This window comes from Lotus japonicus, chromosome 3, assembly GCF_012489685.1.
Source record: "Lotus japonicus ecotype B-129 chromosome 3, LjGifu_v1.2".
Lineage (NCBI taxonomy): Eukaryota > Viridiplantae > Streptophyta > Magnoliopsida > Fabales > Fabaceae > Lotus > Lotus japonicus.
The window spans coordinates 84,772,839-84,826,154 of NC_080043.1; the positions used below are offsets into that span (position 1 = coordinate 84,772,839).

General features: G+C 36.4%; 8 protein-coding genes and 1 long non-coding RNA gene across 13 annotated transcripts; 5 read left to right on the plus strand and 4 right to left on the minus strand.

Annotated features, from left to right (window-relative positions):
• Window positions 1-5,467: 5,467 nt before the first annotated feature.
• On the plus strand, window positions 5,468-9,238 carry LOC130744888 (homeobox-leucine zipper protein PROTODERMAL FACTOR 2-like). Its single transcript, XM_057597050.1, has 11 exons — window positions 5,468-5,736; window positions 5,844-5,961; window positions 6,115-6,168; window positions 6,553-6,753; window positions 6,869-7,321; window positions 7,416-7,517; window positions 7,698-7,898; window positions 7,994-8,150; window positions 8,279-8,553; window positions 8,689-8,784; window positions 8,882-9,238. The coding sequence occupies exons 1-11, from the start codon at window positions 5,468-5,470 to the stop codon at window positions 9,236-9,238; spliced, it is 2,283 nt and encodes a 760-aa protein (XP_057453033.1).
• Window positions 9,239-11,213: 1,975 nt separating this feature from the next.
• On the minus strand, window positions 11,214-14,607 carry LOC130746699 (uncharacterized). Of its 2 annotated transcripts, XM_057599401.1 has the most exons (4): window positions 14,426-14,607; window positions 13,245-13,615; window positions 12,029-12,319; window positions 11,214-11,914 (listed from the first exon to the last, which is right to left on the minus strand). In XM_057599401.1, the coding sequence occupies exons 2-4, from the start codon at window positions 13,586-13,588 to the stop codon at window positions 11,665-11,667; spliced, it is 885 nt and encodes a 294-aa protein (XP_057455384.1). In that variant the 5' UTR covers window positions 13,589-13,615; window positions 14,426-14,607; the 3' UTR covers window positions 11,214-11,664. The 2 variants fall into 2 exon arrangements, with proteins under 2 accessions (XP_057455384.1, XP_057455383.1); XM_057599400.1 differs by having other exon boundaries at window positions 11,214-12,319; window positions 14,426-14,592.
• A 3,678-nt stretch (window positions 14,608-18,285) lies between these two features.
• LOC130746700 (serine/threonine-protein phosphatase 7 long form homolog) lies at window positions 18,286-21,355 on the minus strand. Its single transcript, XM_057599402.1, has 4 exons — window positions 21,220-21,355; window positions 19,576-20,612; window positions 18,731-19,491; window positions 18,286-18,638 (listed from the first exon to the last, which is right to left on the minus strand). Exons 2-4 carry the CDS (start codon window positions 20,606-20,608, stop codon window positions 18,303-18,305), a joined length of 2,130 nt encoding a protein of 709 aa, XP_057455385.1. The 5' UTR covers window positions 20,609-20,612; window positions 21,220-21,355; the 3' UTR covers window positions 18,286-18,302.
• A 117-nt stretch (window positions 21,356-21,472) lies between these two features.
• Window positions 21,473-24,525, plus strand: LOC130746701 (protein GRAVITROPIC IN THE LIGHT 1). Of its 4 annotated transcripts, XM_057599405.1 has the most exons (3): window positions 21,500-21,597; window positions 21,773-21,829; window positions 22,950-24,525. In XM_057599405.1, exon 3 carries the CDS (start codon window positions 23,016-23,018, stop codon window positions 24,273-24,275), a length of 1,260 nt encoding a protein of 419 aa, XP_057455388.1. In that variant the 5' UTR covers window positions 21,500-21,597; window positions 21,773-21,829; window positions 22,950-23,015; the 3' UTR covers window positions 24,276-24,525. The 4 variants fall into 4 exon arrangements, with proteins under 4 accessions (XP_057455386.1, XP_057455387.1, XP_057455388.1 ...); XM_057599403.1 differs by lacking the exon at window positions 21,773-21,829 and having other exon boundaries at window positions 21,473-21,597; XM_057599404.1 differs by lacking the exon at window positions 21,773-21,829 and having other exon boundaries at window positions 21,477-21,597; window positions 22,943-24,525.
• Window positions 24,526-26,740: 2,215 nt separating this feature from the next.
• On the plus strand, window positions 26,741-27,679 carry LOC130746703 (pectinesterase inhibitor 9-like). The gene has a single exon (XM_057599407.1). It carries the CDS (start codon window positions 26,848-26,850, stop codon window positions 27,505-27,507), a length of 660 nt encoding a protein of 219 aa, XP_057455390.1. The 5' UTR covers window positions 26,741-26,847; the 3' UTR covers window positions 27,508-27,679.
• A 3,403-nt stretch (window positions 27,680-31,082) lies between these two features.
• On the plus strand, window positions 31,083-31,984 carry LOC130746705 (pectinesterase inhibitor 9-like). Its single transcript, XM_057599409.1, has one exon. The coding sequence runs from the start codon at window positions 31,184-31,186 to the stop codon at window positions 31,841-31,843; it is 660 nt and encodes a 219-aa protein (XP_057455392.1). The 5' UTR covers window positions 31,083-31,183; the 3' UTR covers window positions 31,844-31,984.
• A 434-nt stretch (window positions 31,985-32,418) lies between these two features.
• Window positions 32,419-38,599, minus strand: LOC130746704 (methionine aminopeptidase 1A). The gene is made up of 16 exons (XM_057599408.1): window positions 38,434-38,599; window positions 38,023-38,073; window positions 37,421-37,591; window positions 37,076-37,151; window positions 36,876-36,923; window positions 36,741-36,785; window positions 36,203-36,302; window positions 35,586-35,637; window positions 35,463-35,504; window positions 35,174-35,235; window positions 34,984-35,082; window positions 34,221-34,294; window positions 34,048-34,117; window positions 33,367-33,432; window positions 33,197-33,285; window positions 32,419-32,764 (listed from the first exon to the last, which is right to left on the minus strand). Exons 1-16 carry the CDS (start codon window positions 38,502-38,504, stop codon window positions 32,687-32,689), a joined length of 1,194 nt encoding a protein of 397 aa, XP_057455391.1. The 5' UTR covers window positions 38,505-38,599; the 3' UTR covers window positions 32,419-32,686.
• Window positions 38,600-40,876: 2,277 nt separating this feature from the next.
• On the plus strand, window positions 40,877-43,667 carry LOC130746706 (uncharacterized). The gene is made up of 3 exons (XR_009022183.1): window positions 40,877-41,220; window positions 41,321-41,493; window positions 41,637-43,667. It is a non-coding gene; the product is annotated as an uncharacterized LOC130746706 (long non-coding RNA).
• Window positions 43,668-47,806: 4,139 nt separating this feature from the next.
• On the minus strand, window positions 47,807-52,413 carry LOC130744889 (probable pectinesterase/pectinesterase inhibitor 36). Its single transcript, XM_057597051.1, has 3 exons — window positions 51,942-52,413; window positions 49,870-50,205; window positions 47,807-48,741 (listed from the first exon to the last, which is right to left on the minus strand). The coding sequence occupies exons 1-3, from the start codon at window positions 52,411-52,413 to the stop codon at window positions 48,062-48,064; spliced, it is 1,488 nt and encodes a 495-aa protein (XP_057453034.1). The 3' UTR covers window positions 47,807-48,061.
• Between the last annotated feature and the right edge of the window lie 903 nt (window positions 52,414-53,316).

Consider the following 53,316-nt stretch of genomic DNA (forward strand, 5'->3'; position numbering starts at 1 on the left):
AAAATCTTATATGCCATCCTACTCTATATAATCTCATATCTATACTCGGAAGACCTCTTGTTGGGATGCGAGATTGGTTCATTGATATGTCCCTCCGCCTAGAATTCTGTCAAGAGTCGCTCCTTATCCGTGCCTCATTACACCAGTGTTCACTCCCCGCCCTCGTCAGCCCTGGGTGTTACATGTCCACCGATTTCCGCTTGGTTCGTACCTGAACCACACCGTACTAGGAGAGGTTGGCTCTAATACCATTTGTAACATCCTGATCTCACGACTATCCTCACGGTAACAACACAAGACTTTCCAACATGTTTTTTCCTCACTCACGTGCTTCTCGGAAAAACTTCCTAGAACGTCAGTCATCCCAATATTTCTCCAAGGAAAGCACATTTGACCATGGAAATTTTATAAGTTGGGCTGCTGAAAAGAAGACACATCTTATTCTCATGTAATACTAATCAAATAGTATATTCCCTCCTCAACTGTATAGTCTCATATCTATAAAGTCTCAAAATATCTTTTGTTCGTGTGTGAGATAGGTCCATTCATGTGTCCCTCATTGCACCGGCGTTCACTCCTTGACCTCGTCGGCCCAGGGTGTTACACTGACCAAGTTTATCGTTTGTGTGGACGACGTTATTAGAAGTATACATAAGTTGTTTCAGCTATTTTTCTGGTTAATGTAGTTTTGTATACGTTTTATCTATTCTTGTTTGAACAATTTTGTAGGATTCTGCATAACATGGAGACTTAACGATTGTGTGCAATGGGAAAAAGCTCGACCAATTGAAGTGTAAGGACCATACACACGAGTTTGAGGCAGTCCAAATATCATGTCTTTATCCCTAGTAGTCGTGCTTAGTGCTTACACCACATTGTGGACAAGGGCTTGGTCATGACATTTGCTGAGAGGTGGTACCGAGAGACCTCTTCCTTCCACTTGTCGTTCGAGGCGATAAATGTCACCTTAGATGATGTGTCATCTCTACTTTATCTCCCTACGGATTAAGACTGATCCAAGGAAGTCAATAGCTTGGTCGTGTTTCTTGGTGTCTCTAGAGAGGAGGCATTGGCGAAGATGCATGATACGCGTGACTCCATGAGCGGTACACAGAAGCCATGCATGTTTGATTCTCATTTCAACATCAAATTCTTATTTTTTGCGTCAATATTTACCTTCACATTCTAAAAATGTGCATGTCCATATTACATATGAGCGGTTTAACGAGTTCTATTTGTATAAACAATTGATATTACTCAAGTTTAATTAATAATTGATATTTAATAATTAATTGAAGTAATTTTAACAATTCAATAATTTATTTATTTATTTAATAATATGAATATTTAATTAGTAAATTTAAAATAAATCAAGTAATAAGTTTTTAATATCATGAAATATATTTTTAGTAAATTTAAATTTATTCATCTTCAGCATTAATTATTTTTCTCTATTATGCTTTCGTAAGTCACTTTACTAATATATAATAGATTTAAAAAGTTAAATGATATTTTTTCAAAGAATAAATCATATTTTTAAAACAAAATTGATTTTATTGATGAAAAGTTAAAAAAAAAATAATGAGAACATTCCTTTAAAGTAGAATGGGAAAAGCTTGAGGAAAAACCTTTCGGTCCTACAATATTTTGATGATTAAAGCAACTCATGAGAGAGCCTCATTAAGACCTCCCTACGAAAAAACCTAGTGGGAAAAACCCTTGGGGAGGGAAAAAAAAGTACTCAAACACAAGCCAACAACACAAATCGCCATAAAAAACTGAAAAAACATTCCTCTACAATTGGTACTATCAGCGTACCCTAATGAATTGGAAAAAATCAGCTTCCATTGGCGTGAAGTTCCTGTTAATCTTTGCAATTCAAAGACAATGCCAAATAAATGCAAAAAGCCCCATGCTTGTTTCAAAACAGCCAGTGAGCCTTTGCCTTCAATAATAAATCTTGTTGGAATCAAGTGTTAGAGTCAAGTCCCACATCGGAGAAGTCAAGGTAAGATGGAGAGTTTATAAGGAGATGGACACATAAACCTAATGCCTTAAGGTTTTGAGTTAAGATGTGGTGTCCGAGATCTCCTTGGTGTTTCCCCTCGACCTTGCCTCACAGGTCCTCGCTGTGACTCTCCCCAACAAGTGGTATCAGAGCCAATGGTTGGTGTAGCCATGGTAACAACTCCTTGTGTCGAAAGTCTTCCTAGCAGTGTGGCTAGGCGGCGGGTTCCGTTGGAAGCGAACGACGGTGCAAGGTGAATAGCTTCCGCAGACGGGAGGAACATGGGTGATGTGGTTGAAGGACTCACACTTGAGGGGTAGATTGTTGGAATCAAGTGTTAGAGTCAAGTCCCACATCAGAGAAGTCAAGGTAAGAGGGAGAGTTTATAAGGAGATGGACCCATAAACCTAATGCCTTAAGGTTTTGGGTTAAGATGTGGTGTCTAAGATCTCCTTGGTGTTTCCCCTCGACCTTTCCCCACGGGTCCTCGCCGTGACTCTCCTCAACAAGTGGTATCAGAGCCGATGATTCGTGGGACCATAACGACTCGAGCCGATGGTTGGTGTAGCCATGGTAATGACTCCTTGTGTCGAAAGTCTTCCTAGCAGTGTGGCTAGGCGGCGGGTTCCGTTGGAAGCGAACGGCGGTGAAAGGTGAATAGCTTCCGCAGACGGGAGGACCACGGGTGATGTGGTTGAAGGGACTCACACTTGAGGGGGTAATTGTTGGAATCAAGTGTTAGAGTCAAGTCCCACATTGGAGAAGTCAAGGTAAGAGGGAGAGTTTATAATGAGATTGACCCATAAACCTAATGCCTTAAGGTTTTGGGTTAAGATGTGGTGTCCCAGATCTCCTTGGTGTCTCCCCTCGGACTTGGCCCCATGGGTCCTCGCTGTGACTCTCCCCAACAAGTGGTATCAGAGCCGATGGTTGGTGTAGCCATGGTAACAAGTCCTTGTGTCGAAAGTCTTCCTAGCAGTGTGGCTAGGCAGCGGGTTCCGTTGGAAGCGAACGACGGTGCAAGGTGAATAGCTTCCGCAGACGGGAGGAACATGGGTGATGTGGTTGAAGGACTCACACTTGAGGGGTAGATTGTTGGAATCAAGTGTTAGAGTCAAGTCCCACATCAGAGAAGTCAAGGTAAGAGGGAGAGTTTATAAGGAGATGGACCCATAAACCTAATGCCTTAAGGTTTTGGGTTAAGATGTGGTGTCTAAGATCTCCTTGGTGTTTCCCCTCGACCTTTCCCCACGGGTCCTCGCCGTGACTCTCCTCAACAAGTGGTATCAGAGCCGATGATTCGTGGGACCATAACGACTCGAGCCGATGGTTGGTGTAGCCATGGTAACGACTCCTTGTGTCGAAAGTCTTCCTAGCAGTGTGGCTAGGCGGCGGGTTCCGTTGGAAGCGAACGGCGGTGAAAGGTGAATAGCTTCCGCAGACGGGAGGACCATGGGTGATGTGGTTTAAGGGACTCACACTTGAGGGGGTAATTGTTGGAATCAAGTGTTAGAGTCAAGTCCCACATCAGAGAAGTCAAGGTAAGAGAGAGAGTTTATAAGGAGATGGATCCATAAACCTAATGCCTTAAGGTTTTGGGTTAAGATGTGGTGTCTAAGATCTCCTTGGTATTTCCCCTCGACCTTGCCCCATGGGTCCTCGTCGTGATTCTCCCCAACAAACCTGTCATTTCCACTTTTGCAGCGTTAGGTTTCTTCAAGGCCCTCAAACCCATATAAAAATATGGTTGTGCACCAATGTTAACATAATACAAATGAAATTAGGATCCTACACCACCTCCTCCACATTAATTGAATATGGATCCCAAAAAGAGAGTAACCCACCAGTGACTCCAATAGCGTGTCTAATTTCTCCCTGCACATTGATGAATGAATCAAAGCCTAGTTTGGAAGAACTTATTTGAACTTATCTGACAGCATAAGCTCTTACGCCAGTGTTCGGGAGGGGTTATGCAAACAACTTACTCAGGATAGCTTATGAAAAACAACTTATGCTTATATACAACTTATTTTTAATTGGTTTAATAGCTCTTTTGGTCCCTCACTTTTCATGATTTTGCACTTTTGGTCCCTCTAGGAAAAAATTAGCAAAATTAGTCCCTCACATTTACACACTTTTGCAGTTTTAGTCTAAATAGGGATCATTTTTGCAAACAAATAAGCAATGTGGAGGACCAAAAGTACTAATTTTTTTATTGGGGACCAAGAGTGCAAAAATGTGATAAGTGAGGGAGCAAAAGAGCTATTAAGCCTTTTTAATTTATTTCAATAAATTTTTAAAAATAGCTTATGAATAAGCGCTTATGTCATAAGCGCTTATGACCATAAGCGCTTAATTAAGCTGTTTTTCCAAACGGGCCCAAATTCCACCCACTTAGAATAAAAATCTTTAATACTTGTTCAAGTCAAATTTTGTTATACATAGGTTGGTATATTAAACATAAAAATTGATAAATATTCAAGTCAATTTAACTTATACTTATATATATTTTACTCTATTTTTTATTATTTAACTATAATATTTCTATATTATTACATTAAATATATTCTTTAATCCTATATATATAATATAGATTATACACACTTAACTTTAATATTTTTTTAGTATTCTAACTTTAACATTTAATGCATTTCTTATATATTAAAATTAATTATGATTTATAATTATAAGTTATGCCGCATAAATTTAAATAATCCATAATAACCTTAAATTTGTCTTATAATGAAAATATTTAATACTTTTTCAAGTCAATTATATATATATATATATATATATATATATATTTCTATTTATATTATATTTTTCTTAATAACATTTATATTATTACTTTAAATATAGTCTTTAATACTTTTTCAAGTGAATTTTACTTAAATATATGTATTTATAAATATTTTATTATTAATTTTTACAATATTTATTTATAATTACATTAATATAGTTATTAATACTTGTTCAAGTCAATTTTACTTATATACATATAGATATAGATACATATGTATTCCTTATACTTATATACATTTATTATATTTCTTTATGATATTTATATATTATTATATTAAATTTGGTATTTAATTATTGTTCAAGTCACATTTACACACATATATATATATATATGTATAATTATATTAAATATAGTATTTAATACTTGGTCAAGTCAATTTTACTTATATCTCTATATATAGATAAAGAGATAGGTTTTCCCCCTTCACGTATTTGTGTCATCGTTTTAAGCAAGGTAACTCAAAAGCTATATTTTATTGTTTCTGGTGAGACCACCGTTGAACTAAACACTCATGATTTAGATTTATAATAGATAAAATAATTATTTGATATACATACTCGTCTATCTTATTAATTGTTTTCACTTACATTGGTGATTTTTTGATTGTGTTTTAGCAGATTGTCCAATAGACTGTTTTGCTAAAAGCACAAAGAATCATGGCAAGAGTGTTGAACTTTGAAACTCAACAAGTCGAGCATGATGTGTCCTCTTTGCAGCAGACACCAGCGACCTCATCACGAGGTGACAATGGAGGGAACAAAGACCGTAATCAACAACCTGTTGTTGCGACACTCCAGAATGTGGAAGAAGCTCCACATTCCGTTGAAGAAACCCAACCTCCTCCTACTTCTGGTGTCGGCACCCAACGACCCGGTGGAAATTTCAATAGTCGTCATACTCAACACCAGATACAAGTGATGGAAAAGTAGGGCTCCAACGAAACTCCAACATTTTTTTTCTAATAATACAAACATATTTTCTTTCTTAGCTTTGCTTACTCAAAATTTTGCTTTTGAACTATACTCTTGTCAGCTTCTTCAAATATAACCCTTACCCAAATGAGAGGCAAAGGAGAGAGCTCGGCAATTTTATCGGGCTGAATTCTATGCAAATCAAGTTTTGGTTCCAAAACAAGCGCACCCAGATGAATGTAAGGGACAAAACATCTATAACCTTCTACAATAGTTGCATTGAACTGTACCGCACTTATCAATTTCGATGTGGGTTGTCGTCTCTCTACACCGCTCATACTCACTTTCTCTTCTATCTCATTTTCACTTGATTTTTATTCTTATCTTATTAGTCATCTATCAATTCTCATTTCTCTTTCCTCATTTTTATGTCTCTCAAGACTAAGGTATATTTTAGGTCTAAATCAATTAGAGAAAATTATTTTATTAATTTTTTTGAATAATATTACAAAATAAAAGATCAAAATTTGAAATTTTGATACATTGACATCCAACTTTTTCTTTTCCTATGATTTCCTAACATCTCTTCGACTTGTCTTAAGCAAACCATGTTTATTTTTTAAAACCCTAAATATACTTCCTTATTTTATTCATTTATTATTAACTATTATCTCTCACTTCCTCCAAGATAGTTTCATCTCTTATATTTTTTTCACGGTGGAGTGTAAACATCCAACGAGGTTGTATCCCTACATTTTTTCAAAATGAAATACTATTAAGTTGCACGAGTATTATGTAATGATTCTTTGGTTGTGTATGCATACATGCAGTATATGTTGGAACATCACCAAAATACCCTTTTGATTGCTGAGAATGAAAAGCTCCGTGCTGAGAACCTACAGTACAAGGAAGCATTGAGGAACGTGAGGAATGTTAAGTACCTTCACTATAGAGGCTGCCCATCTTCTGTTGGTGAAATGTCCTTTGAAGAGAAGCATTTGAGGCTTGAGAATGCTCAATTGAAAGAAAAGGTATAACAATTTTTATAACTAACACAACATCATGTAAATAACTCTCTCTCTCTCTCTGTCTCTCTCTCTCCTTGGTTGAACTAAATTAATGTATTTTTCTTTGTTTTATTTTCAGCTTAAAAAGATAAGAGAAATGATAGCAAAAATTGCAATACAACCATCAAGGACTTCATTCTCTAACCATCCACTGCCACCTCACATTCCAATATCTTCAAGCTCGTTTGATATTGTCAACTATGTTCTGGAACCAAGCATGGAAATGCAAGTGCATGGTGGCAGAAGCGACCCTCAAATATCAATTATCACAACTCCTTTTACTGAACCTGAGAAATCCTTAATTATGGAGCTTGCAGTTGGAGCTATGGAGGAATTTACTAAGATTGCTAATTGTGGATCACCTTTATGGATCCCCGGAATGCATAGTGATATTCTAAACCAACAAGAGTATGTTAGGGTTTTCCATGCAGGACTAGGGCCAACACCTATGGGGTTCAGATCTGAAGGCTCAAGGGAATCCATGATGGTTACCATGAATCCTAATAATCTCATTGAAATCCTTATGGATGTTGTGAGTATTATTAAAAGTTCCCAAAAATTAATTATTGCAATTATATATATATATATATATATATATTTACCTTTGTATTGACAACAATTTTCAGAATCAATGGTCAACTGTATTTCCCGGTATTGTTTCTAGTGCAAAGACAACTGAAATCCTATCAACTGGAGTGGGAGGAAACTATGATGGAGCCCTGCAAGCGGTATTACCCTTTTTTTTCTTCACCTCTTGCGAGAATTGATTAATAACATCTTTCGATATATATATCCTTTTTTATGAATAAATTTTGAAACCCGAGCCTCTCCCTAGAATTGATTATGAATTCAGAATCAAATGTAGAAGTATTTTAAACATGGGGTTTCACATAAGAATTTTTTTCCAGATATCAGCAGAGTTCCAGACGCTCTCACATCTTGTTCCTGCTCGTAATAGTTATTTCGTAAGGTATTGTAAGTATCACCCTGATAGGGCATGGGTTGTGGTTGATATTTCCTTGGATGATATGCGACCTGGTGCTGCCACAAGATGCAGAAGACGACCCTCTGGTTGTATGATTCAAGAATTTTCAAATCGTTTCTCAAAGGTGTTATTACAAATGAAATCATTTCATTAATGATTCATTGCATTATCTGTTCAACTAAACTAAATTTATTGAAACCAATTAATTGTTTTCTTTAGGTTACATGGATTGAACATGTAGAAGTTGAAGAGAAAGAAGTGCATGATATAGTCAAACATCTATGTAATTCTGGCTTTGCCTTTGGAGCTAGGCAGTGGATAAGAACTTTAGAAAGATATTGTGAGGGCACTAACATACCACTAGAAGACATTAATGGTATATGACATTTTATCCTTCTCTTTTGTTTTGTTCCATTCATTATCAAGATCTTGTTAGATCAAAGTTTAATCAATTATTACACTTAATTGTGAATTTCAATCCTTAATTATATGTATATGAAACAGGGATAGATCCTGAAGAAAGAAAAACCTTGATGAAGTTGGCAGAGAAAATTATGCAGAGCTATTGCAACTATGTTGGTGCTTCCCCACCACCTCATGTTTGGACAGTCCAGACAACACCAGCGGGCGCTGATGACGTGAGGGTCATGACCAAAAACAAAACTGATGCATCGGGAGCACTTATTGGTGTTGTTATTAGTGTTGCAACTTCTTTCTCTCTTCCAGTTCCTTCCAAAAGACTCTTTGAGTTTCTTCAAAATGAAGACTCAAGGAACCAGGTATGTAAAGTATTTCCACTAATGCTGGCATGATAGTAGCCGGAAGAAAAGTTTATGTGTGTGGTTGATTCTTGACATTTATTTGGTTCCTATAGTTTATCTATTAAACTTCAAATCTTTTTGTTCAATTTGCAGTGGGATATTCTCACCAAAGGTTTTCTAGTTCAAGAACTAGCACACATAGCAAGTGCTCGTGATCCTAGAAATTTTATCTCTTTACTTCATACCAAGGTAAGTTGGTGTTTAGTTTAGCATTTGGCACATCCAAGATTATATATCATATAACAATAGATAAACTAACAACATTTTTTTGTAAATGACATTATAGAGTGAGAATTCAATCCAAAGCAGCAAGACCATAGTTCAAGAGACCTACACTGACTCTATAGGCTCGTATGTGGTGTATTCTCCAGTTGAACTTGATGCCATGAATTTAGTCTTGAGTGGCTCAGATCTAGATTATCGTAACTTGATGCCCTCAGGCTTTGCCATTATTCCTGATGGGTCCAGGCTGAGTGGCGGGCCCACAACTGATGTTGGATCTGGAGGGTGTCTTGGTACACTTGCATATCAAATATTGGTTCCAGCAACTCCAACACCACTAGATCCTAGCTTAGTGTCCTCTTTGTGCACTTTAATGAAGTGCACAATTGACAAAATCCAAACAGCAATGATGAGTGTCTGATTGTTGAGACAGTAAGCGCATTTATTAACACTTTATATCAAATATAATTTATTTCAATTTTGTACTTTATTATGATCTATATCCATTGACTTAAAGTTTAATTAACATTTATTTTGTGACATAACATCTAAATTGTTTTATTTCCCTTTAATATATGCAGTTAGTAGAAAAAGGCAAATAACGTTGACAAGATAGGATGGTGGCACCGGCTTGAGTGTTTGGAATAAGAGAAACAAGTCGATGAACTCACCTAATAAAGGGATCTTAGGTTTGAGTTACTTTTCCCAATGAAGAAGACGAGCGTAGTTTCACCGTACCTTCATTTATATATCAATGTTTTAGCTTCAGTTAATTTTGAATAGACATTTTATTATATTGGGTTTGGAGGATTGCGAAAAACTTTCTTCAAGTGTCTTTTAACGTTGAGTTGTAAACTTTGAGCATTTTGATGCTCTTTTTAGCCTTTATTAATTTTGGTGTCTTTTATTAATTTTCCTTTTAAACTTCTTCAATTTTGATGCTCCTTTTGTGTTGACATAAATCGCTTACAATATCAATTCTCAAATATATTGATTAACCTTCGCACAAAATTTAATAAAATATTTTAATTTTAATGACATTTAACTTTTGGCAAACAATCTTGAATTTGCTATATAGATAGGAATGTAGAAGGGAAAGTTTTTTTTTTAAAAAAAAACAAGGTTTTTTTTATAAAAAAACATTATTAATTGATAGCAATTTTGAATCTTTTAAAGTGTTTTTTGAGAAACAATTTTATTAGGAGAAGAAAGGGACGGACAAAACCCTATAGTTGTAAATGAGACACAATTTTATAAGGGAGGGTCCGTTAATTTCAAGGTTTTTATGGCAGGTAGTTAAATTTATACCACATGAGAAACATGTTTTGGCGAAAAAAATACATGAGGCCTAATATCTGGTTAGCATAGGGGCAAATTGAACTGTGTGCACTAGATTTGGGTTAGTACTATGTGTATAAATACTTCCAAATCTGGTGTGATTTGGACTATAAACCAAATCCTACATTGGTAGACTTAACACATAAGTGAGTTGGAGAAGCATACTTCTGTGAAACAAAACATTTTGGAGTATGGTTAGGGGTCTACAAGTCACACCAAAACCCTATATTTATCATCATTAACTCTACTGTGTGCTTTAAATATGTTGCAATTCACACACCGCACATAAAGTTATAGAAAATCATCTCAAGAAAAAAAAAGTTATAGAAAATCATTTAGAATTTTAAGTTTATCTTCACCACATTTCAATTCAGCACTTCTCTACGTCATAGGAAGAAACAAAATTGATAGTGCTATCATGACGTTAAAATCAATTCTTGAATGGTATGATCAGCACCCGTGTCTTTAAGGATAAAAGTTTTCCTACGCAACCATATCATATCAATATAGAGCTAAGGCTAAGCGGAGAGCACTGAAAGATTAGGGAAAATAATTCTTGGAACTCTACTGAAGATTGAGCAGAAAAAATGGATGCAAGTATAAACCTTGCTTTAGGTGAAAGTGCAGGTATCGTGGATCAATTGATTTGAGCTGCATATGGAACTTTCCACCCTTGAGATTTCTCCAAGGGGTATCAACAAACAGGGTAAAACTGCCCAACTCGTTGATTCCATTTCTATCCAGCAAAAAAACCATTCTAATCAGTGTATGAAACATACCTATTGTCAATGTTTGAACCTCAAAAAATATCAAATGGAATGATCATATACACACAAAATACTCCACCATGCTATATATATGCCTTGATGGATCAACTCTAATAGAGGTACCTGGTTACTTGACAAAAATAAACAACGCTTCTTTCTTTTCCATTTATGGCCACTTCAACCTAGATATTGATCAGTCCCCTATCCAGCTTCTACAACCAAGCCTTTCTTTACATTTGTTTGCTTCAAAATTCATGACCAACACAACTTTGTTACAAGTTACAACACATAAAATCCAAAGAATATAAATTAAAATCACACACAAATGTTAGATGTCATGCCGTGTAATAATTGTCAAAATAGCAATCAGTTGCTAGATAACATGAATGCTAAATAGTAAATACAACTATCATATCAGAATCTATAGAGACAACATTAAAACGAAAATATTGAGCTACCCTTTAAGAATAGGATCCTAAAAATAACAATACAAGTCTCCTTGCCTTTGTTGAGTCCTCAAAAGTGTATTATGATTTCTGGCACAAGTTGAGGAACCACTGAGTAGAGAAACCACTCACAAGTTGATGAACCACTGAGGAGAAAAAAACTGTGACCTCCATGGACTCAAAGCAACAATATCATTGAGTTGCTGAAGATTTGTTACGATGAGCAAACACATTTAGTTGCTTCAGGCAATTTAGACATATTCCTGACGTTTTTTTTTCTAGATTCAATCATGACCTTAAACCTTTGACCGTCTAAATTCAAACCATATCTCATAGTGATTGAATAGCAGACTATCATGTGTATGCTTCCCAAGATACTCAAGCCCCAAACTCATAAGCCTCTTTGTACATTCCTCTCCTCCCAACCGTGAACAGAACTTTATATTATGAGATACAAAGATTCGTCCATCGTAAGGCTTCAATTTAGATGCTAATCTTTCCAGTCCAGCCCATACGAGTTTATCAGGCATATGAAGAAATACAGCACTAGCATAAATCAAATCATACATTTTGTCAGAACCAAATTTAGTGAAATCCATGTCATCCCCCTTAACTATCAAAGGTCTTTTGTATAAGAGGCCTTGGGCAGGAAGCTCATACCTAAATACAGCCATCAGAGAGAGCTCATCCCTTTCAAGACAATTAAAGTGTTCAGAGTTTAAATACCGAATAAAATGCAAACCAACTCTAAGTGTGCCACAGCCTATCTCCAGTACCAGCGAGTCAGGTCTGAGTTGAACGGCTTGAGCAAGAAACTCAAACACATCTCTTCCACCTGCCCAAGGTTCACCGTAGTTGCTATGGTGCTGTTCGACTAGAAGCTCCCCAGGGCATGGCAAGGCTGTGTGATTATCTGATTCAGGTCCCTCATAGTGGGATATGCCCTTAAACCTGCACTTGAAAGAAGAAATTGTAACCAGGAAATCTAAAAGGAAGTCACAAATTCATGATCAAACAGAATGAAATTAGAAATTGCAATCATTGCTTCGAAAGTGTATATATTGCCCAAGTGCCCACCAAGACAATGGGTTCCTTTATTTGAAATCTTATGGAGAGAAAGAGAGCAGGGACAAGGAATAAGAGTTCACGAGTTGAAAAGACATCATAATGCAAGAACATACCATTCTGCAGTTCATTAGCTAGCCTAATTCACTATAATAAAATGTGCTCCAAGCTAAAAATAAAAACTGTTTGAACTGTTATCTATGTTGGGATTGATGGAAACTTTGAAAACCTTAAACCCCTGTGCTTATTAGCAACCAATCAAATCAGTATGCAAGGATAAAAAATAAGGAACCTCTAATAGAACTGTAAATTGCAAATTAAAAACTGAGCAACATACCAATTTTAAAGGATGTGAATACAATGTCTAAAACACATTTTCACAAAAAGCTGGACACACAGTAAACAAGCTTCAGTTTGAAGTATATAGCATCATTATCTCTCAAAAGAGAAAAAAGGTAAAATTTCCCGGAACTCCTATTTCCAATCATTCCCAAGCATCTCGCCTGACTTTTGCTGACTCATACATATTTTCAGTGCTACACTACTAGTTAGCTAGTTAACTTATTTTCCTATATTGTGATTAATATGTGGAGTCCAAATTGTTAGAACTTATCCTCCCACCTCCCTCAATGTTCTCTCTACCAAATAGCAACTTTCACTGCAAGCTAGAAATAGCTAGATTTTCAGAAATTGACATTCTAAAAACTTTAATGACATGAATGATATCACAGCGTGGTATCTCAAAACAAAGATATATTCATGTACACAGACACACACAAGTGGTAAAACAAATTGAGAGTAAGAGTCTTACTGTCTAAGATCCTCAAGTTGCTGAGCCCTGGTGCGAGGGTTAATACCCTTGCGGAGCACATTGTCCTGCATATGAAGCCCATTTGCTTGGATTTGACCTTTCACCCATTCAACATCCTCCTTCCTTGTCAATAAAGGAACATTACCCCTGCTAGACTCAGGCACACCAATATCAACACTCCTAGCATTGGAGACAGGGGTGTCTGAAGATGGAGGGCAGGAGCAAGACGAGAGAGAGGACAAGAGAAAGAAGAGGAAAACAGCAGCCACTGAAGCAATGAGAACCAGGACAGGCACTGTCAGCACTACACCCTTTGACATAGCTCGAGAAACTGAAAGTGCCATCTATGACTTCCAGCTCTTAGTTCCAGCCTGTCAAGACAGCAGTAGCAGGAAAATGAAAACTAAGCAAACATGCTATTACTCATATAGCTTCAAACTGTGCTTGGGTCATTGGCTATTTTCATCAGTTAACTTCCATATAGTCACATTTAACATTGTGTCAACATGTTTCGGAGTTTAATTTTCACATTCAGAGGAATCGAACATTGGCCTTAAACCAAGTTAAGTCCAACCAACCTATGTTCAGCTTATCCATTGAAAGTTGTCAATTTTTAGCATTTACTCACTTAAAAGTGCTATTAACTTAAATCATCCAAACAAGATTCATTTTGTAAAACAACTTTAGAATAAAAAGTATCCAAACATAAATCACATTAAAAATAAACCACTTATAACCAAACTCAGTTTTCTATACTCAAGTTGACATAATCTCATTTTCGTAAACTTTAATCCAAACACACACACACACTTAATAACCACCTCATTACTCACTGAACCACAATGCTACAAAAATCCCAATTTTTCTTTTCTAAACAGTACCATATAATGCAAACAACAATAAGAGAAGCATTCAGTGACATATTTAAACAACATTTTTGAGTATTAAGTGACCCAGATGGATAATAGAAGCTAGGAGCGAGTAACTGAAGTGAAGTAATTAACACAATGGACAAAAACACAAAAATCAGAAACCCCAAAACCCACATGGGCCAATCGAAATCCAATTCACAAAAATCACGAAATGGGTGTGGAACAGAAACACTCTAAACATGCAAAAGCCAATAAAAGCATTCCCATGAATCACAGAAATACAGAAAAAGCAAGAGTGGAAATTCGTACCCTTTTGAGAGCAGATCTAGGGAGGGGTATCGCCAACAACGACAGTGAGAGAAGCAATCAGTGATTGGATTTGGAATGATGAAGGGGATGTTTGGTTTATTTTGATTCTCATACGATTTTAAGCTTCATTCCTCATTTTTTAAATCTTTTTTTTTTACTGAAAATGGTAAAATTAATGGATTTTTTAACATAAAAATAATGGTTTTAATTTGTGTAATGGAATTATGGAATATCTCTCAGTTGTCTCTCCCTCTGCAGGTGGAATGAGAGTGAAATCATCTTTTTCCAAAATATAAAATTATGGGAGCACTTCTTATTTTATGGGTGCAGTCACCTGCTCAGTATTCTAAAAATGTAATGTTCTTTTTTTTGGGAAGTAGAAAATTAAAAAAAAAATTAAGTGATATTCTTCTCAAAAATTAAAAACCTTGTGGGGAATCAAAGAGATTAATCTCACAACTATCAATTACTTTTCGAAAGATTAGTCCCTCTGTAAAGCTTTAGTAGTCCTACAACTAGGGGTGAAAATAAGTTGGGCTAAGATAGACTTTACTTAAATAGGTTGGGCCTACTTAAAAAATTCAAGGTCTGAGCCTGACATATTTCCTGTCATAGAATAGTTTTTAGACTTAAGCTTGGGCTTTTTGATAGTCTGGCCTGATAACTTATTTAAAAACATGCTTTGTAATAAGAAATTTGAGTAGATTGATAAATTTGTATCATTGGTACATTTTTGAAGTTTATATGGTTAAATCATCATATAGTCTAGCATGTTTAAATATATAAATAAGTCAATAAAGATATAATATTAAAATATTATTATGAAAATTCAATGTAAAAATAATAGAAATATAAATTATTTTATATTTATTTAAATAGGCTAGTATGTTAGGGTTATAAAGCTTTTTGAGTAAGTTAAGTCTGACATTTTTAATTAAATAGACTTTTTGAGTAACCTAAATATGACATTTTTAACTAAATAGACTTTTAAAAAATTTTGCTTTATCTATTTATTAACTTAACCTGTCGTGATCTGGGTCTGATGTAAGCTAAGTCATAAACCCCTATCAACGACCTAACTTACTTATATCCCTACCTATTCCATAATTTTTTTTCCTAACTATCATGAAATCCGTTTTTAGATTAACAGCACTATCGCATGCATTAGAGCATCTTCAATGCTAGTTCTTAATTCTTAGTTCTTTAACATTATTAATGTGGGTCGGTATTGCCACATGTGCTTAAGCAACTCTCAAGCAATTTTGCTCCAACCATGAGTTCTTAGTTTTTAGTTCTTACCACTATTCATTTGGCCCCACCAACCACATTATTTATACTTTTTATTTTCATAGACTAATAAAACAAAACTCATAAAGTAATAAAGTAATTTGGATGAGAGAGAAAAAATAAATTTTTATATTAAGAACTCAAAAAGTAGAACTTCATGTCTGCCCCTCCAATGGTTAAAAACTCAATTCTTAATTCTTAACTTAAAAATAAGAATTAAGAACCTTGCATTGGAGATGCTCTTTAGATCATATCTATAAACTATAATTACATCTAACTTTAGTTTTTTCATTTTCACTAATACCTACTATCTTTTATTTTCAATTTCTTATCTCTTACCAATTTCAAAAAATTTCTTATCTCTTACCAAATGTAGTGAATCTAGGGCGTTAAAAGATTCTTTTCCTTTGACATACGAAGAAGGGTTTGGGTAGCACAGTAGGGGTGGAAGGGATTTGGGTTTGGCACCCCACCCTTTAGGCTACGCGCCCCAGCATTTTTTTTTTTATTCCAAAACTACCCATCGGTAAATGATTTGCCGATGTCAAAATACCAATCGGTAAATCATTTACCGTTATTGTTCCTCAGTATGAACACCTTCATCCCATTACCCAGAACACGAAGAACAATATCGGTTAATAATTAACCGATTCTAATATTGTATCGGTATATCATTTACCGATTTGTAATCTGGAAGTTTGATCACCTTTTCACCATTACTCCTCCCTCCACCAACCCCTCCACCATTACTCCTCCCTCCAACAACCCCCCACCAGCCCCCCATAACTCGCCCAAACTACCTTATTCTCCATTACTCCACTCCTCCCTCACATTTCACCTTCCCACCACCACCACCATCTCCACATTTCCACCACCACCACCACCAACACCACCACCACCAAGGGAAAGCTTTTAACTTCTGGTAAGTGTTGTTAGCTTTGGTACTTTATTTATAGTTAGTTTAAGTAGTTAGTTGTTAGTTTAAGTAGTTAGTTTAGTTAGTTAAGTTGGTAATTTAGGCTGCTGAATCGTGAACTGAATCGGTAAATGATTTACCGTTATAGTACCGGAATTTGATTTACCGTTATGGGGTCGGAATTTGATTTACCGTTATATGGTCGGTTATTGATTTACCGTTTTTGTTCCAGGGATGACAGAGTCATTTTTCTTTGGTGAATCACAATTGATACATGCTGCTGGATTGGAAAATGATAATCCAGAGGAGCAACCATCACTAGCTGAACCTCCGATTATATCTATAGATGTCTCTCATTTGTATCATACTGATCAGGTACTCATTGCACAAATTTTTGCATGCTTTGTTTGCTTTGTTTATGCCTTGTTTTATGCCTTATGCCTTGTTTATCCTGAAACAGCGTTTCCCTTTGAAATATGATCTTATGAAATGGGTTCGCGACATTTCTATGGCAAATAATTTTGTTTTGGTGACAACAAAGTCTGATAGTGGTGCGAAGGGAAGAAAAGAATATGTCATTCTGGGGTGTGAGAAGCATGGTGCGTATATTCCCTACAGAGAACCGGATCTTGTTGAAGGAACGTCAACACAAAAGACAGGTTGTCCTTTTAGGCTAAAAGGACGACGTACGAAAGATGATAAAGGTTGGTGGTTGAAGGTGATGGACGGTAGACACATCCATCTCGCAGCTAAGTCACTAGTTGGCCACAATTACACTGGTAGACTGAATAGTGAGGCGAAGGAGGACGTGATAAATCAGGCTAAGACTTGGGTTCCACCTAGAAAGATGTTGGCGTCCTTGAAGGAAAAAGATCCTTCAAACTTGACTACCATCCAACAAATTTATGGTGTTTGCAAGCGGTTCAGACAATCCGTTCGTGGGTCACTGACAGAGATACAATACTTGTTGAAGAAGTTGGACGGTGAGAAGTATGTTCACTTCGAACGAAATGAACCCGGATCGGAAGTGATTAGAGATATATTTTGGGCTCATCCGAATGCCGTCAAACTTTTCAACACATTCCCATATGTAGTGATCATGGATTGCACATACAAGACCAGCAAATACAAACTACCCTTGCTCGAGATTGTTGGCCTGACCTCCACGGATAAAACATACTCAATAGCATTTTGTTACATTGGCAGTGAGACCACAGAGGACTACATTTGGGCATTGGAGTGTATGAAGTCTCTGATTTCCGACCAATCCAGGTTGCCTAGAGTGATTGTGACGGACAGAGATCTTGCAGGTTGCTGTGTTTGCACCTAGAGGAACTGTTTGTTATCTTAATATAACATTGCCCAACCTAGTGAAGGTATTCCCAAAAGATTGCGGACCCCATGACTTCATCGATATCACAGAGGAATAATTTTGTTTTCGGTGTTGCTTATGTTTAATTTGGTTGTGTAACCGTTTAACTTATTGTCATGGATTACTACATGCTTTGAATTATTTATATGTTGTCGTTGTTTCTGTTTTTTTCATTATAAGAGTCATAATATTAAGACTAAAAATATAACACATGCAAATAAAACGAGGAAAGAGTCATAACATAACATAAAAAGTCCTAACATATACATAATAATGGATCTCACATAACAAGTGTAATAAAATCACTCTCCCCGACCCCGCCCCCTGCGACCTCTGGGTCCACGAGCTCGACCTCCACGAACACCCTCTCCAGGATCACCCTCTCCACGAGCTCTGCCTCCACGAGCTCCGCCTCCACGGGGTCTGCCTCCACGAGCTCTGCCTCCACGAGCTCTGCCTCCCGCAGCTGCGGCTCCTCGAATAGCAGAAAAGACAACTCCCTGGGTACCAACGAAGGAACCCCGTCGAAAGAGATCGAGCGCCCTCTCCGTGAGGATCCGGGGCTGTGTCCCTGGAGCATAAGCACCTGGCACCTCCAGGGACTGCTCCAACAACTCCACACCCCTACGTATGGCAGACTGCATAAAAATAATATACAAAAATAATTTCATTAACAAAAATCACAATTGAATGAATAAAAATAATATACAAGTTTAGAATCCAAACTTACCACGGCACTAAGCTCCTCCCTCCTATCCTCAGGGATGATGAACACATGTGACACTCTGCTATACCACCTCATGTAACCCTCCACCGCCTCTCCCGGATATGTAGCAGGTATCTCCTGAGGGCGGAGGTGCGGCTCAAACTCAGCATAGGCAGCATCTGCGGTCTCAGCAAGGGACCCCGTCGTCTGGATCTCAGAGGGGTGTCGAGGGATGTCCTGTATGAAGCCAAACTGGCGCATAACCCGCTCTGGTAGATGTAGGCTCACAGACCGGCCGTAAGGTGTCCGGATGTAGCCGGAATAGAGGGCCCTGGGATCCCGCGGTCGAACATCTCGATGGTCCTCAAAAGGGGTCCATGTGATATCATCCACTGTAAGCTCATCGAGCATGACCCGTCTCTCATCGAGTCCGGAATGCGCGATCCGAGACGTGGACCACCGCTGCGCCCTAAGCTGGTCCTGTGTGTAGCCGGGGACCTCCGTCCTGATAATGACGCTGCTGGATATGTACTCATACGCCCATGACAGCACGAGGGAGGTGAACCCACCGATCTGCGCTGTCTTCCTGCGGGAAGCACGACTCAGCTGTTCGTACAACGAAGCCAGCGCAATCGCACCCCACGCGTACTCCGACACGCGACCGAGGTCCTCAAGCATCCCGATCCAGTAGACAGTAGTGTGGTAACCACCACTCTTGCTGGCAAAGAGGGTGACACCAAGCTGGTTCACCAGCCAGATCCTAGCAGCATCCTCATAGCGTCCCCCTACAATGAAATGAATTAAGTTAACAGTTATTAATAATACTCTAAAAATAAATACAACTTAATAAAGTAATTATTAAGACATACCATCCATAGCAGACGTGTACATGGTCTTCAAAGTAATGAACCGAATGTTCTGGCCACCCGCCGCCTCAAACTCAGCCAGATAAGCAGCAACAGATCCTCCCAGGAGCTGGGCGCAGAGCGCTGCAACCTCGTCTCGCTCCCCTCTGCCCGGAGTGTAGAACCTCGACCCTGTGGGAAGATGGAGAATAGCCGACACATCGTCCAGGGTGATAGTCATCTCCCCGAACGGCATGTGGAAGCTACTCGTCTCCTCATGCCATCTCTCAACAAGGGCCAGTACGACAGCTGGGTCTGTCTCCGGTAACCCGCACCAAGGCAGGTGATACAAACCCGTCTGCTGCAGCAGCTGTCGCACAGCTGTGTGGGCCTCCGAATCGCCATCACAGGGGAGGTTCCATACCTTCCCCCCAACAGTGGCCACCCTCAATGTCCGACGGTCCACGTACCGCGGGTCTGTGCGAAGAAGTGCCTGCCACGTCCAAGGAGCCTTGTGGTCAGGATAATGCGCAAGAAGCGACAGATCCTCAGGCCCCCCGGGAAACGGTGCCACCCTCTGGATGAGGTCGTCATCCGCGCCGCCCTCTGCCACCACATCTGGCACAACATCAGCAGCATCAATCTCCTCCTGGAGAATAAGAGGCTCCTCCTCCTCACCACTGGCCTCAGAAGCAGTCTCAGAAGCAGTCTCAGAAGCAGACTCCTCGCCACTGGGCTCCGAAGAAGACTGCTCGCCAGATGTCTCCTCAAGAGGTAACTCAACCATCGGAGAGACCGGAGTAGGATGAGGCTGAGGCTCAGCCGGAGTACCTGACAGAGCTGTAGTAGATGGACCACCTGACGGAGGTGTAGCAGACGGACACGGAGACGGAGCCCCGGCCGGAGTAGTAGACGGAGACGGAGACGGGGCCGAAGCCTCAACCGCCTGACTAGCTGCTCGATGGTCGCCGCGCCGCGTAGAAGCATGCAAGCGCTCGTGGCGATCCTCTACATCATCGACTGTAGAAGATCGAGACCTCTTCCTCCCGCCCTTCATTCTCCTATGAAAAGCAAACAAATTTAACATCAAATTACAACTTGAACAACTTTAACAGTTACAACTTGTACAAACATCTCTCATATAGCAACAAACATCTCTCATATAGAAACAAACATCTCTCATATAGCATCAACACCCTTTCTAATTTGTCAATCTAGATAACTAAAATGCAACATTAAGGAAGTTCCCTAGTTCTAATAAGCCGATACCATCAACACCCTTTCCCAGTGTCATGACACTAAAATATTTGAAAATTTGTACAAAATATTCAGCCCAATAGATGGAGGAAAACTAAAAAAAACTGGCTTAAAAAAACTGCCTTAAACTGCCTTAAACTGGTTTAGAATCGGGAAATGTTTTCCCATTACAGAATCGGAAAAACATTTTCCATTACAGAATCGGAAAATGTTTTTCCGATTTTACAGTAACCCAGAAACCAGAACTGGAAACGACCCACTCGTGCCCATGACCGTTTCATGCCATTTCAGTCAATAAAACCTACCTCTAATCAATAATCAACTACCCTAGTGTTCAACATTCACCTAATAATCCATCAACTACCTCTAATCATCAATCAATGTGAGAGAATCAATAAAAATGGAACTTACCTTTTGAATGTAATGGAATGGGAGTTCCGGAGCTTTGAGGAAGCTTTGATGATGATGGGACCGAACGCAAGTTTGGGAGAGATTTGAAGAGGGAGTGATTTGGGGAGGGAAATGGGTTTTGAAAATTATGTTTCAAAACCTATCTGATGCTGTTATATCAATACGAATCGGTAAATGATAAACCGATACGTATCGGAAAATCATTTACCGATATTAATCCTGAGGGTTTCCGGTAATTTCCCCACTTTAAGTGGGGCGGGAAGCCTAAGGGCTGGGGTGTTAAACCCAATTCCCGCACAGTAGCAAGCACCACGCTTCTACAAGACGAGGATTACAACTTCATCTTCACTCTTCCTTCAAAATCAAATCCCCCACAAGGTACGACAAATCTCAGATCTCTCTTCCCTTATATCTGCTTTGATTGGACCACATTTCTGTTCTCCAAAATCTACTTTGTTTTTTAGTTTTAATTTAGGGTTTGATTCTGGGTATGTTCTGTGAGAATTAGTGTTTTTTTGTCTGCTCTCATGTTATTTTGTGTTTTTCCCCAAAGGTTCAAGGGTATTATGCATGCTGGGTTCATTCTCATGCTGAAATACTGTCTTTCTAGGTAGATAATTCGTACCCACCATTTCATTTCTATACATACTCAATGTTTCATTATTTTTCATTTTTCTGAATCAAGTTTTGATACTTTATTTGTAAAGGCTTGCAATTTGATGTTGGGCAACTCTAGAATTTTGCAGACTAATCATCCTTTATAAACATAAACCGATTACAAACTTGATTTTTGCTTCTATTTGTGTACAGAGCAATGACTGCATTGCTTTCAGTTTCATTTTTATTGTTGCAGCTTCAACTAGTCAAAATGTTGTAGTACTATTACTAAAATATTGAGTCAGCAGATCCTAAACTACTAGAAATTAGAGCCTTCAAGATGTTCTATACATGTAGAGAGGATTGAATGGTTGTAGACATTTACATTTTTAGCTGTAGAGTGTTTGAAGTCTAAGAAACTATGTAGAAGAAGGACTTCAATACTATTTCGAATAATAAAGAAAGTGTGCTGGAGAAGACAAAAACTTCCCATATGGTATCAGAACCCAGTAGAAGAATTGCGTTTGTTTTTCTCTTGGTGTAGCCCCAAACCCACATTCTCTTGGAAGCAACAAAATGTTGTTTCTCACATAAATAAAACTGGAATTCATGATAGTTGCCATTTCATGTTGCACACAAAGGCTTCAATTAATAAACTTTCAGCTCATTTCTAGTGGACTGGTAGTTGCTTACATGTGTTCATGATTTCTTATATTATATACATGACCAAATTTTTGTAATTATTTGCTTTTGTGATTCTCTCTCTTTTTCTATTATGGACATTTGCGTGATATTATCTCTCTTTCCTCTTATTAGAGTACTCTTACGGTCTTACCGATACTCAAAATCCACCATGCATGGAACTTTATCTGATATGATAATGATATAAGCGTTAAATTTCTAGAATAAGATTATATAATTGCACATAACCTTTAGCAGGGACATTGCTTATAAGTGGAATGTGTCACACATATGTATACTTATACACACATGTACTCAATCTCTTCTGTAGCTTTACCTGCTGATTTTAAACACTTTAGTTATGAAATATGAATTCAACACTGATGTAAATATAGAAATATAATCAATTTTTTCACTGAACACCTTGATTAAATTTCTTTGAAAGCTTGCAGGTTCTGTGTTAATTTTGATTCTGTGGACAGAAAGCTTGTCAAACTGCCCCTTTATTGGCGTTAACTATGCTACCCACTGGAGCAAAAGACACTCAATTACGTGAGAGCAACAGTCAGAAGGTCCACCCTCAACCCATGGAAGAGGCCATGAATCAGAATCCTGAAGCTATAGAGACCCTAATATCTAAAGTTTTTACCAATATTTCTTCCCTGAAGTCAGCTTACATCCAGCTGCAAACTGCCCATACTCCCTATGACCCTGATAAAATCCACACTGCTGATAAACTTGTTATTAGTGAGCTGAAAACTCTGTCTGAACTTAAGCATTTTTATAGGGAAAACAACCCAAAACCAGTGTGTGTTTCTCCCCAAGACTCACGTTTAGCTGCAGAAATTCAAGAACAACAGAGCCTCCTGAAAACCTATGAGGTCATGGTGAAGAAATTCCAGTCTGAAATCCAGAACAAAGATTCGGAGATTCATCAATTGCAGCAGCAGATTGAGGAGGCTAGCCAGAAGAGAGCCAAACTAGAAAAGAATCTGAAGCTTAGAGGTTTGTCAACCAAGGAATCAGAAGATGAAAGTGGATTTTTCCCTGTTGATCTAACTCCAGATCTCTTCATCTCTTCAGTGGAAGCAGCTGCAAAAGCCATTCATGATTTTTCTAAACCTTTGATCAACATGATGAAAGCAGCTGGGTGGGACCTTGATTCTGCTGCCAACTCAATTGAACCTGATGTTGTTTATGCGAAGAGAGCTCATAAGAAATATGCATTTGAGTCTTACATATGCCAAAGAATGTTCGGTGGCTTTGAGCAGGAAAGTTTCTCTGTCAAATCAGACAGTATTACAGTTACTAAAGAGAGCTTCTTCCACCAATTTCTTGCTTTAAGGGAGATGGATCCCTTGGACATGCTAGGGCAAAATCCTGATTCCATTTTTGGGAAGTTTTGCAAGAGCAAATACTTAGTAGTGGTTCATCCAAAGATGGAAGTGTCATTCTTTGGAAATTTAGATCAGCGAAATTATGTGACGGGTGGAGGGCATCCAAGGACTCCTTTTTACCAGGCTTTTCTGAAACTGGCCAAGTCAATTTGGCTTTTACACAAGTTGGCCTATTCTTTTGAGCCAAATGTCAAGGTATTTCAGGTTAAAGGAGGTAGTGAGTTCTCGGATGTATATATGGAAAGTGTGGTCAAGAACCTGATAATGGATGACAATGATGAAAAGCCCAAAGTTGGGTTGATGGTAATGCCTGGTTTTTTGATTGGAGGTAGTGTGATTCAGAGTAAAGTGTATCTCTCTGGTATGAAGGTAGCTGAATGATTGCTGAATAGAGGCAAGCGTTTCAGCATGCGTTTCAGGGTAAAGTCTATCTCTCTTGTCATGCCTGGTCTTTGGTTTGATTGTTGTCATGTAATCTTGTAAGATAAGATAATGTTGTTGTTTGTAATTTTAAAGATCCCTTTTAGTGGTTGTAAGATTTAATGAGCCCTTTATCCTTGTTTACAATAAACTCCCCTGTTGTATTAAGGAAAACATCTTGCACTCTGAATCTAGTGTTTGTTGATCCAAATAGGATTTCACCAACTGAATTTCAGCTGAATCATCGACTGCTTAAACCATGTCAACAACATAGACTAACAAAACTGCAATGTGAGATTGAAGGTCCTTGACAAATAGAGAATAATCAGGATTTGATTGACTGTAAGCCAATGAAATAAGGCATAAGGTAAGCTTAAAATTTCTCCTATCTGCTAGCTTGTTTCAAGCCATATAGAGATTTCTCAAGTGTGCATACTGGCAGGGTGTACTACTAAAAAAAACATTGTGAGAAGTTCAACTTTTTCATTTAAATCACCATTCAAGAAAGCATTGTTAACATCTAGTTAATGTAGATGCTTTCCTTTTGCAGCAACTAACCTCTTTCCCCCTAACATCTAATCTCATAGTAGCCAATTTAACAACTGGAAAAAAGATTAAAAAAAGTAGTCAAGCCCTTCCCTTTATAGCTAATTGGACTTTATACTTTTGCATACCGCCATAAGCTTTTCTCTTTATTTTTATACACCAACTTGCAGCCTATTTCTTGTTTATTAGGTTGAAGATCAATAATAGTCGATGTTTGTTCCGAAGTTGCCATTGCTTCATCCATATCTCTCCTTCAACACTCGTGTTTAACAGCTTGTTATAGGTTTTTATTCGGTTCTGTGCATTTGGGATAGTGAAAGATCAAAGTTTTCATAGGAAGTTGATAATCTGTGATAAGAGATGATTTCAGTATTAATTGATGTTGGTTTCAGAGTGAACTATGTTACAGTGGTAGTCTTCAAAATAATTTGGTGGATGTTGGGTCTTGTGGAGGTGCAGGTAGGCAATGTAAGGTGTGGTCCAATAGATATGGGGGATGATTCAGTGGGATTTGATGTAGAACATTGAAATGAGAGTGATATGTTGGGAAGAGTGGTGGTGTGTTGGGATTATGAGGTTTGTATGAAGGGAATATATGCTCATAGAAGAAAATTTCTCTATCAAGCAGTAGGGATCCCTTAACACCTTCTTTGTGTCCAAGGTAAATTCACTTTTGAGCTCTAGGTTGAGATTTAGATATAGTGGAACATAGGGAGACAAACACCCCAAGAGGACATGCCATGATGTTTCTGATAAAGTAGTAACAAAGGAGATTTAGAATGCAATTTAATGGGAGGGTTCTCATTTGGATGGATATTATAGATGCTTGACGAATCCTGATGAAGATTTACTTACGATGAAGAAGAAGAAAATATTCATACCATGTAACTTGAGTAAAAATGGAAGTAACTTCATTAACTGATTGAATGAATATTACATACAAAGTTTGTATCAGTCAACAGGCTTAACAGAAGCCTATCTAAAAGAAGCTAAACTAATGCAAATGTATAACTAAAACTAAAAACTATTCAGTTAACAATATTAGCAATCTGTCAAGCAATTATTCTAGAAATTTGACCTGGTGAGAATAAAACAACCTAGGTTTACATGAATCACTAGGTATTTGAGTCTTTTCAAATCCCAAACCTAAGCTGGATTAATTTAATTTCTTTCTAGACAGACATGCTTAGGTAGCAGCATATGACTTAAATTCCCAGATGAAACAAATTTTTGTCAATCATCTTCTATTCAAAGTTCAACCGCAGTTTTATTTGTTTAGCTCACATTCCTATCTCTATCTGGCATTCTAGCCTCCCCTGGTTGAAGTTACCTTAAAATAAGCAAATCGAAATTTGACTCTGCCAATCACAACCGACCAGTGCATGTGAGACAATAATTATTACTTGAATTGATGAAGTTAACCACAGAATGAAGCATTATTGTAGTTTTAATAATCCAAATTGTGTCTCCTTGAAACTTCTAAGCTTGGTTATGGGGATTGTTGTTAATTATTATGCTTTGCCAACCAATACTGATCAACTACATACGCCTCTTCTATTCTACTTTACTTTCTTCTTTTCCAGTGAACATAGATGCGCTGATATCGCCGCGAAAGCTCATTCTGCACCTTGATTCAGCCAACAACAATCATCAACAATTAATTATTTAATCATTTAATTTTCATCATTTTCCTTTCCTAATCAAGTATCATATTACCCTTGATTGAATTGGAGATCTTACAAGCTGTGTTCAAAGTCAATCCTTTCAACAAAAGTTTGAGCCACGTTACTTCTCATACCACTGCACCAAATAAGGAAAATAAGATACCAAATAAACAAAATAGCTATGCATGTGTTGATATGAGGAAACTCTCTATATAAGTACCACACCCCATGGGCATTTTCTTCAACAGGAAATCTGCTTTTGAGCTTCGAAATCTCTTCAATCAGACTCACAGCTAACAAAGCTTGAATTGTACTGACTCAAGATGGCACAAGCACAACTCAACCTCATATCAATTGCCATTTTGTTTTCTCTCATAGTTTCAAGTCTTGCCCGAGTTGAGCCATCCTTGTCCAGGAACAACAATTCCCAAACAAAAACCTACATAGAGTCGTCTTGCGAGCGAACCCTCTATCCTGAGAGCTGCGTTCGTTACCTTTCCAAATTTGGCACCGATTCGAACTCCACCACAGGTGGTCCTCAGCGCTTAGCGCACATTGCCTTGTCAGTTAGTCTTACCAGAGCAGTGCACACAAGAGGGTACTTGTTGGAAGTGGCCAAGGAACTTGAGAACAAAAAGGTGTACTTAACCGTGCAAGATTGTGTGAATCAAATCAATGATAGTGTCGACGAACTCAGCCAAGCCATCCGAGAACTACGCCGGTTGAATAAGTTTGGCTCCACCATCAATGATAAAATGTTGTGGCATATAAGCAACGTTGAGACATGGGTTAGCACTGCCTTAACAGATGCTAGCAGTTGTGTGCGTTCGTTCCCGGGTCATAGGATGAGCAAGAAGGTAGCTTCAATTAAGGTTAAGGCCAAGAATGTTGCAGAAGTCACTAGCAATGCACTAGCTTTGTTCCATAGATATGCTTCCAGTTACCGCCAAGCAGCTGCAGCTAGAACAAACAAGAAGCCTTGAAATTAAGCTATAAAACTAGCTTATAACCACCCTCTTTTGTTTTATGTACATGGTACATGCATGTTTTTTCTTTGCGGGGTTTCGATGGTTATTCATCAAGTGTCATATATATGGATGTATGAGTAATTTCATTTTGGCTTAAATAAGTTTTTGGTCCCTAACCTTTACCAAATGCTTGATTTTAGTCCCTCGCCGGAGTAAAGATGGGTTTTAATCCCTAACCTTTGCCACAAAATTTGGTTTTCATCCCTCCGGAGCTCTTGGTCAACGCCGGAGCTCCGGTGGCCCATGTGGCCTTGCCATGTGGGATTAATGAGGCCAGGTGTTAATTAATTTTTTTTTTTTAAATTAACTCAATTACCTAAACTAATCCCTCACCTAATTAATTAAAACACTCATTTAATTAGTTCCCCACCCCCCAATCATCAATCAAACCCATAAAACAAAAGCCCAAACCCAGAAAAATTCCCAACCCAAGAAACACATTTAGCTTGCAAATCACAGTGGCATAAACCCAGAAAATGTTCAAGCAGATTAAAATAGTACAAATTGTTTGAGCAATATTGTCATACTAGAAACAAAAATAGAAATCAGAAATAGTTTGATAGAATGGTAGCAAGAACAAAAGTGTAAAACGGGTTACAGGAACAAGAGTATGAACTGGCAACAGGAAGTTGCTGCATGTTATCCATCTTCATCAAAATCACATATCATGTTGCTCGTACTCTCCTTCTTGCTCTTCATACTCATCTTCATCAGCAGTTCTCATCCATTCCTTACCCAGAAGCGAACTCAAGCAGAAAAAAATTACCCATAAAATGTTCTCTGTCACATTGAGAATAGACCGGAAATTAACATGACAGTGATAACAGTTAAGATAACAAAAATTCCAAAAATTACCTATTTTCCCTTATTCACCATAAACCCAGAAAACAACAACCCCACACCCCAACCCAGCCACTCCAAACCAGGCGCATACCCAGATCGAGACCCCCAAACCCAACCACATCTAGATCAAGCCGCAGAACTTTCTGTAGATGAGGATCTTGTATGCTTCTTTGTTTGCTTCTGACGGAGATTGAGACATGGTGCTGGATGTTACAGATGGTGAAATCCAAGCGCTGAAGAGTGAGGTTGCTCAATCAGGGTTTGGGAAAGCAACTAAGAAAACACCATCACTGTCGTCTCCCTGTGTTGAGTCACCACCGCCCCTCACAACGTTGTGCTTCTTCGATGACGGCGTGGGAGGAAAGGGACGCGAGGAACCCTAGCAAAGGAAAGGGATGAAGTGTTTTTCACTCCTTAATCCATTCTTTTAATTTTTTTTCATTTTATTAATTAATAATCTAACTAATAATTAAAAAATAAAGAAAAAAAAAAAATCCACCTCAGTTCATTAAATGACATAGACATGCCACATGGGCCACCGGAGCTCCGGCGTTGACCAAGAGCTCCGGAGGGACGAAAACCAAATTTTTTGGCAAAAGTTAGGGACTAAAACCCACCTTTGCTCCGGCGAGGGACTAAAACCAAGCATTTAGTAAAGGTTAGGGACCAAAAACTTATTTAAGGCTTTCATTTTTATTTGTATAAAAAGATAGCTATATACTCCAGTTGAATTTTGTTATTTTTGTTCAATCTAATGGTTATATAGAATCCGTTGACCCATACTCTTAGACGGCCACCATTATTCATGTAAGTAAAAATTTAGTATTAGCTAAAGTAATCAGAAGATGCATGAAAATGGATTTTTCTCCATTGGACAAAGCTATGTGGAAGTATTCACAAAAAAGTCCAAAGGACAAAGCTTAGCTAGTCACACCTTGCTCTGCTGTTACAAACCTAGAGTGCTGGACATATATATTGCCTAACCAAGAGTGCTCCTCTTATAATCGGAGCCTATTTAATTACATTAACTGCGGCTTATGTTGAGGTACTCCAAGTAATTAATTGAAAGGAATATTGCACAACTTAGACTTTAAATTGCAGTTGTTGTATCATTCATCCATCATTGCTCAACATTCAAATTGAACAAACTTGAGGCATGTGATTAATTCAAACAACTTTATAATAGGTATCATATCTACCACCGCGGTAGAATTTGTCACGACTGTCGTTATATTTGAAGAAGAGCACATCCATTAAATGAAGAAAGCACGACTACTTAAGTTGTCACTAAGCACGGCCGTGGTGCTTGCTATCCACGGGCATGCTGATATTGACAGACTACTTATTTGAGAAGCTTAGAAAAAAAAAACTATAAAAGAAGATCTTATTCAAAAAGAAAAAAGAGTTCACACAAAGAAGACAACAGAGAGAGGGGGAGAGAGAAGGCCATAAACGAGAGGGAATCCTAATACAGATTCATCGGTGGAAAATCAAAGAACTACTCGAGAATTCATTTATCATTTTCCCTTGTTTTTAATGTTGCTAGCTATGATTAGGGTTAATTTATTCTTCATATTTATGATGTAATAGATGATGTGAGCCCCAGTTTAAGGTTTGACAGCATTGGTTTCTAATTGATTGGTGTTTTCTTTCCGCGCTTATATTTGTATTGCGACTTGAAATAGTATGTCTTTGTGATTTAGCTCGCCTCTAACCAAAGTGTTAACATACCGAGAAAAATTGAGTAGAAGAGAGTCACTCTTATTTGCGTGTACAACAAATTCCTTAACAATAATTTGGGGATATAATTATTAATTTTAGGGTTCAATAATATAACATAAATTGAGGGGAGACCTATTTGATAAATCAAATCAAAACTTTATTTTTATTTTTATTTTCTAGTGTTGTTTTCTTGTTTGCTCACACCAAGATTGAGATATGAAGAAAAGAGAGAGAAATGAGTGATATGGTGAAGGATGAGATAGAGAATGCAAAATGATAGAAAGAAAATTGAGTAAAAATGAGATTGATGAAAAAGTGGAGTGTGAATGAATCATTCATCATGACAATTTGTATGTTTCCCCTGTTTTCTCTGCTTCCATGGTGTACCACATACCAACAAACAAAGTAGTAACAGAGAGGCATAATATGAGACCATGTACATCATCTCAAATTCTCAACCAAAGGTGGAAACATCTAATAACTAACCACGGAATGACGGATTATTATAGTTTTAATTAATAATCCAAACTGTTATTAGTTATTATGTTTTGCCAACCAATATTGATCAACTTTATATATACTTGTCTTCTATCTTACTTTATTTTCTTCTTTTCCATTGATCCTATCCGCTGACATCGCCGCAAAAAGTTTATTCTGCACCATGATTCAGCCTACAAGAATCACCGGCAATCTCTTATTAATCATTCAAGTATCATACACATATCTTTTTCCTGATTGAATTGGAGTCCTTTGGTTACAAGCTAAGTTCAAAGTCAAATCCTTTCAACAAAAGTTTGAGCCACGTTACTTCTCATACCTCAATACTCAAATAAGGAAAACAAGCGTCTTAAACAAGGGTTTAACTAATTGCACGTATAAAGGACTTAAAATAACATAGCATACGAAATAAGCAAAATAACTATGCATGCGATGATGTGAGAATCTCTCTATATAAGCACCACACCCCATTGGCATGTTCATCAACAAGAAATTATCTACTAGAGCTTTGAAAACACTCTTCTCTTAGAGCTAACCAATTAAGCTTCAATATTCTGACCCAAGAAAGATGGCACAACACAACCTCTCATCACTTGCCATTTTCTTTTTTCTCCTTTTTTCAAGTCTTGCCAAAGTTGAGTCATCCTTGGCAAGGAGCAATTCCAAATCAAAGACCGACATAGAGTCATCTTGCGAGGGCACCCTCTACCCTGAGATTTGCATTCGTTACCTTTCCAAATTCGGCACCAATCCAAATTCCACCACAGGTGGTCCTCAACGCTTAGCGCATATTGCCTTGTCAGTGAGTCTTGCTAGAGCAGTGCACACAAGAGGGTACTTGTTGGAAATGGCCAAGGAACTCAAGGAAATCGAGAACAAAAAGGTGTACCTAACCGTGCAAGATTGTGTGAATCAAATCAACGATAGCGTGGACCAGCTTAGCCAAGCCATCCGAGAACTACGCCGGTTGGACAAGTTTGGCTCCGCCATCAATGATAAAATGTTGTGGCACATTAGCAACGTTGAGACATGGGTGAGCACAGCCTTGACAGATGCTAGCAGTTGTGTGCAGTCTTTCCCAGGTCATAGGATGAGCAAGAAGATAGCTTCAATTAAGGTTAAGGCCAAGAATGTAGCAGAAGTCACTAGCAATGCACTAGCTTTATTCCATAGATACGCAACTGCGTACCGCCAAGCAGCTGCAGCTAGAACTACCAAGAAGCCATGAAAGCTATAAATTAAACGCTAGTCTATATATCACCCTCTGTTGTTTTCTGTACATGATACATACATGTTTTTTCTTTGGAGGGTTTCGATCGTTGTTCATCAAGTGTCTATATATGAATGTATAAATAATTTAATTTTATTATTGTTTGTATCATTATTCCTACCTAAACTTCTTCCGAACTCCAATATTGACACTGTCCAACCCTTTAACTAGGAATGATAGTTTTCATGAGAAGACAGGGATCCCCATTTGAGGCCTAAAAAATACATTGTAGGTGTTTTAGCAAGGGAAAACGCTCATACGCCAATCCCACTTCCACCAAGTGATAAGGACATAATGTTATGGGGAAAAAAAAGTGATATGAAAAGAAAGTGAGTGGAAATAAGATGAAAGAGAAATAGAAGTGATATGAGTGTGAATGAATCGAAACTCTTTTACCGAATACAGACTACATAGAGCACTCACGAAGAAAAATGAATAGGAAGATAGATAAACTATATTGAATACTGTATAGAACTATTCACACGGTTATTGTGTACTAATTAAATTTTAACAAAAATTAAAATAACGGGATATAAAACCAAGAAATATCGTCATTAAGTCCTGCTGTTCAAAACTTAGGCTCAAATATTGCCTCACAAACAAGCAAAAAAGTGACAAGTTATTAAATCAAATTATCTTTCACTGATACAGACAATATATCTTAACCTTTACTTTTCTCCTTAACTATGTTGAGTTACAAACATGATACTCAAAAAGAGAGGCAAGCAGATGGAGTAGAAACCATTAAATGTGGTTGCCTATCAAATTGTATACTATTTAGAAAATGCCAGATTCACCCAATTATGACTTTAGCCAAGGAAAAACTTTGGGTGATGTCTGCAACCGTCCTGTTAAAACCTCAACACCAGTCTCTGTCACCTAATAATTAAAAGGGAGAATTTATTAATTAGGTAGTATCATCTATAAGTATAATCAAAATTACAAATTCACTGACAAAATCAAATCAAGTTTTAGACAAGTGGCCACTGCTTCAAATAAAATTTTACATAGGTTGAAGCTTCACCATTGTACTTGTACCGATAAAAAGGCACCATGTACTAACTACTAAGACAATGTGTTGTCTCCAGTATCATAACAAAACGGTTTGCAAAGACTTTGTTAAGGACACATTGTACGAAAATAAAAAATGTATCATCAAATCATAGGTGAGAAGATAAAAGTTAACATCTATTTCTTGAATATTTCATCCAATATTAGAAATTATTATGATAATTTTTTCAAATAAGACTTCGGTGACTTTCATCATTTCATGTGTATATAGAACCCAACACAAAACAGAAATTTACTTACCAAAAGAGTGTGTTCAAATTGAGCACTTCGTTTACCATCTGCTGTGACAGCAGTCCATCCATCAGGCCACATTCGATCACGCCAGACACCTATTAAATAAAATTGAGGTGATATAATAGCTGAGACATGTATCCATGTAAGTTATCCAGTTAAACGAATTTTCAATATACCTGCATTGATCATTGGTTCAATTGTAAAGATCTGTCCAGCCTTCATCACACCAACTGCTTTATTTCCTGCCATTTGTTAAGGTGTATCGCATGCGTTTTCTTTCTTGTAATCATGGTTCATTTTTAACATCAATAAGGGGTGGAAGTACAAGCTAGAGAAGTGCATACTGAAAAGGTTTTGTGAAGAGGTAGGTTTGATCTTGGGCGCAAAACTTTCAAATATTGGATTGGACAGACAAAATTTAACTAACAATTTATGAAAAAATGGCATAAGAACGAGAAGCTGCCTGTCGCTAGCAAATAACAGCATGAATAATAGTATTGCCAAAAGGAGAGTGAATAGCAGACATCGTTAAAAATATTTCTAAATTGTAACAGTCATTATATGTCCACAAACCGGTCCCTTTTATGATAAAGAAAGATTTTAATGCATATGTATTGACAGTGTAAAGAATTCGTACACTGACAACCAATCATGTTCGAGAAGTTTGCCACACCAACATCTGAATTTATAAAAAAAAATATAAAGTAAAAAAAAAACTATCTCCCCCACATCTTTGAAATGTGATTGGTTGACAATGTAAAAGTCATTTACACTATTTGCATATACAAATAAAACTCTTAAAGAAAAGTACACAGAAATACTGTGCTGAATGCATTTTGAAACCAATGAAAGGATACTTGCATAATGAGGAATATTTGGAGCACAATGGAAAAGCTCTCCAATTCCATGACCACAGTACGATTTTACCTACGGGGGCAAGGGAAAATATGAGTAAGGAACAAGTGAGAACAATCCAACAGTGTGAACAGAGACCATAAAATAGATAAGTTACAAAAAAGTAATATGTTACCACTGAGAAGCCTGACATCGAAGCATGGCGATTAATAACTTCACCAATTTCACGGAATCGCACCCCAGGTTTGACTGAATTAGGAAAAAAGGGAAGAATCAGGAACAAGTACTTCAAATTCTTTTAATATTATGTACATTTTAATTATATTTAAGTATTTGTACACAATAATCACAACATACACCAAATACATATATGTAAGGTTATCATCAATCATCAATTGATGCTTATAATTTATATTTACATCATATTAAGTAGCTGGTATAATTCTATCAATACCAGGTATCAACATGTCTTTCTGTCTTTAATTTCTTCAATAGTTAAAAGATTCTTTTATCTTATGATTTAGGGTTTAGGACCCAAAGTAATTAGATTATATTTTTCACTAAAAATATAACATTCATGTTGTTTTAATCCTTATTTAAATTTTATTTTATTTTTAGTCCCTAGATTAACCAAATGTAGTTTTTCCAATCCCTCACCAAGGACTAAATGCACATGATTCTTATATCTTTTGATGGATTAAAAATGAATCAAATTCAAAATTGCAGAAATAGTCATCTTTTTAGGGACCAAAAGATACTCAACTCATATTTTAAGACCAAATTTGCAGTTAGATTTATGCATTGACCACAGTTTTAAGATACATGCTTCAAACAAAAGAAAAATAGAAGACCAAGCCTGCAATAATGTTTTTTAAAGATTCAATTACATTTGAAACTTAAAGAAAAGAGAGACTAGTTGAAACTCAAAGGAGATATACCAATGGATATTGCCTTCTCCAGGCACTCATATGTGCACTTGACCAGCTGGCGAGACTCTTCATCAACATTTCCCACAAAGTATGTTTCATTTAGATCACCTGTATAACAACTTATACATAATTAACCAAGTGTCCAAATGTTATGAACTTCAAGTAAAATGGTGTAACACATATATGTTAATCAACTCACCATGAACACCTTTATAATACACAGTGACATCAACATTTACAATGTCACCATCCTCAAGCTTCCTGTGGAATGACTAAATTATTGAGAATTTCACAAGTTGATACAAATATTTATTTTATCATGCCTAAGTGGCACTTCACCTAATCAAGTATAAAGTATTGATAAGAAGGATTAATTGGGAAAGCTATTTTCCACTAATTATAGTCAGAACTCAGGATCTAAACTTAAAATTAAATACTGGCAACAAAGAAAAACCATAGCATGAATAAATAAGAAAAGAGCATTGTACCTTGCATCAGGAATTCCATGGCAGATTATTTCATTAACTGACCTGTTAGAAAGAGCAACTTCATTTGTAACAATTACAGACAGACCAGAAAAAATAGAATATGCACAGAAGGAAAGTACCTACGTGCAGCAAGATTTTGGGAAGAAATGGTAATTGAGAGGCGATGGGTATCCTCCTACAAAGGTAAAAAAAACTTCAAATATCAATGACTAATTATAATTACCAAAATGCAATGAATCAAGAAAGGCAAGGAACTGTATGCTGAACAGAATAATATGGGGTAAGGATGCCATCTCCTACGTTCTCTGCTTCTTAAGAGAATTTTCATTCTTATATGCAGAGATATTGGGCAGCCTTGCTATATCTTTTGGAATCTTTTTTAGTTTTCTCCCCTGTTTTGGACAATATCTTCTCTCCAACCTGGATGTACTTTACCTATGTACTATCTAATATCTAATGAATTTACTTTTCTATCCCCAAAAAAACTTATTTTTCATACAGAGCACCACCATTTAATACAACTCTTACAGTTTTAGATCGGAATCAACACTCAAACAAATGGTATGTTATGTCTCCATTATAAATAATTATATTATAACAACAGAAGATACACACTCACCAGCTACAGTAATGCTGATATTTTCTAAAGGTAATACGATAAGCTTAATAACATTCAATAAATAAAGCAGGTAAAAAGCTGAAAAGACTGTTTTAAAAATGAAACTCATTATAATTAGTACCTGCAGCAATAGTTGCCTCATGAACAACTCTGTCAATTTCATCAGTAGTCACACCAGGCTGAATAATCCGAGCAGCTGCATCCAACACCTCCCTTCCAATCTATCAATCAATTTATGAAATGAGTCTAAAGTACCAACATACATTGCAAAAAATAAACAACTGTGATCTTTAAAGACGTTCTGTCAAAAGTTTATCCACGTTAGACAATATAGTCATATCAAGTAACTGTCCTAAAAAGGAAAAAGACAATTTTTTTTCTTTCAGAATTTTTTGTAATAATTCAAGATATTTACTTTCTTTTCTTCCCCCCTCCAGCTTATTAGATATATCAAAGTATTAATTCAATGTGATCATTAATCAACATAGTAGTAGATATACAGTTGGCAAGTAACAGAAATCGACTCTCAAAGTAAGCAGCAAGCTGAGCACCATGAAAATAAGGATACAAATCAGTATTGCGTTGAATGAGAATCAAGATAGCAGAGAGTTCAAACCTGCTACATGAGAAACTAAAAGATAAAAAGGCTAGGAACTCACCCGACAAGTTTCTCTCATTCTCTCAATTAAATCTGGAGATTTGATCTGCAAAATAATAGGTTGGAAAGTAGAATCAGACAATATGCAACTTGATCTCACATCCATTGTCTACTAATGCATTTTTAAATTAATTACCTCAACAAAATGCTGCAGATCACTATTGGGCTCAACTTTCGGAATTCCCTTAAGTTGAAAACAAAAGAGGTAAAAACAATTTAGAAACCAAAGAACCACAGTTAAGGTATCAGAAGACAGCTTCCAAACGTATTCAAGTAAAATGAGATAAATCATATAAAATAAAAGGCATCTAAATAGGCAGAACTCATATAACTCACATCATCAGCCCAATCAGGTTTATCAATATCAGCTGGGACAATCCGTTTGCTAGATATGGGATATGGCCGCAGCATCCTAGCAAGAGCAGAAATGAGACTTTGGTTTCAAAAAATAAGAGTAATAAGCAATAACTGGGAAAGAATGCTGCAAATTTAATGCTACAAACGTCAGATGCCAGACTAGAAAAACATCAATGAAAAGAAGGAAAAAACGGGGGGAAGACTCTGAAATTCAAAAACAAAAACATATCATTACTAATAACCAACATAATCTTCTGTTATCAATTAAAAGCATAGTAAGATGTCTTCTATATTATGAAGCGGCTCAAAGACCTAGATACTTACCCAGTCCAATCAAAGTAAGGAAGTTTTGGAGTCCGACCCTGCCCTCTCTTTATGCAATATAACCAACCTTCACCAAGTGAATCTGAATTCTGTGTGCCAAGTGAGGATTGCTTTGGCTTCAGATGCACTGCTTTGTGGGAGCTCCATGAAGACTTGAAACATTCCTGAGAGCTGTCAAGAGATATCAAAATTGGCTCCAATTCAAGGGTTACAAAAACAGTGAGAAGTGAGTTTGCATGATTCAGCTGTTGTAAGTTGGAACACTAATTATCTAGTTCCACTGTTCTCTCCTTAGCAACCAAGGTCAACGTCACCTTCTAATGGTGCCATTCGGAGCAACAATGTCATTCCTTTAACCAAATTTCCAGTCCCTAATAACTAAATCAATCACTTATAAATATTAAAATATGTCAACAAGAACTTACTTCTTTCACTTACAACGACTAGAACAGGATTACTATGTAGTACAACCAACTTACGCATTATGTTGCAGTTAATACACTAGGTCTTAGTAGTTACTTCATTTTAGAATTGTCCCCCAAGATTCAATTACACTAAAAACACGGACAAATAACGCACAAAGTAAGAAAAAAATCACATACCAGAAGGCAGAACCTTCACGGGGAAGCTTCAATTCCAAGCATTTTGGGCACCTGAGGGGGAAAAAGAAAACAAAAATGGGTCAAAATTAAACATGCATAAAGAATTGCCCTTGCATGGTCCATACAGCATTATGATCCCAATCCATAATACACCCAATTACAAGGCCATCAAAATAAACAAAAAATTGCAAGCTAGCTGCAACCAGCAGCAGAAGCGTTTTTGCTCAAACCAATAAAAAACCATTCAATCACAGCAAGGACCAAGTCTTTATGAGAAACCAAACCATTTCAAATGCAGAAATACAATCTTACAATCCAAAATCAAATTCAAAAACAGAAAAAGAATCACAGTGTGACTTGTCAGAGCAGCTAAAGAACACACAACAGAGAGAGAGAGAGAGGGTTACGTACTGAAGATTTGCAGGTTTGGCACAGTTGGTGCAAGAAAGGGTGCTTACGGAAACATCGGATTCACCAGCCATTGATTACAAGCACCAGAGGACTAGGGTTTGCGATTTGCAGACACGTTAATGGAAGTCGGAAGAGTCGAACAGAACAAGCTGAGGAAGAGTCAAAAGAAATGATATATAGATGAATTTTTTTTGTTTATGAAGGAAGATGTGGATTTGAATTTGGACTAGGCCCTTTCAATTTTGCAAGTCAACCCACTGGGCCTGTCTCTTTCGGCAGCCTCTTACCTCCTGTGATGCCCAACCAGTTATGGATCCAGAAATTTAAGTTGTGGGAGCAATATATACATTCAAATATATATCAACATGTAATGTTAAAATATAAAAATTTAGTAGGGGCAATTAGTACACTTTATATTCCCTCGGCCACCCCTTCTCTCAGCCACTCAATTTCATTGTCGCATCGCGACACCACTATTATTCCATCATGAGTCTCTGCCTAACTACTGCTTTGACGTGAGTCCCCACCCTATAGCTACTTCGATCCGTGACACCCCATTGTCATTTCATCGTCAATTGTTCCTATTGTGCTATGCGTAAAGCTTCCACTTGCTCAACTTTTAATCTCCAAGCCTGTTTAGCTTAGAATTCTCCATCATTCCTGCTCAATCTTTGATCTCCAAACCCATTTAGCCAAGTTTTCATTAACCTTTTGTAGGGCTTTGTTGGTCCTATTGGGCTCTCTATATCACTTATTTGATTTGATGAAATGAAACAACCTCTGAGTCTAATCGCTTATCTTAGAATCACTTACTTTAATCTAGTGAGGAGTGTAGTCCCAGCTTCTAAACCCTAGTAGAATCATTGTTAGCTAGTTGGTTGATAAATCTAGATTCCAATTATAGTAGAATCAATAGATGGTGTATGATGACCGCACAAATGAGTTGACATGAGAAATGTGAAAAGAATGAAACAAGAAACTAAACAACTCTTGAAGATGTTGCAATTACTTTTGCTATTGTGTAGTTTTAGGTTACAATTATTTGTGATGTACTTTGAACTCGTGGTAATTAATTCGATTGATATTGAGATGTCATGACGACTCATTTATTATATTGATATGATATTTTATTATGATGAGTGCATTATGTTATGACCTGCTTGATATTGTACACATTAGCGTTAACTCGATGGTTGTGATTGTTATAGTGCAAACTTAGTAATGTCTTACATTATTTATTAATGTTTTACAAGGTCGTAAGTTTGTGATCTCGAGCAGGTTAAACATTAACCCTAATTTGAAGATAGTAACTCTCAGTTAGGGATAGTGTTTGCCCTAGTCGAGAGCGACAATTTTAATTTATATATGCACCCGTGAATTGTGATCATGATCAAATGATGAACGTCATCATTATTTGTGCATTAACAATTGATGTTAGCATCGACCCCTAGCTGGGTCGACACTGGTCATGCTAAATAGTTAAATAGAGTTGACATATATGACCTACTCTAATTTGTAAGGATTTGTGTCGGTCAACGTCTCTGATGATGTTGCGTAAGCTTAGACTCGGCTAAATCGACTCTAATACTTAATGTCAGTTATTTGTCTGACTCTAAACGTCAGCTTCATCCCTTTTAACTTTTGCACCAATGCGACGCTAAAACAGTTGTACCGTTGATTTTTGGTTTGATCACTTTTCTTATAGTGTCTATAATTTCAATTGCTCAAATTAAATCCATTTATTTTTAAAGTTGAACAAATATTGTCCAAACATGATTGTGTTGTATAATTTTTGAGATTTTTTTTTGGTACATTCAATTTTGAGAATAGAGGAATTCAATTGGAACACTTTTAAATTACAGGGACGAAAAGAAGTGTCTATCTATCTATCTATCTATCTATCTATCTATCTATCTATCTATCTATCTATAAAGGGAGAGTTTGTGCAGCCTTGAGGGCAAATTAGTTATTCAATATTTAATTGTACACAACTCTCAAATTAAGCATGGGTAGTTTTGTAAAAATGCAAATAATTTTCACCAAATTGAATCACAGCCGTTGGTTCCCTCATCATCGGCTTCATCTGCGACCAGAAGCCCCTCGACGCCCTCCTCCTCTACGCGGGAATTGAGTTTGGTGCCCCACCCCTTAGGCTTTGCACCCCACTTTATTAAATACGGAATTTAAAGTTCCGTATCAATACGGAAAATAAAATTCCGTATCTGTTTTAGTATATAATGAATGGTTGAAAATGTGACACGCATGCTTAAATACAGTACGGAATTTTAAGTTCCGTATTCAATAGGGAGAATACGGAATTTTAAATTCCGTATTTTGATAAAGTGGGGTGCCAAGCCCCATAGGTGGGGTGTCAAACCCAACTCCCCCTCTACGCCCACGTGAGAGCCGCACATGATCCTGCACCGTTTAGGTAAGAATGTATTTTTCCCGTTTCATTTCAGGGCGATGCATTGGGTATACCTTCTCACCTGAAATCGAAATTGTATAAACTCATGGGCCTATTTTTCTCCTCAGATCAATGCTGCCTGAAATCCCACCCTGCAGTTCAACCGTTGTTCCTTTAACAGTGGATGGGTTCTGGCTGATGGAGGTGCGTTTGGTGTTGCCGACTTGAGGATGCGATGACAGGGTCTTTCATGAGGGAAACCTGAAAAGGGGGCAGATGACTTCTTCTGTGGGGGTTTTGCTTTTGTTGCTGTTAAGCTTTGATAGAATGATGCTAGAGAAGAAATCTCTCTTCCATTTCAACCTCGAGGTGCTTATGGAGTTAAGTGTCATAGATTTAACTTCTCCATTTTCCAACTGATTCTATCTGTTTCTTTTTTTCCTTCATTTTCTATACTAACTAATCCATATCTCATGGCAGTGACAGGTAAACAAAGGCTTACAAAATGATTGGGTAAGAGGGGAACAACTGCGGATCGGAAGTGTGTCAAGGTGTTGCTGAACTGAGGCAACATTATACTAGAAACTGTGATAGGAGGGCATAGATTTGTGCGTGATAGTGGTTCTGAGCTTCTTCCAAATACTGCAATTGAGGTTTGCTTCCATTGACTATTTTTGTAATTGTATTTGATCTGATTTTACCAATGGGTAATACATATTCACTTAAATTAATTGTGGAGCCTTGCCCTCCATCCTCCCGATTGACTGGCTGACTGCATTCATTTATGTTTCCACAGCCTTGGCGAGACATTTTCTCACCATCATCGCAGATGCCCAGGTTAACCTTCCCCATTCCCCTTTGATTCTCTCAACTCAACTCTTATTCCTTTCCACTCTCACACGAACCATCAGAAATTGACAATGCTTTGTCCTTATCCCTTTCTCTCTCTTAAATTAACATAAGATTTCTCTACTCCTCTTTGTGCAACATTGATCTGCTACAATATTGATTAATCATTGGAAAAAAGCATACCAATGGAACATGTATGATGATAAAGGTAACATTTGTGTTTGTCCATGTCTGTGTGTTCTGAATCAAATTTGGTTCCTTTATCAAAGTTTGGGAATCATTGTTTTGTTATGGATATGCAGAGTATTAGGGAGAGGGGTTTGAAGCTTTGTTTTCTTTAATCTGTGGAGGGTTTGAAGCTTTGTTTTCTTTAAATTACAAAACATAATAGGAAAAATACCCAAGCTAGAGATAGTGGAGATGAATGAATTAATTATTTGGTTAATCTGTGGAGGGTTAAAAATAACATTCCCTGAGGAAAAGAGTTTGGAATGTTATATGACTGAGTAAGCAAAACAGAATTGAAAACTGAATGAGAGAGAAAGAGAGAGGGAGATAGCATATCATATTTTTCTTCTCATTTCATTAGTCCTCCTTTGCTGCTATTGTTTGTTTGTTTTTTTTTCCTATTTCTTACGAGGTAACATGGTTCACATCATTTTGCTGCATATATTAGCCTTTAATTAGAAAGAGTCCTGGAAGGTTAGTTCTATTTTTTCAGGATAGTCCTGTATTTCTATGATTGGCTCCAAAAGGTACGTGAGTTAGAAACACAATCACACAATAACGGAAATGATGTTGAAATGAGATTCCAAACAAAAATTCTTACCACTTCATAGTATACCTTTATTGTATTGATATTTAACCATTGCAGTTTCTATTTTGATTGCTAAATTTAACCACTTAAACGGGAGTTACGTTTTAGAAATAGAGTCACTTTTAATTAGAAAATGAAGGTTTCACAGTTACAAAAATGAATGGTCATAATGCATTAAGTGTGTTTAAGGGTCATCATTATTTGTTATGTAACCAGTGAGCATTAGCTTTGCCTATTTAGTATTTTTAATTGAGGTGTTAGTGTATTGGTTATGAATTAATGTGTTAATATGGAGTGCCTTCTCACCTGCATGTGTATGATGTACGAATGAAGTGAAAAAAGCTTTAGAGCATAGAGTTCTTGATATCACAGTCACAGTGAATCCTAAAAAGGTATGCTCTGTGTTAATGTATTGTCTGATAATCAATATTTATATCCACCTAAGAAATCAAATGTAATATTTGAGGCAACATTTTGCACTTTCAATGAGAATATTTTTTATATTTTAAGAAGGGTTTCTTTGAAATCCGCCAAGAAGAAGGCGAGAAGTTCATGAGCCTCGTGGTAAATCTTATGATCTTATCCTGTAATTTGTCAAGATTTAACGATTGGAGGTTATCATGTTAAAATACCAACCATCAAAAAGTTTTCCATTTTTACAAGTAAGCAATTTCTGAGTGTAGTTTGTAGACGGTTCTTGATTGTAATGTTGTGGTTGGAGATCAACTTCAAAGAAAGTCATGCTTGCCTGGAGTTATGATAGAGACATGACCCAATGCATAAACTGAAAAGAGATTGGTCTATTGCATGGCTTTTCTTAGTGCTGTTGTAGTTCTTTAGCCAGCACTATTCTGATATTTTAAGATTGATGTTATTTGACAAGGACCGGTGCAAATAAAAATTTTATTTCTTAGTGAAGACCTTACACAAGGGGGTTTTCTTTCTACTAGGACTGGTGCCTTCATCTTCCACTGGAACTGATTCCAAATGAGCCCATAAGGAGATACTGTGAAGCATACACAAGGGGAACACGAACATGTTTTGATGTTATCTTTCCATTTCTGTGTAAATCTATATTACTCTCTTTCTATGTAAGTCTTGGGCTGTTAAAATTGGTGTTCTGCTCACTTTTTCTTAATTTGATTTTGTAGCTTTCACTCCCGTTTCGACTGAGGGATGTTGTGGAAGAGTAGATGGATTTTGCCTATTTTGATCTTTAATAAACTGATATTGCCTGTTTTGGATTATGATGTGTGAAATACTTTCCATTTAACTATTTACTTTAAGTGATGGGAATTCCTTTCCAGGTGAACCCTGCAGAACTACTCTGATTGATAACTCTGTTATTGAGGAGGCCATGGGTAAGTATGGAATTATGAGACCGTATCCATGAGATCATGACTGTTAGGCCTCATTTTAAGGAGGCAAACAAATTCCTTTGGCCATTTAAGTTCAAGGTTCCTTTGTCGCGCTTAAAGAAGAGGAACCGCCATGTTGAAGTAGGTGATGCCGGAATTAGAGAGAATTATGTCAATGTGTTAACCAGCGCATGAATTAAGTAGTGGCAATGTCCAGAGATTAATTAGGGTTAATCAATATTTTGTAGGCTTTAGAACAAGATCAGACATAAGATTTCATTGTTTGTCCCCAATTTTGTCAGTTTTGTTCACCGATATCCCAATTGTTTTTTGCCAAATCAGAAAAATAACTTTTTTTAAACGACAGAAAAATAACTTTATTTTAATTGAAATTGAAAACAAATGTAACTATTCTTTCTACCTGACACGATTGATGTTAGTGTAATACTTAGTGGTTAAATATTATGAATAAAAAAACAAAATAAAAGGTTATTAAAATGTTATTAAATAAGTCTTAAAACTAAATATTAACTTTCCATTTTTTTCTTTTATTTCAGCAAATCATTAGAGCAATCATTATTCTCTATGTTACTTCAAATCTGCATATTAAATTATTATGTAAAAAATTGTTATACAAAAAATGCAGCATTTGGATTAAACAAGGACAATTTTTCAAAGCACAACAAACGATAACACAAAAAGATAATACAAGACAAAAACCACAATAAAAAAAGAATTGTGTTTCTACAAAACAAAACAAATGCACATTTCCAAAGGGAAATAAAACTTACATATTTATATTTTTCTATATCTAAAATTAATTTTATTTTTTAATCCTTTTTTAATTCATATATTATCTTTTAATATACAAAACAAAAATAACACATATTTTTTACGAATTCCTGTGATTAAAAAAATTTAGATCCCTTGCGGCATTTATGAGACAATTCGTCTCAAGGCTCGGAGATGATATTAAGTGGGTAGACATGTCCCAACAAGTCCTTCTTCATGCACATTACTTGAAAAAAAACTTTCAAATTTATGTTTTATTATATCTAAAGTTATTTTTTTCTTTTAATTCATAAAATTTCTTTTGATAAACATAACAAAAATAACAAGAAATTTAAAAAGCTTCACGCTATAAATAAAAATGAATATCCCCGTGCAACGCACGGGTAAAAGTACTAGTAAGTTCATAAAAAAATCGAAATAAATATTATTTACAATTTGGTAATCAACTCAATGTGTTGAAGATCGATATCAATACTCATTCAAAAGAAGTGCAAGTTCATAACATCTATGACATAATATATTCCATTCATTACGTACGGGTAACGTAACAATAGGTCTTGTTCTTCTCTTATTCTTTTTGTTATGATCATTCAGTCAGAAGGAAATGATACCAATTTGATCTGTTCAGTTCATGGAATATCTGCTCCACGTATACTTTAGTCATGATACAACGTGTAGGAATTGAATACTAAAAGAAGCAAAGGATGATTTGGCAACTGGTAAGGGTCGTAGGCTCTGTACATGTTATAAATAGAAAGATAAATAGATATATCGATACAACCAAACTGGTAACTAAATATTTTGTTTTTATAGTTTTGGATTTGATTGGAATCTGGAATAACAAGTCAAGTGGAGAAATAAATAATCGAAACTTTTGCAGCTAGTATCCACAGGAAGGAAAGTTCAGTTCATTTGGAACAGAGACTTCCAAATTAAAGCAACCGATCTAGCTAGGTGATTCTTACTTCATTTATTTGTTTTTTCTCATTGACAATTGTAACAAATTAATTAACTTTATTTGATATTTGAAGTAAGTTTTGATAATCCACAAATTTTACATGCATAGCCAATTAGCCATCATATTTCACTATCTTTACTTTTATTAATTTAATTTACTTATAATCAATGTGTCAAAGATAAGAAAATTAGTGTTTACTGAGTTCTTTAACTTTCGTTTGGGATGTGTCCACTATAAAAAGAAAAATTAGATTCATAAATTAAAATAACTTTCTCTTACATCTTTTCCCTAAAATATTCTCACAACCGCAGTTATGAAACTAATCACGCAAAACTCAAAAATCGCATTAGGTGAATTTATCTCCCCAACGTAACATTCTTCATACACACCATATGTGCTAGACCGTTTTAGTCTTACAAATTTACTTGGACATATACGAAGTTTATTAGTTATAAGCAACAATATTAAATGTTACATTTTATAATATGTCTATTTTTGTCTAGGAATGAATTACATTTCAATATCATCACTATATATATTAGTTATATAATGTAAATTTGGTGTGGGCACCTACAATGTAAACTGCAATTGTCCTTCCTAACTATTGATATTGTTAAGGTTTAATGTTGTAACCTCATTCTTATAGGGGTTTAGTTTGCCTATAAAAAAATCAGCACCTTGTTGGTGTCGTGAATACCTTAGCCTAAACTATATACTCCGGTCCTATTTATAAAATATATTACATTTTAAAAACATAGTAATTGATATAAAAAATCATATGGAGCAATATTTAATTTAGTTCACAGTATTATTAGATTTTTTTCGCAAGTAAAATATTTTATTTATAAATAGATAATAATAAAAATAATAATAATAATAATAATAATAATAATAATAAATATTCTCATTAGGTCTAACAACCCTCTAAAATGAAAGACGCTCAAATAAATAAAAAAACACCCAAGATACAGGGCACTCCAACAAAAAAAAGTACATTGAACTTAGAAGCTGCTGCCAAAATAAACCGCTAAATGATTCTTCACTTTGTCTGTTTAGATCCTTATTATGATATGTGTTTTTTATTAGTTCATTTACTAATATATAGTTTCCATTAATTTATTGAGTTAAAAACAAATTTTGCAAGTCGCTCTAAGTTTTTTAAAACACTACTTCATCTTCACATGTGCAACTTATAAATAAGTGGAGACTAGAGTATCTCTCTTAAAAGGGGCATTAGTCCTCTTGAGACCTAGAGTTCCCCAATAATTAAGGGATCCATTGACATACAAACTTCGTCCATAGTGGATTGATCCATTGAGTAGCTCAATGAGCTCCCTCTAGCTCCCTCGGGGAAAATCATAGATCTCAAGCAGCTCAGGTGGTAGAAGGTAGAAATCTAAACTTCGCAACAATAGACACCAACTTAAACAATACTATTATTCAACTTCCGCCTAATTCAAAATTTTCCCACATGTAAATTGTTGAGACCTTTTTTTAATGAACAATGATATATGGCTCGAAAGATTGGACTCACGAATTTAACAAATCGATACTCCAACCAATCATTGTCAAGTTAACTTTATTAATGAGATAAGATTTATAATTAATAGTTAATACAGAGAGAATAAAACTAAGCAAATAAACTTCGACGAACTTCATCTCGTGCCAGACTACCATCCCAGGAGAACTTTCAATAGTCAATAAAAAGAGGATAAAACTAAACAAACGAACTTCGTCTCATTTTTTTATACATAAATGTTAGTTGTTAATAATGTTAGTAAATTAATCATCCTTAGTGTTCAAATCCTGGATTCTTGACCCTTCATCTCACCCAATCCAAGAACTTTGTCTCATACCATGAAGCACTTTCATTTTTTAATTGTTCAAGTTGCTTGACACTTTATTTTAATTATTTTTTTTAATTTTAAAGTTGTCAAGGTTAAGGTTAGGTTGATGGCACTTTCAAAACTTTTTTTTTCAATTGAAGTTGCCAACATAAATGACACCTTGTTACAAGTCCATATCTAACCCTTAACTTTTTCTTTACTCTAGCTAGAAAGGCTCAACAGTTAATCTCTTAAAGGCAGATATTTAAAGTAAAATAGGGGCACCAATAAATGTCCCATTTCAACAGTGAATACCCTCCTCCCTTTGCTTTCTATTTTGTTTTCAAAAGTACACTAATTATACCATTATCATGATAATATAGATTTTATTTCATATAACAATATTGTATAGCCTTACATTAGTCTTGAGCCTGGTGACAGCTGTGGGAAATTGGGATTTGGGAGCATCAGATGACACCAAGCTAGCAATAATACAGTGCTATCTGCTAATTAGTAGTAACTAACATGCTAACACAGTCAAGATAGCACACTGATTTACATAACATTAATGGATCAATACCATCTAGTTACATACACCAACTAAGTATACCTTCCCACTTATTAAATTTCAGACGAGAATGGCACCCCTGAAGCTGGAATCCAACGATCCCCTTGCAAAAACCGACTCACAGTAAATGGTGCTGCCTCACCAGCACTCCTCAGCACATGAAAACCAGGCCAATTCACCCTATTCTGTGTAGAAGCACCACTTCCAATGTTCATATACTCTCCATAGTACAGAGTAGAGAGTGCAAAATTTCCTCTCCACTCACCCCACCCTCTGGGGTGAATCAACCCATCCAAATCACTCTTCATAAACACTGTCCTCGAGTATTTCTTCCAAGGCCTTCCCAGGAAGGTCTTGGAAGAAACACCTTCGGAGGTGGGCCTGACCCTGCAACCCTGTATCGAAATCCCAGTTGGTTTGTTAGGATCGTCTCTTCCTTGCGCGGTGATGAAGTTGGATTGCTGACTCATCGGTTTCCTCACGAAGATGTCGCAGTTTTGCAGGACTGCTGCGGCGTCCCCAAAGATGAAGTCTATGGTGCCGTATATGTGGCAGTCGCGGTAGAATTGGCGGTTGGAGTGCACGTAGAGAGTGTCCTGGTAGGCTTTGAAGCTGCACCTGTAGAAAACTGAGAAGTCGGAGCTTGATTTGAGTGCAACTGCTTGGTGCTTTTCTGGGCCTGCTGTGTTCTCAAACGTTATGTCTCTTGCCCAAAATCCATCCCCTGATACATCTGTTTCATACAAACACACACACACACACAAAATCAAGTTAGCAAACTTTTCAATTGGTACATTTAGAAATCATGTCTTACTTTTTCTTGTACTATTTTTCTATCCCTTCTGGAAAAACAGAACAGCTTGTGTAGAAAAATTCTCTCAGTTTATATTTTATAATTAAGCTTGGTGCCTGTTTAGATTACTATTGTCACAATTGATTTCGGAGAAAATTAGTTATAATAAAAGTAAGTCGATAGTGAAATCATGTATGTTTAGATTAAAAAAAAAATTAATGTAATGTTGTGAAATCAAATTATACACTCTCAGTGTTTAACACAAAAATTACTTTCTCTAACTTATACGAAAATGGATTTTTGGAGTGAAATCATTTATATAAAGTGATTTTCAAACATCTTTATTATCACTCAAAGATTTTATTTTACTCTACTATAATGAGGTTCTCCCATGGAGAACCAAACTCTTCATGCATGTTTGCTTAAGAATCAATTCTACAAGGTAAAAATCAATTTTAAGTGGTAAAATAAAGATTGAGTCTACCAATAAAATTGATTTCATGGTTCAAGAATCAATTCTACTTGCCACTAATAATGATATATGCACACCTCATTTTTTAAACACTTCATTTCCACATCTTTTTATTTCAATCTTTCTTCTCTTATCATCTATTACATCTCATATTTTCTTTCTCTTACTTTTTCTTTTCTTTCTATCTCTCTCCTCATTCTACATCTCTCCTCCTCAAAGAGAGATGTGAAAGGAACATTATTCACTTGCCACAACAATTAGTTGTTTCCGTGTTAAACATAGTCATGAGATTTCACAACTGAATTTCATAAGTTATCCTACAAAAAACACATATTCATAAAAGTATCCTAACATAAATCACATTTACACAACTTTAGTAGAATCAATTATGTGCAAAATCAATTTTAGTAACCCAGATTGGAACACACTAGGAAAACACTGTAAAATCAATCTGTCCTGAATCGAGCAGTTATCTTTTTTTTCTAGGATGTGTTATACGTTTGTATACTAAAAGGACATAGGAAAACAGGAAAAAACAGAGAGGTACTTTCAATTTTGAATATGATACTTATTTGGTAAGGTATTTGGGGTCTTACCAAATGTGGCAGAGTTCATAGTGGTAGAACCTTGAACAACATTTCTGTTTCCAGTGATGATAGTTCTGTCTATTCCATCTCCTACAAACATCACATTGTGCATTTTGCTTCCAATCACCACCTTCTCATGGTAGACTCCTGCTTTCACATGTATAACTGCTCTTCTTCCACCACGGTTGTGCCCCATTGCAGCCAATGCATCCACCGCTTCTCTAATTGTTCTGTGGCTGCCTGAACCGTCCTGTGCCACCGTGAAATCTGCCTTATGGGCAGCTGGACTCCATGATTCTAAAGCAAGACCATCATTTGATTCGGATACTGTTTTGTGATGCAGTCCTGTAACACAAATCAAAATTAAATGAGTTCTTTTTATGTAGACAGACAAATTAAAAGCGACATTTTTTTACACACAAACCGCCGCAAAAGTCTGCAAAGGTCAAAAACCACGCTAATGTATGCCTAGAAAGGCGTCGCTCCTAATTTCTATGTTGTTTCTTCACCAATAATTTTCCAACCAAAATAAGGGTGTTGAGGATGAAGGTAATTAACCACTTTCTCACCCTGTTTAGTTTGATAAAGTATTATAAAATTAACTTTTAATTATTAAATATTTATAAAAAAAGTATCAAAACAATTTTGATGAAAAAATAATCTGCTTTTACTGAGGGAAGAACCAAATGGTTAGTAACTGAAATAATAGAAAGTCTACATTTTCGTACATGTATCTACAAAGGGGAGATCAATAATGAGCATAATGCACATCCCAGTCAGATTTATTTATTTCTTTTGTTTGTTTCATGCAATAAAGGACAATATTCTGAACTTCCGTAGTAAAGACATTCTTCTAAATTCTTTTGCCGATAGAAAAAAGGAGGTCGTCGTGGCTATGCTTTCCTTTATATAGGTGGAGTTTGTCTAGTAGTATCTAGCTATAGCTACTACAAGAGTACAAATAAGATATGACACGTCCAATACCATGAAACATGGGTACAATTTAACTGATTAATTAGCGTGGCACAGGATCATGGATGTATCACTATAGTGTATTATGCATGCCTCATGGAATTTAATTTTGAAGTAAAAGGATTATTAAAATTAGAATAACTTTTCCATGTACCTTTCTGATTGCTGCAAGTTTTTATAATTGAAAAATAATTAGTGATTATTTAGCCTAATAAATGATAAAGATAATAATGAACTTTAAAATCAACATTTTAGTGATTAACAAAAGGGAAAAAATGACAACACAATCTTCTAAATTAAGGACTCTATATACAAAGAGAGACATATTATACATGCATGTGGTGGATTATTGTTCCACTGCAGCTTGCATTGAAGAGTATGATTATATTCATACGAGAAAAATTCTCAAATCTGCACCTATATATGCAGGAGTTCTTTACACTTTCTTGCATGATTACCTTACATAATTATAGACCAAATCAATGAAAAGAGTTTAAGATAATTTACTGGTTGCAGCAAAAAACTTGGATTCCAAAATATTTTCCTTTCTAATTTCATATTTTCTTATTTATCCCATCACATTATCAACCATACATATTTTTAATTTCCACAACATTATCATCCCAACTCTCCCACACGAATGTGCTTTGTACTTATTAGTTTCATGTCTTGAAATGTCTAGATTCCCCCTTTATTAATAAAAATGGTGGACTGCGTGGGTACCAGTGCCCTGGTCTCATTTATGCAAACATTAAGTGCACTGCAGAATGCAGATGAAGTTTAGCAGTAAATGTCAAAGTTGATATAGATACCGATACATACACATGTACACATGAAATTTCCCAAACTAGTTAACCAAATTGGTTTCAGGGAGCAAGAGCTAAGATTGCAAATTAAGAAAAACATCAACATTATACATGTTTGAATATACCTTGAAAAATCAAGTGTAGTCGAAATTACAATAAAACAGAAGCACTATTTCTAATTTTTGCGAGTGTCCATCATCATATAACCATCATCATATAATTGATATCACGTGATTCTGATAAAATTTCAAGGTATATCTAAATATGCACATTATATATCTACTACAACTACAAGTTACTTACCTTTGCCTTTTACTTTGGTCTTAGAATACAAAATAAGAGCTTGCCCAAGCAACGTGGTCAAGTTTTTTCTACTCAATAACTGATGAGCTTCAACATGCCCTTTTTCCTGAAGTCCATCCAAACAAGTCCTGTGGTTTGTCATCACAGCACTTACCCATGTAAGCGCGTCTTCTTTGGTGTAACTACTCTTGTCAGATGACACCATGCGAGAGAGACGAGACTCGCTCTCCTCATAGAGCTTGGAACAATCTCTTAGAGCCACACCACCCACAATATTAACACTACTCCTTGTTTCATCTGAAAGGGTTCCCAATCCATATTGTGAGTTGTTCCCATTAACCCAATTCTTGGCCTGTGAAACCTGGGTTTGAGCCATTTGGAGCACCTCCATTTCTAGGAGGCTGAAGGTGGTGGTGGTAGCCGTGGCAAGGATGAGGAGGAGGATCAATAAAGCGGTGGTACAAGTGGCCATTTTTGGTAGAGAGCTATGGTAGTGACTTGCATGGCTTGGTGTTGTGGGTAGCTGATTTTATAGCCAGCTGAGGAAGCATATGCTAGCCATGTGTCTCTAGGATTGCGTGAACATGTATACGTGACATGTATTATTTTGGTGTGCTGAAAATGAAAAGTTCATATTCAAATTTTCAATTCTATTTTTTAAATATTATTTTAATAGTGATCCCATCTCTCATATTTTAATATAAGTTAAATTTGAATGTTAATTGTATTTCCAATAAGAACTTTCTTAATCGGTTCTAATTGCATTTCAGTGTCTTGAATTTAGGGTTGGTAATGGCCCGTGGGTGCGGGTTTGGCCATTTCCACACCCAAATCCAAACTTAACACCCAAACTCAAATTTTATATGGGTGCAAAAGTTAAACCGAAACTCAAACCCTAGGTTTTGGGTTACCCGAACTCAAACTCAAAACCTAATGTGAGCACCGAACCGGCAAAAACCAAAAATATCGATCCGAAAGCAACATGTGCATAAGAGAACAAATTGAACATAAGCTGATTAAACCTCATAATCATTCCGATACAAAGGAAAAAATATAGTTCATGAACATAAACCTACTTAGTAACTTTAAAGAAAACTCTACTTAGTAACTTTAATAATATATGTAAGGGCTGGTAATTACATGCATAAGGTTTCGGGTTTGAGTTTCGGTTTGGGTGCGAGTTTAATCAATTTCACACCTAAACCCAAACATGTTTTAAAATTTGGGTGAAACCCAAACCCAAACTCAAACCCAAAAATATCGGGGTTCGCCCGAAATTTCGGGTCGTGTTCGGATTGGGCCCGCAGGTTTGGGTTTTCCTGTCATCTCTACTTGAATTCCATTGAATATCTTACAATTTAGACTCCTAGGAGTT

Excerpts from the sequence above, each read along its gene's own strand:
- LOC130744888 (XM_057597050.1), top strand. The coding sequence starts at position 5,468 with ATGGCAAGAGTGTTGAACTTTGAAACTCAACAAGTCGAGCATGATGTG. Across the intron at positions 6,169-6,552 it reads TTATGTCTCTCAAGACTAAG|TATATGTTGGAACATCACCA; the intron begins GTATATTTTAGG and ends GCATACATGCAG. Across the intron at positions 6,754-6,868 it reads ATGCTCAATTGAAAGAAAAG|CTTAAAAAGATAAGAGAAAT; the intron begins GTATAACAATTT and ends TTTTATTTTCAG.
- LOC130746699 (XM_057599400.1), bottom strand. The coding sequence starts at position 13,588 with ATGGCACTTTCAGTTTCTCGAGCTATGTCAAAGGGTGTAGTGCTGACA. Across the intron at positions 12,320-13,244 it reads CAACTTGAGGATCTTAGACA|GTTTAAGGGCATATCCCACT; the intron begins GTAAGACTCTTA and ends TTTCAAGTGCAG.
- LOC130746700 (XM_057599402.1), bottom strand. The coding sequence starts at position 20,608 with ATGAAGGGCGGGAGGAAGAGGTCTCGATCTTCTACAGTCGATGATGTA. Across the intron at positions 19,492-19,575 it reads GTACACGTCTGCTATGGATG|GGGGACGCTATGAGGATGCT; the intron begins GTATGTCTTAAT and ends ATTTCATTGTAG. Across the intron at positions 18,639-18,730 it reads GGGAGGAGCTTAGTGCCGTG|TCTGCCATACGTAGGGGTGT; the intron begins GTAAGTTTGGAT and ends ATTTTTATGCAG.
- LOC130746701 (XM_057599403.1), top strand. The coding sequence starts at position 23,016 with ATGCTACCCACTGGAGCAAAAGACACTCAATTACGTGAGAGCAACAGT.
- LOC130746703 (XM_057599407.1), top strand. The coding sequence starts at position 26,848 with ATGGCACAAGCACAACTCAACCTCATATCAATTGCCATTTTGTTTTCT.
- LOC130746705 (XM_057599409.1), top strand. The coding sequence starts at position 31,184 with ATGGCACAACACAACCTCTCATCACTTGCCATTTTCTTTTTTCTCCTT.
- LOC130746704 (XM_057599408.1), bottom strand. The coding sequence starts at position 38,504 with ATGGCTGGTGAATCCGATGTTTCCGTAAGCACCCTTTCTTGCACCAAC. Across the intron at positions 37,592-38,022 it reads CGTGAAGGTTCTGCCTTCTG|CTCTCAGGAATGTTTCAAGT; the intron begins GTATGTGATTTT and ends ATCTCTTGACAG. Across the intron at positions 35,083-35,173 it reads GTATTATAAAGGTGTTCATG|GTGATCTAAATGAAACATAC; the intron begins GTGAGTTGATTA and ends GTTGTTATACAG.
- LOC130744889 (XM_057597051.1), bottom strand. The coding sequence starts at position 52,413 with ATGGCCACTTGTACCACCGCTTTATTGATCCTCCTCCTCATCCTTGCC. Across the intron at positions 50,206-51,941 it reads GACCAAAGTAAAAGGCAAAG|GACTGCATCACAAAACAGTA; the intron begins GTAAGTAACTTG and ends TTTGTGTTACAG. Across the intron at positions 48,742-49,869 it reads TATGAACTCTGCCACATTTG|ATGTATCAGGGGATGGATTT; the intron begins GTAAGACCCCAA and ends TGTATGAAACAG.